Below are 58,297 nucleotides of genomic sequence, written 5' to 3'. Positions count from 1 at the left end.
TCCATTATCTCTGCAGCAAATTAGCATCGTCAAGGAAAACATGTAACAGTGTAGGCATTTTCAAAGAACTTGATTTTAATGGCCTAAAAAGTCCATGACAGCTTTATGTTCCTCTGTGCTTGGTTTCCTTTCTCTTTGATTTTCTCCTGAGTGGCAAGTTACATTTTAAGAAGTTGTTTTTTACAAATTAATAACTTTAGGTTCCTTTGTCTTAGAGAAAAAAATCAAAACCGCAGAGCAGAAGATCATAGATGTTTGAGGTGATTCATTGGTTCTGAAGAGATTGTTCCACCAGCTTCAATTGTTCACCGTTTAGCTTTAATACCAGTTGATTAGTGTAATGTGGATGTCAATAACAGCAATGAAGATCATTTGAATGTTTCTTTTCTGAAGAAAACAAAATTTAGCCTGTATCTACAGGCAAATTTGTAATTCTAGCTTTACAAATCTAAAATAAAATTCCCCAGGGCAAATAGTGGATAGGATGGTTGGAGGGCTCAGAGGGGTGGGGCACTACTTCCCCCTAAATTGTATGCACTCAACTCATCTGAGACATAAATGGCAATCCCACAGCCTCATAGTTTGTCATCTGGATCACAAATGCCTCCAGTCCGGACCTCTGAGAGCACTTTGTCAGGATATCCAGGATCTGAGTTCAGTAAAACATTTGGGCTCACAGCTCCTGAAAATCCCACTCTGACTCTAGATGGAAGGCATAGGGTGAAAGTGAGTATGAGACTGTTGAATGCTTCCTTCAAAGCAATGCTTAATTTTGCAAAAACCATCAAACCCAAAATGTTCAATGCGGCAACACAGATGTGATGGAATGGAAGTTCATAGGAGACTCTAGCTGATAATTCAAAGTGGAGCATCAGTCATCTTCAAGCAGCGAAACTGTGAAGAGAGGAAAAGGCAAGAGTCCCATCTATTCTTTAGCTGTAGTTAAGGAAATTTCATTACATAAGTCATTGCCTTAAATCACTGTCATCATAGTGATTAATTTATTCTTTCACATATAAACCGTGTTATTAAATTTATCACCCTTATTTGCTAATTGCTTATCGAAAAGTAAAAATTGATGATTCCTGCATTGAATCCTTCAGTTTAACGAGCCCTATAATTTTCTCAGTAACAGGCATAATTAGTGTAGCTTGGTTTCATCTTGTCCTACAAGAAGACCAAATGAATCACACGGGACAACAAAACTCCTCGAGAATGGTCTGTATATACTTTGCTGGAAATAAAAGCAATGTAGGGCTTTTGTGATTTTTGGGTTACCTTAGTGTGTGAAAAACCTCAGATCAGCATGGTCTGGAATATTAAATACACTATGCACAGGAGAATTTTCCAGACATTATGCTAACTGAATAAAGCACATTCAACTGCCATTACATTTCTAACAAAAAATAAGAAATGGCAACTTCCAGTGCAAAAAGACTTAGCACATTAATTTTACCTAAATTCATCAGGAAAGGAAAGTGACAACTGAGAATGTGCAGGAAAAGCCGACGTTTTACAAGGCCACCTTCCAGGGTTAGTTGAGCACATAGGTGAGGAACACTCACTGCATGGGGTCTCTTCTAGTTGGGATTGCTGTCCCCTGGAAAGAAAGACAGCATGTCCCTGCTTCTGCTACGATTCTTGTTAAGTATGCCTAAGGCCTTATTAAATATTCATATTTTAACATCATTGTGAAAACTATTGTCACCTCAGATACATCAGTGGCCCTCATATTTAGTGGGGAGATTTGCAGGTGAAAATGGAGTGAGCTCCAACCACTCATACAAAAGGCTTCAAATGATTTAAGCAGTCAACTGAAAGTATCATCACGTGAGAGCAGCTCTCACAACATAACCCCCAAAAAGAAGGTTGTTTGCTTAATTAGGACCTACATGGATGCTACAAGCTGAAGGATGCAATTAACTTGTCTAGCTTCTCTCAACCTGCATAATTTGTTTCTTTCATATTAAAATGTCTTATGCATTTCAGCTAGTGGCAGATAAAAGTAATCTGCTTTCCCCCCACCCCCTTCCAGAGGGGTAAGGGCTCCCAATTCTCATTGAAATCAAGTGCTCAACACCTTGTGAAATCAAGCCAGTGACGCCTCTTTGCTTCTTACAGAACTTGTCTGGGACTCATGTTGCGAAAGGAAAAATTTCTGTGGCAACAGTAGAGAAAGCTCACATTAATACAAGTGGCAATTATCCAATAAAACCAATATATGTTAGTGGTATTTATGATATAAATAATATTCAGGGGGAAAAAAACAAACCACAATTATTTCAAAGAACAACTATGCATCATTAAACAGAATGAATGTGTTAGTGTTGCTATCATGCAACATCAAGGGTTCATTTAACTGTACAGTGTCTTCTGCGAAATTTCCCGGGACATAGGTCCAAATCTGAAGATGGCTTGAGAAAAAGTTAACATTCTAATTATGGATAGAATTTATTCTGTTATGCTTTTAGGGCAATGGCAAGTCATCAACTCATGATGACACTCAAGACAGGATAGAGCAAGACCAAAACTTTAGAAGAATTTAAAAGCAGCAGCACAACCTAGAGTCTGACAAGGTCCTCATGCTGCTGCACTGAGAGGCCTGAAAAAATAAGCAAAATTTAGGAAAGGTTAAAAAATCAAGAGCAAAATATAAATTTTAATTTCAAAACACAGAGCTTTCTTTTGAATATTTACTTCATAGCAGAGCAATATTTTGTCATTTAATATCACAAACGGCAATTAATGATTGTATCTATGATTTTTATTTTTTTTTATATCTGGCATTCATTGCAGCTTCTGCAAACCGGGCTCAATAGTTTCCTCTGCAAACACAAAATTGTGAAGGAAAGTAATAATTTGGGAGTTATGAGTGTTTAAAGAGGTACAAAATGGTAGCTAGTCTGAAATGGCTTTCCAAGTGATACATCCTAGTGATAAAAAACCCCATCAGAAAACCAGGATGAAGTGTGAAATCCACTGTGAGGGTGGGATCCTGCAGTTCACTACACCAGATCTCAGGTGGGCAGGTAAGGTTTTGTAGGGAAGCAGCACACACACATGCACGTGGAGCATCCTGAGGGACAAATCACCATCTTATGGCCAAAATGCTGAACTGGAGGAGCTCAGGAGACACAAAGATGCACCATAGAGCAGTTCCAGCCCCAGCTCATTCACTTCAAAGGCTTCTGGGGAAAAAGAGTACCTTCTGGAAGGAATCAAGATGGAGAGTAGGCAAACAGTGCTGCAGAGGGAACTTTCTCCCTCCCCCAAGATGATGCTTATGAGTCCTTTTGCAATGACAGCACCCGTTTGAGGCCCATGATCACTGAAGATAGGAAAACACAGCCAATGGTGTCAGAAGAGTCACTTTTCAGACACCTGTAGCTAAATTTGTGATGTCTGTGGATTTGACTGCATAGTACAAAACTGGTGGACTTCTTGAGATGTCTCCCAAAGCATCCTGGGCTAAAGCTGTTTGTCGAGGGCTGTGTGGATTGCAATGACAAAGACAGGGAGGGGTGTGAGGTTCCTGAAGCAAAATGTGAGCTGTTAGGTTGGGGTTGGCATCAACACTTCCATGACAGCATCACTGAAATGCTCCCGCATCCAAGGGCCCACTCAGACAGGAGGAAGATGAAGCACAGACCAATGCAGAGTTGAGAAAGCAATCTGTGGGAAAAGAGTTTAGATTTACTAGGAACTGGAAAAGATTGTGAATACATGGAGTGTATGCAGCTAAAACAAATTGAATCAGTTATGATTTACGCCAGGACTGAACGATCCCAACCTGCTAGCTGGATTACCTTGAATTCTTCCTAGTGCAGTCATGTTTAGCTTGGCTCACAAAGTTTAAATTACTGGGCTAGTCCTCTTGGCTGCTTTTTAATTGAGCCAACCTTTACTCTGAGGCATTTTTAAGTGTTGGTGGCTCTATCTTAATTTATTGTGACTCAGACAGAACACATCTTCTATGGTAAAGTTAAAGTTCTGATAAAAATTGATCTCAGCCTCAGGAAGGCAGTTAAATGTTAAAAGACTCATAAAACTACATGTGAGTTACACCCCAGTCACATGGAGTTAAATTTCTTGAGTGATCCAGATTTGAGCATTGTAACAATAACAGGGGGCTTTCTACTGACCGCATTGTATTCCCCCAAAATCCTGAGATCTGTTGTCTGTAAGCAAAACTATGCACTTTAGCCATGCATTTTAAATATCTGAAGTGTTTCAAATATGTGTTTTGTACCTGTAAGCTAGTCCAATTTAAAATAAAAAAAAAATATCAGCTATAAACAAGTTTTGAATCACTATAATGGTGCAACGAATTTGGAACAAAGCTTGAAGTTAGAGAATTTGAAAGCACGTTGTTCCTCCCAGCATTACTTTACAATGGTGGGATGGCTGCTGCCAGCAGAGTGTGCCCTCTTTCCATTCAAGCTCTGTGAAGATGGTCCCAACCAAAGCTCCATCAGTGTATATTTGCTTTTAGAAAGTAGAGTGATACCATCCAAGCAGAAATGTGAGAAATGTTAATAAGATACGAAAATTAGAAATCCCCTGCTATTATTTTGCAACTGTGCTGTTTTATATAAAACTTTCATTTAATTGAACAATGTAGAAGCATATGAGTTTATGGAAAAGATGCTCTTCTTAATATAGTGTGGGATATACCAGACTGCAAATTTTACAGCAGGTTAATTCAGCTCTAAAAAGTCAGTTTGAGATGCTACTGGCATAAAAAATCCCTAGAGTATACATAACACAGTGATTTTTTTTCTTATTAAAATTCTCCTCATTAATATCTTCATGCCACTCCAAAATCAAACTTTCATCTATGAATTTAATGATTAAATAATCTATTTTTACCAAGATTTTGATAATAAATCTTGAATATTTACATTCCAGGTATCAGAGAGGAATCCTCAAAAGACAGAATAGCATTAAGAAGAAAATGTATATCTTAAAAGCATCAGCAAGGAATTGTTCAACCAGTAGCTCACTAATAAAAGTAATAATTTTATCATTTTTCAGGGAGGACCAAAGGTTCTTTTGTAAATCTGCAGACCTTGCTCTGTGTCTCTTAGCATGGCTCACAAAGGATACACATGCTATTTACAGGAATTAAGGGTGACAGGATCAGGTTCCACTTCCCTTTTATCCCTTAGTTATTTTTAAATGATTGCACATCTCAAACAGACTCACACAGTTCTTAAATAATGTGCAAACTATCCATGCAAATAATTTGTTCATTAAGCGCAAGTGTATTTCCAAACGAGGATTAAATTTCTTGGTAAAGATCAGTTATCCTAAGTGTTGTTAAACGGTGGAAGTGTGTAAACATGGTTAAGGTGCCAACACAAGCCAGGAATGGAGAGGAGAGTACAGGTGCCAAACCATGACTTGGAACAGAGACTCAGTGAAGGTCTAACCTGGGATTCGGATACACATTTTGTAACTGGCCTTCAGCCAGTTTTAGCCATTCCTGCTTTCATGTGAGTTCACTCATTTGTGCCTTTGCTTGCGTGCGGCCGTGGCTTGACGCCGCTGTTGCAACAGAGACTTGGTGGGACATCTTATGTGAACAAATGTTATTCTAAAAGGGTATAGATGGTTCAGAAAACAGAGACAAGGCAAAAAGAAAGGAGACTTTGCCCTTTAAGTCAAGGATACATACAAATGCTCTGATTTAGATGGTAGTGTGTTCTGCTGAACGCTTCTCAGTGATGATTACAGAGGAAATTAGAGACACTTCATAATGCTGGTGAACACATAAGGAAGAACACATGCATGAAGGTTTTTGTAAGCTCTTACAGAAATATCCCAAACGTACATGTTGTCATTAGTGGAGATTTTAATTACCCTGATACCAACTAGACAGGGAGTGCAGACTGTCCATCAAACCACTGAAATGTACCAATAATAATCTTTGATACATTAGATGGAGAGAGCAGCTAGAAGGGATGGTATTCCACATACAATTCTAATAAAGCATAGAAAATGCCTCGGTCAAAGTAGAAGGTAATTGCAATGAAAATGAATGTTACATGACAAAGTTCATGAAAGAAAAACTAGAATTACAGAGTTCACAAAGGCAGACACTATTAAACTCAGAGGATTTCTTGATAACATCTTCTGTCAGCACTAAAGGAAAAAGTTAAAGGGAGCCAGAATATTAATTAAGGACATGAGCTAATTATCCAATTGTGGAAGGAGCATAGGAAGGATAGTATAAGATCATTTTGACAAAATAATTAACAATCATGGAGTTCAGCTATAAGACCAAAACAAAAAGAAAGGCGAAGATACCAAGGATGAACACAGAGCTATAGCTCAACTGCTTGGAAAGGCAAGGAATAGAAAGAGCTGCAATTAACACAAGACATCCAAAATAAATGTACATCCATAGTTAAAGGGAAAACTAAGGCAATAATTTTCACTAAGATAACCTTCACTAATAAAAGCGCTACCAAATGAGGTAGCGTAATTAATATGTGGCAGAAAAGAAAGACCTTATCTTTGAGTATTTAATGTTTGAATCACCTGGGTCTGATGACTTCATACTCTCAAAAAGATTGCATAATAATTCTCAGCACTGCTAACAATTATCTTTAGCTATTCAAGGAGAAAAGAGATTTTTAGCAGCATACAAGAAGCTTGTCTTTAAAAAATGAAAAAGGAAGAACTGGGGAATCGAAAACCCAGTAGCTTAACTTCAGTTATCCAACAAACTGTAACTCTCTTCTTGTCTCATCACTCATGCATTTTTCTCAAACACTTGTTAAGAATGACACAGAGACAGCTGCAGAACCAGGCGACCCTTTGAGATCCCTCCCAGCCCTGTCTTTCCCTGCTTCTAAGTCCTCAGCCCCTGACACTTTCCTTTAATGTACCTATTAGAGGGCAGCAAATGTCTTATTACCTTCATTACTTCTAATCACCACGCTTCCTCCCTCTTTCCCACTGTCCAAGTGTGGTCAGGTTTCCAAGAAAATCCTCTTCCAAAAAATTTCAAGTTATAGTTCATGTGACTCCTTTTCTATTGCACTACAGACACCGTGTGGTGCTTCTGATAACTACACAGTATCTGATAGCACTTTGCTGTCAGGAATACCGTACGGCAGGATCAAGACTAGTGAAGCTGTGCAGGTCCATTTTCTGTACATCTCTGCATGTCAGGAAGGGGAATCCTTCCAGCAACTACGTAAGACTGGAAAGAGAATCAAAGGTAGGAATCATTGTATTTGCCAGGAGAGTTAAATTCATACAGTTTGAGGTTACTCTGTTTCACAAGTTATCCCATCAGTGAAAGGGCTGCAGTGATGGTTGCAACTTTAGAGATGCTCCGTCAGTCCCTTCTTTCACAAAATGCATTTTTCTCTGACACTTAAGCTCTAAAACCAACACAGTATCACCCATATGATTTCCTTAAATCATGCCCTTCCTTAGCCAAAGCAGCTGACTTTACAGTTCCTGCAGAATGAAGAACCCGTAACAGTGCCAGGCATTTGGTCTCTTACACACAACCCCATGTAGGATTGCTTAATTTTCAACAAATGAGGCATTAGTTAGCTAGTTGACTAATGACTTCATTTTTCCTAACATACTAAATATGAATAGTGTGGTATTACTGCAAAAATACTATTTTGCGTATCACACATTTCCATGCCTTTTCCATTCATTTATATGATGTGTATATGGAGTAAAGACTGAACAAGATTTGAAGCTGTATAATTTTAATACATTTATTTATTAAACAATTATCACTACTTATCTATCTGTAAAAAGGCTTAAAGTGCAGCACTATCCTTGGTTTGCAAAGAACTCTTGGTAGTCACAGAGGAAGGCTACATACTTGAATAACAAAAGGGTAACCTACGTTTTTCATTACTGCAAAAGTTTATAACTATATGTTTCTATCTTGATGCTGGATGGCATCTAGATCTTCATTATGTGAGTTACAATCTGGATTAGCTCCAGTGATTTGTACTAAATTATTCATGTCTGGAGATAAACAGGAAAATATTCCAGACTATGATTTCTGCCATAGTAAGTTCCTTATTTAACTCCCTATCATTTTCACTAGTCCATTACCTGTGAGACTGATGCTTTGTACTTTATTTTTATTAATATTCCTCATATACAAAGGAAAACCATAGGCTTCATTCTCAATTATCACAATTTTACACGATGAAAAGGAGGAAAATTACTAAATTTATGAGAAAAAGCAGAAAACCAAACATTAATAGAGGCCTTCATGTGTGTGACAGATTTTTCTTCTTGAAGAGAGACAGACTGGTTGCCTTTGAAGGTACATTAAGCCACAAGCAGTCAAAGCTACAAGATATTGCATTTGTTTTTAAAAAGAGCACATACATCCCACAGCAGCTGTGCTAGTAGGAAAGTTGTGTATTTTAAAGAACAGCAGTTTGGACTTTAGTTCCATAAAAAAACTGATGACACTCAGAGGAAAAGATGTCTGCTAGTAAGTACCTACTAGTCCAGTTGCTTCAAATCTGGCCTCTGTGAGTTTGCTGCCTTGGAAAGTAGAGGGACAGCAGTTCTGGAGGGCAAATTTCTGTGTATTTATTATCCTGTTAATCAAAAGACCTCATCTCATGCATGGTGAACGTCATTAGAGGCCAAAGAGGGCTGCTGCAGTAGCCTTCAGGGGCACATCACAAGCATGCGTTCACAGCTCAAAAGGCAAGATTGCACCAAAAGTACACATAGGAGGAGGGACTTGTATTCCACCTCCTCTTAGCAGAGCTTCCCGCCTCTTCTCAAGACACACACACACACATTTCTTCCTCCTCTTGCAACACAGCCTTCAGAGATTTTTCTAAAAAAAAAAGTGTTATAATGGTCTGACATGAATGGGGGTCTCTGAACTTCGTAGTCAGCCAGTGCCCAGAGCGGCCCCTTGTGCCATGTTACTCAAGAATTAGAGAGATGTGGGCTGGCAGAGCAAGGCTAAAGGGCAAACAGCTCTTCTGCAATAAGCTGAGGCTAATTAGAGAGACTTGGGCAGCTAACCCAGCAAATCACTAGCTAGTTTTCAGCTTGCACATCTCTGTGACCTCATCCACACGAGCCACGTGAGTGCTGGTGCCCGCAGAGCGGGGAAGGAGGAAGAGAGAGATCTCCCTCTTAGGCAAAGAGCAGATTTACACCGGACAAAAGTGATCGTAGGATGTGGACATCAACAGAGTGTGCCAGAGCACCTGAATGTCTGTAGTGTGCTTATCCTCATCCATAACCAATATTGCACAGTAGACTTATTTTCTTTAAACTATGACCTTATGCAATTGCTTTTTCCAGTCAGCATATCCTAGGTAATCCGGTATGCATCGAGGACTGCTTTGCTTCTTGCCTGATAAAGGACGTGAAGATAAAGTTATTGTGGTGTTGGAAGTGGGAGGGCACGGGCAGAGTTTATAAAGTGAGCAGAACACAGTCACATCTATTCGTTGCAATGTGGCTGATGCACACCAGCGCGAGATGAATAGTGCTTGGCTTATCATTGCCAAGAACAGAAAAAACTAAAGATGTACGTTAAGAAATAAAGTAACTTTAAGAAGAAAGTAACTTGAATCAAAATACTTCATCAGATAAATTATTTTGAAGAGTTCAACATTACTCTCCAAATAAATCCGTTGTTCATTCTAAGGAAAAATATTTTACTGAAGTTATTCTAATTTTTTCTACTTTTTTTTCTACATGTCTTGAAAAAATTTGGTAAATTTCTCAACCACTTTTCTTAAAGAACTCTCAAGTTTTTCTGCTATCCTGCACATCACTAATGGGGTCTCACTCACTTTTGTGCTGCTATTAAAGACATCATTTGTGCCTTGTTCAATGCATATAGTGGAGACATTAGCATTGTCTACAGTAAGACTATATCATATCTTAATGTGTTTACTGTTAAGTTTAATACAATATATTATCCTGCTATAAAGACTATGGAACACAAACATTTTGACTTGGAATGAAAGCTATCTCTTGATCTCAATTAATTAGAGTGAGTTTCCCAGTTCAGGAGCATGTACTGGCATGGTGAAGGTTCAGAAAAGTTCAATTTCACAAAGCTAAAAAAAAAAAGAAATGTTTTTGAATACTCTTGCAAGATTTTAACCCTTTAGAAAAATACTGCTTAAAACTATTCCTTATACTGTTTGTTCAATCCCAACCAAGATAAAGGTTATGCCTTGCTGTCCTGATCCATGGATTAGAGACTCTTTTAGAGTAAATCACAGATTTCTTCCCACCTTAGTCCTTCCCATCACCTGTGGGTCAGTAGGATACGTCCAGGCTTTCATTCTATCAATGAATCAACACATGAGCAGGGCTTACATCTAGTCTTGGAAGCTGAGGTGCAAGTATACATGTATAAGGTGAAAAGTACTGCATAGACTTCCTCTTAATTTGGAAAAATGCTTGGAGTAATATGAAATAAAATGTTTTATTTAGGTTTTGGACTTTAAAAAAATTCCTTTAAAATGAGGAAATTTTGATATACAGGTTGAAATACATTTCGTTTTTGATGTACTGAATGATTTTTTTTTTCTTTTTTCAGATGTTTTGCAAGTTCTTTCTTTCTTTTTTGGCAAGCTGAACGACTTGGTAAATCGAAACACTTCCACTAACTGTTGTGATCATGCAAAGGCTTCTTGTTTCAGAGAAAAAAACACCCAGACAAAATGCTGTGCAGCAGAATCCCTATTAATCAGACTTGTGGGGAGTATGTTCCTCCTTCCCTCCCTGCATTGCCTCTAGATGTTCTTTTGATCATTTTTTTATCTGCAAACTAAGATATAGTCAACCCCTAGATTTCCTTAAGGCCTTCCGCCTCTCTTATTTTTCTTTTCAAGTACGATGAAATAGCCCTGGGATTCTGGCAAGTCAGCACACAATTTAATAAAACCCTATGTCCCTTTTACCTTTTAAATTTGGGATATAATCAAAAGTGTCCAAACATGGAAAGAGACACTAGTGCACTCCTGCCTGGGATCAAACCCTAAATGCTGATTATATTCTTAGAAAACCTATTCTCCCCAAAGCTGCAGTCCCTTGCAGAAGCCTGACCCTCTGAGGGGCCGCATTTCTGGCTGTAAAAAGAGAGCGGGGGTGGGGGGAAGGCAGTACCCTGTGGCGGAGGGGAAGGGCAGCAGCGTCTGCTTGTTCCCTGGCCAAGGGTTCCTGTTACAGATGTGTGGGTGGGGATGACGTATGTGGCAAGCGCAGCCTTGACACCCTCAGCCCTGCCTCATAGCTCCAATTTCCACCCTCATTTTCCAACTGGAGCCGAGCTTGCATCTCCTCCATCTCTTCTCCAGCACGTTGGAAATCCTCTCTCTTCTCCATACTTCAGCTGACCCCGGAGCACCCTAATTCTCTGCTTTGTCACTCCTAAACCTCCTGGCGACCCTGTCTCTCTCCCACTGGCCTCCTGCTCAGCTCTCTGGCACAGCGTGTCCTGATCCTCCTGGCCAGACATCTCAGCTGCTGCCCTCCAAGCACCTAGCGCAGAGAGGAGCACGGGCTCCTGCGCGGGGAACGGCAGTCGCTGGATGGTCTCAGAGAGGCTTGGGGGTACATTTATTGAAGATGGAAACTTTGGACCTTCTGAAGTCAAATTCTTTTGTTTTTGCCACGCTCAACGTCTTTTCCACTTTGCTTTAAAAAATACTAGCTGAAAAGTAGTGACAAATTCTCTGTGAATATGTTGAAAAACACAGCTTTCATTTTCTCTAAAGAAGTGGAACACCTAAAAAGACTGCTCAAAAATACCTTTCCCATCTTATCAATCAGAACAGTTGAAAACTGCTTGTGCTGACCCATAGTATTCAAGCAGTGTTTGATTTCTTTCTCTGAAATGCTTTTTAGCCCCAAAGGATTAAAAAAAAATAAAAATAAAGAAACAGATGTAGAGATACTTAACCCAGGAGACTGCAGAACATCGACAACTTTGTTACGCAGATAAAAGGCATTGCTGCCGTGGCGGATGCAGGCTGAGGACACTAGATGGTCCCTGTGATCCAGTTTTACACTTCAGAGCGCTCCATAGTTGATGCAGCAAGTACAATTATGGCATGTCCTTGCAGCCAAGGGGAAAAAAAACAATGTTGGCCATCGGAAGTTACCACCCAGAACCACATCAAGAACTGCAAAAGTAACCATGATGGCTTTCTCAGCCTTTAAAACTAGGGAGCGACGTGGCACTCTCAGTCTCCCAAACAGAGCAGCGCAGTCCTTTGGAAAGTTCCTCAAAAACAATTGGCCAGAAGTTTTTCTCTGAATTTGGATACACCCTGTAATACAGACTTGTTGCTATACTGAAAAAGACTAGATGAAAAAGAGAGTTAAAAATAGAGAGGTTTTGAAAATAATGGTATGGTGGGGTTTTTTCCACTCTCGGATGAATAGGTTTGAGGCTGTGCTCCACAAAGTAAGGGTTTATTAAAGAAAGCAGCAGTTCCCCATCTTATTTTCAGAATTAAAACTCTGGAATTCATGAAACAATCAATGGAGCCTAATTTATTGTGCAGATAGTCTTTGGGCCACATTTTCAAGTCAGATTTATTTGCAGAGGTCCCACTCAAGGTTTAGAACACCACTTCTCTGATATCACCAGTTTTTCACCATGTGAGAAGTTAGAAAATATTGTTATTTTGCAAAGCTATAGTCCTTATAATAATAAGTATAATAATAATATAGTCCTTACAATACATTTTCCATTCAAAGCCACGCTTGATCTCAGTTGCATTATATGTTGTGGACACTTTAAATGTCTTTAAAGGGTTAATGAGAAATAGGTATCCTAAGTCAACCCTTACTGAAGTTTTCTGGAATACCAAAGTGAGTCCTGTCAAAGCTAAATGGGTCACCATCAAAATGAAAAGGAAAATGTCAGGCAGGAGGAGCCTGGAAAGAGGTGGAAAAGCCTGCTGCCTTGCTACTGGGGAAGCAAGGGAGCCAGAAGCCGTAAATCATACAAGGAACCGAGCTGACGCTATCAGTAAAAAAAAATGGCTATGAAAGCAAATCCCCCCTTAGTTTGCTTGGGAGTGAGGGGAGTCAGGGAATGAAGTGAAATACTTTTCTTCCCATGCGGTGCGAGCATCCAGACCTCGGAGCAGGGTGAACGCTGCTGTCAGTCCCTGCAGCCGGTCCCTCCCCTGCGTTCCTGCCTCCCTGTCTGCCTGCGTCCCTCCTGGGTGAAACCAGCCCCCCGCCCCCCATGGACACGCTGGTGCTCCTCCGCCTGAAAGGGAGGAGGACTGGGCACCAGCCATGAGAGCTGGCTCCAAAATTTTGGATTTCCTTGGGTGTAGGCTGTGGCCAACGTGGATGAGTTTGGAGCAAGCGCCACAGAGAGAGGAAAGCCTCGCCTGGGAAGAGCTGCACCATTTTGCCACGGCATCCATGGTCTTGCTGACAGCACAGTGATCCCCGATGGGACACCTACGCCGCACACCTCACCCAAAGGTGGTGGGTGCCTTGAATAGTATAGGTATCAACGACAGCTGAGATTTCCTAACAAACAACAGGAAGGTTCCTCTGAACTTGGGAGAGGATAAATTGCTTTGGTCTGTATTATGCCTCTGCCTCTGGAAAACTGGACACTATAGGCCACACCCTGCCACCCCTTGTATGACCTATCATCTTCACAAAAAGCACAAAATAACCTACATCAGGGAGACCTTCTTCAGATGACAATTTTGGTCATATTACCTACGGTATTTTTTATGTTGCAACCCTGAAACTGTGACCTGTTTCTTCCTCTGCCCATGTCATTTTTCTTCTGATTATTTCCCCTCACACTACCTGAAACCCTCTGCAGCAGAAGACTTCTCTTCTCTGCACACTGCTCATACCTTCCATCAGCTCAGTGTCCTCCTTTGCTAATGAACTGTCTTTCACACCTTCCTTCCCTGAATCATGCCTCCATCATCATACCCTGCTAAGGGTAATTCTTGACCCTCCAGGTTTGTTGATTTTCCTTCTCGATGTTGGGCTCTCACATCTGCCTTACCCAGTCTGGATTGCCCTGGTATTGAACATCTCATTTCTCATCATCACCCAGAAAGCAGTTAGAAGGCACAGCACCCTGTACATTCTGGTTGAGGATGGTTTGATTGCTCTGTAGGTTGTCCCCACTGCGTGTTGGCTGGGAAGGCTGGGGAGAAGACACTTATAAACTGCAGATCTCTGATCCAGTACAGGAATTTCAGGTGGGGAGCAGAATGATGAACTACAGCTGAAGCTCAGGTGGTGCACGGCATTTCAGAAAGAACGTGCAAGCCAGACAAGGTCAAACAACAACCATTAATACTTATTACAGTTGTTCACATTCTCATATCAAGTCTTTGTCCACTAAATTTACGTTTGGTGTATAAGTCTGCAGCTATTTAGGACATACAAATGGTACAGTGCAAATACATTTCTCACAGATGGTGCCTAGGAAAACATAGATGGTTTTATGTGTATCTATAGATTATTTATTTTCTCTGCCAGGGAAATTGCTAAACCAGCATTTGTGGGCTTCTGTTTAGAGGTTTTATTCACGTGCAGTAGAGGATGTGGAGTCTCAAAACAAACATCTTCCAGAGGTGTTCAGCTCTTTGTCTCTCATGTACATACGAACACGCAAATACACACATAGAGACACACACAAACATATGCCAACACACTTTACACAAAATTTAGATAAATGCCTTTTGGGGTAAAGGCTTTCCATTTAATCGGTCAATCCAATTTGCCTGTATGTAGCTATTAGGTTCTGACACCGTTGTTTCCTCTGACCCAGCGGACTGCTGGACCCTCGTCGCCAGGCACTGTGAAATGGAGGGAACCAAAAAGACTTAGTCATTCAAGGATGGGCTCAGGCATCACAAGGAAGGGAATGACATTCAGAGGCTTGGAGGATTTGATTGTAGGAAGAGAGGTAGAGGTGAAGTGGCAGCATGAAAGTCAGAGCAGGAGTCCTGGGCTTCATCCTGGGAAGTGCCTGCTACGAGTGGAGGGGGTGATGGGCAGTCCGAGCACAGGGGCACCGTGCCTGACAGAAAGATGTTCAGCAGCCTTCAACCTACCTTGCAACAGGAGCAGTAGCCTGCAAACGGGGGATCAGAGGGACCAGGAAAGAAGGGTGCCATGGACCAGGACTTGCCACAGGCATCACAGCCTGAGCTCAGATGTTACCTGCAGCTGTGCATTCCCAGGATGTTACAGCCACTAGTCCCCAGGAGACACATGCCTGCATCTCAATTGCAATGCCCTGGTTTTAATGACATTTTCTTTGTGCCAGCTCTAATTATTTTATCTGGAGATGAATGTGTGGATGTTCAACAGAAATCTGTTGAGTGCTGTAATATTGTAATACTTGCAGAGTGCCATCCAGCATCTGAGAGGACCCAGTACACCATACCACTCTCCTGCTCCTACCAGATGAAATGCCTCGTGATGATATGGTATTAAAATAACTAAGTGGTGTTTAGAAATAAATAAAAAAATATTACTCCAATAATCAGCTGATGGGTCCATGTTGGAAATCAGCAAAGGTTTCACTAAAATATAAATAGAAGGCAAAATATTATTTTCTGATTTGTGGCAAAGGCTCGATTCAAAACTTATTTGAATAATAATATTTATATTTTGCAGCAGTATGCTAGAGATATCAAAATGCTTTATGAATGTGTCCCTGTTTTTATAGTTTAAGAAAAGTTAGGCACAGAAAATTTTGGTGCCCTTTTCTTGAATCTAGACTTGACAGGTTATTTTTGCATCCTGACTTGCCCCAAGGCTCATACCAATAATAAAGCACAGGTCTTCAGGCTACAAGCTGTATTTGCAGTGTGTAACTCAGATGCCTGCAAACTCTGGACCATCTCACCAGTGTTACCCCTCTGTGGCTTCTTTGGCCAATTTGCTCATTTACGTTCTTCTAAAACTCCAGTGGAAGTCAGAAGTATCTTCTTCTAAGGAAGAACAGCAGCTGCAGTCCTGAACAATAAATTAATTTGCATGATCTGCCTGATTTCCCAAAGCTCAGAAAAATTATTATAAAAATTATTATAAAAATTTGAAGGAAGGATATTGTTAGAAAAGTAAAAAGAGTATTAGAAAGTAGCTGTTCTTTAGAGTGCTCTTGAAGCACAAAGAAAAGTACAAAATGCCAGGGATAATTTGGGGTTAATGAAAGACATCAGGCTTTACAGGAAAGGAGATGGAGACCTCTGAATCTGCATCCAGTAACTTCAATTTTGGCACAGTCTAGGGTAACTGATTTGATGATATCTGATGGTATCTGAGTCGATATTCCTGTTACCACTGGTTAAGCTCATTAACTGGATGCTGTGTGAGGCCTTAGTACTGTTTTACAGTCAGAGAGAGAGATGAAGACTCCTACAGAGATGCTCTGGCTGACTTCCCAGGAGCAGCTCTGTAATGTAGCTGGTCTCCCCCAATACTGGCCTCTGCATTTTTCCAGCATTTTCTCTTCCCTTCCCTTCCACCGCCTACTCTTCTCAGTTTGAGTTCTGTTATCTCTATTATGTGCTCTCTCACATTCGTGCTTTCCTCACGCATTTATTTAGTTAGCCTGCATTTATCAGCTGCCCAGGGAATTTCATCCAGCCCTCCCTCCCCTTTCCTCGTAGGAGCCTAAGGTGGGTAGGACCTCTTCAAGGACTGGATCCATTTGATATGGAAGTCCTGTTTCTCCAGTGGAAAAGGCATCAGCCTCTTTGTATATGGGTGCTCCCTGAGGTAGCTTATCCCAGCTGCAAAGAGGAGTGACCTGGGATAAGGATGGAGGAACAGCTGCAGGAGGATTTTGGAGCAGGAAGGTCACATAATTACACCAACCATGGCAGGAATCTTTCAAGAAAATTAGGTGACTCTAAATCCCAAGTTCACTTCAGTTTGAGAAGCAAATTCTGCTTACGTTAGACCAAAGTGGGTCCCTGATGAAGATATCCTGTTGGCTTTATCTTCCCAGAAAAAACAAAGCAGCTATAGCTAGAGTGCTGAGTGCTTCTGATTTTCACTGCTGCAGGGGTATCCTACAGAGACAGAGAGAATTCTATGTTTTGAAACATCTTTCCTTCCCTCTACCTGCTTTTGTCCTTTCTCACAGTTTCTGAGAAAATTCTGCTGCTATTTGGTAATCACTTTTTTTTTTTCCCCAGAGCCTGGGGATGATGATGATGATGATGATGATGCTCCCAGAGTTGTGCTAAAAGGCCCCCTGCATCTGATAGCACATTGTCAATTCTCTCCGTGATACCTGCCAAACCGTTACTCTGTTCTTCCTTCTTGGCACCTCCTTAAATCCCTTAAATATTTCACCAAACATCCTGAAGACAATCACCCCCATTCTGACAAATCTTCAGCAGGCTCGAGGGCTCCATTGTGCTTCCACACCACACCAACAAACTCTTGACATGATCCTCTCTTCACAGATTCATGCCCCGCAGTCATCCACAGTCCACTCCCACTCCCACTTTGCTTTTCCAAACACAATTTCCAAGCAGTCTGAGATTCCTATGCACATTACAGGCATTTCTCACTTCAGCATGCAACGCATACATTTTTTGGTGATGAGACTAAGCCAAAAGAACAGACAGTAACAATTAAAAAAGCTTTTAGTGCAACACAACCTCCGCATAAAAACTTTCACAGAGATTTGTGTATGCTTATGATTCCCAAAGCATCTCTCACCTTGGGTAAACTGAACTATATCAAGCTATGCATCAATTAATCAGCAGGGTTTATCAGCACTGGGAGGTGATCTGAGTTTCCCAAAGATATTGCCTGAGGGATTAGGGGCTAAGGGAGCAACCTGAAATGGTGCTAAGAAAATGTTCCTGCCCCACAGTCAAGCTGAAATTATTTGAGGCTGAAGATGTGGGAAATCACTAGAGCTTCAGTGTGATAAATGCTCATTTGAAGCCTTATTCCTTAAATTTTCTCTCTTCCCCTGGTAAATGCGGAGCTGGGAGAAGAATTGCTAGAGCTGAGACAGCTTTGTGAAAAGGGAGAAGAGCTCTGACCCAGGACACGCTTTTCTGTGTCCCTTGCCCTGGCTCTCCTCCACACAGCATCCACGTAGTCAGTGGGCTGTACACCAAAAAAAAAAAAGGGGGGGGGATGGACAGGGGGAGGAGCCCAACTAGGCAGTTACTGAGCTGCATAATTTTTCTTCACCCCGCTCTAAGGACAGTGAAAGAGATTCAGGAAAAGCTGTGTGAATCAGGACTAACTCCTCTCAGTGATCCCCACTTCCCTCCAGGCATGGTTCTAGCAGCCGGCCAGCGCCAGCACCACCGTGGCCATGGGCTCTGCTGAGCAGTCCCGGACCCTGGGAACAAGATAGCCTGGAAGCAGAGGACAAATATTTGTATGGGTAGCTGGGAAAATAGCTCCAAATTCTGTCTGCACAGCTCTGGCATCTTTTCTTTCTGGGTTTGGGTTTTTTTTTTTGGGGGGGGGGGGGGGGGGGCTGTCCTTTTTTTTTTTTTTTTTTTTTTTTTTTTGTTAGCTGGAGCCCAGTTGGTGCCTTCTTCTCAGCCCCTTTGTGCCCTGGAGGAATGTGCTGGCCATACAACTCCTGCTTGTGGATTAGCTTCTCATCCATATGTTTCTGTCTGGGATGAGCACCAGAAAGAGAGTAATGAATTTTTTTTCTGTTAATAAAAGGGGAAATAAGAATGACTGCATGTTGCTGTTGTGGCAAAGTACTTCGACAGACACACAGCCAGTCCCCTTCTACTGCATGAAACAAAAATCTTTGAAGAAACAGAGTACACACAGGTGTAGTTTAATGAAAAACTGCAAAAGGGAAAATCTGGAGGGATTCCTTTCTCCCCTTGCTTCCTCAGCCTTGTAAGTGGCTTGCAAGTAATCACTTGCAAGTGATTACAGGCTTGCAGCAGAGAGGTGTTTTCATTGGGAAGGGTCCCAGCAGGCTGATTGGGTGGGCCCTTGCCCTTTGAATAAATGCCAAATCCAGAAGTCTAGTAAGGAGGAAATTTTTTTAAAAAATCTGTCTGCTACAGGCCTGAAACAACCAAAACTGGAGTAGACATAGTGAACATAGGGTTAGGGAGGGAAGGTAGTTGTAGCCAAGATTTGTCTCCATTCCCCTCCTCATCTCAAAGCTCTTCTTTCTTATAAAAGTCGAAGCTGTTTTGCAGGGGTCTGTTTCTTTTTGCATTCAGCAAAGTTTTTCCCAGCAGAAACCATGCAATGGAGAAGCTGCTAGAGCTCAGAGGGCACGTAGCACCCGCTCCCCCTGCAATCTGCCGCTCCAGCTTGCCTCAAAGCAGCCTGCAGCTCTCAGCCGTGTGCCTCTTGCTAGGGAATGGTGAAAAGAAAATATGAGTGGCTAAGTAAGGAGCAGCTGGGGAGTCTTGGAAGGAAACGACTGACCACATATTCAAAATGTGGTAAATTGAAATAATTAGCAGCAAAATGATTTGTAATATAATGTTCTACTCTTATTCTAGACATTCTCACAGCACAGGAAATGTTCTGGATCATCAGTTGACCTGTGTCTGGTGCAGGCATCATTTCAGCCTTGAACAGTTTATTTAGACTGCATTTTTTTATTTCCTGCTTCTTACCCAGTAAATTAATTTTGGATGGTCAAGTTCCCCAACCTTCCTGTGAAGATTCAGTGTTTACTATCAAAGATGCATTTAGTTTCCTAACATCTTTAAATACAGTCACCTCTGGAAATGAGACTGTTCCATAGTCTCTTCAGTAGGAACCCGCACAAAGCAGACATGCACCCACATAATTACAGGTATGGACACACGTGTATTTATAGGACTAGGCGAATACCTAGGACACGCTCTCATAAAAATTGCATTTCTCAGTTGTTTGTTCTTAGCACTTCAGACAAAGGTCATTCTGAGTGACAGTACATATTTGTTGGAATATGGGCCAAAATAACAAGAGAAATAATTGTCATACAGAATCTGCAAGCAAAATTCAAGGATGGCGCGTAAGGCATATATCCTTATAACCAGAGTCAAGGGACTTAATGCTGGATTCTTCCTTGCCTGGAAGGAAAAATCAGAACACATTGGCTCAGCTCTTACCTTAGTTCCATGCTATTGGACTAACAAGAAGCCACTCCTTAGAAGAAGGCAGAAGTAGGAGCATGAAACAGCTATTATTCTCTTTTTCACCTTTTCTGGATTTCCACTAATTTTAGTTTCTCTCTGCCAGAGAAGCTGGAGGAGGATACCTTCCTCTTAAAGTCTGCTTCAGTTAGATTCAACTGCTTTTTTTCCATCTCTTTTGCTTTCCATCTATTATTATTGTTATTAAAGCTCACATAAAGCCTTGAATCTTTAAATTATATTTAAATTATTTGGATATATATTCTCCATACATGGAGAGAGAAAATTGAAAGACAGCCCTGCTGAGCACTCTTTTTTAAAAATGTTGATAAAAGGAGTGAGCCTGCCCTTCTTCCTATTATCTGCAACTAATTCCCTGCTTTCTAAATCATGAAAGGAAACTCTGGTCTCACTGCAGAAGTTGCACAACACAAGAATCTATATAAATCCTTGGCTTGGACTTAGCAGATTCACCTGAGGTACCTACCATATTGCCTGCTAAGGAATTAAAAAGTAGGAACTCCTTAAAGCTTCTGGTAAACTAGCTACGAGAGGTTGTTACGATACGGGCACTGCGTACACATGAATCGTCCCACCTTGTTGCACGAGTGAAGCAACGTGTATATGAAGATGGGCTAAAGTGAGTGAAACAGGCCCCTTACTCAAACATGGAAGAAGAAAGGTTTGAACAAGAGGATGCTCCCCACCGCTGCCACTTTTTTGGCGAGCCTAATTGCCGTGCCTCGCACTGCGGTCCAGTGAGATCTGAGCAGACTGGCCAGAGTCTGTTTGGAATTCCCACTCTATCATTTAGAAGAACTTTATTTGGCATGCCGAGGCTGAGGCTTGAACTCCTCTGGTTGATCCTAAATAGCTGTTGTTACTGACAGCCACGTCAGTTCTTCTACCTCAGCTTGCATTTTTTTAATTTCAGATAATTCCCTGTCATCTTCATCCCACAGATCATTGCCTTGCTTCAGCAAAGCACTTCTTAGGAAATATTTTCCATGTAGGTCTGTTTGCATTAGACAAAAGTCACATCTCTAAATTAGATGTTAGTTTGATTTTGCAGTTGGCTTTGCTTTATAGGCATTGCAGTGCCTTCTATACTAAACAGTCTATAGTCTACGCTAGGCTAGCACTGAAGACAAACAGTTCTGGAACTGCTATAGGGAGCAGTGATATGCACAATGAATGTATATAAAACAGGAGACAAACGATCTTCTTAGGCTAAAATTAAAGTGGTTTTAAAGCTGTGAAATATGAAGCTATTGCATAGGCTTTCGAACTCTGTTCCTTTGTGAAAGGCTAAGCTTACAGTATAGCAAAGTCAGTTATTTTGGCAGCATTTCACTTTCTACATTTCTGCCAATAGCTGAATTTAATTACTGTTGCATTTATGGAAATACTTACCTAACTGGAGGAGCTACATATGAATTTCATCAGTTTCATATAAAATGAAGCAAATGCAGAGACTTCGGCCTATAGAGAGAATACAGAGAAGTTTAAAACATGGAGATTTGCACAATTGCTTCTAGTTTTTATTTCTTTCCCTCTCTGTTTCAAATGAATTTTAGCATGCCTGAAAAATGCAAGATTGTGGCTGGGGAAAATAAACTCTGCTGCCTATGTACAGTGAAGTCAGCGGTCCCTCCCATGCTGTAAGAGATGAAGTCACTCTGGGAGAAAAGGTGCTGAAGTTTTCAAAAGCAACGAGGGTGCACTGCATCCCGACTCGCACAGTGTCTCTGGCAGCAGGTTTGTGCGAGGGGCACTAAGAGGAGTTGCCTTGCTCATTCAGCTTTAATCCAAATACCAGCTGCATCGTCTCATTTCCCCTCCCTTCAGAGAGTGGAATGGCTTGTGCAGAGCTCCACAGTCACAGTCCTACCACCTAAGAGAGAGGCTCCTTGCAACTTCTTTCTGTTAAGGTCATATTTCTGTAGACTCCTTTTTGTTCTCTGCTCACCTGGCATAGCTCCGCAGTATGAAAGTGTATGCCCCAGTAGTACCACATTTTGGGGGGACAGCAGTCCCTGCCATTTTATAATACGGTGAATTATAGTTATGCATGGAAGACCACTGCGCAATGAAATGTATTGCAATACAGAACCTCCTGGTCTGAGATCTACAGGAAAATTGACATAGAGGATATATTCATGTGATGGCCCAAAAAGCCTCTAATTGCATAATGCTTACAGGCCTTCCCCTACCTGTGTTCACCATCTGCGCTATAGCCGAGTCTCTGCCTTTTTATTAGTCTCCAGATTTCTCCTGTGCTTGACACATACAGTGACGCAGTTACCTGCAGGGAAGGGAACAAGACAAATAGAAGCAGTTTCATTTAAGTTCATTTCATTTGCAGTATTAGTGCTCTAAAGGACAGCTACTTGATGAAGAAAATCCTAATGAAGGTGCATCTCTCTCTGGGTTTAGGGTAGGACAGGTCATACTTCCTTGTCATTTAAAATTGCAGTGGGACTAAAGCAGGCTGATAACACAATTAAAAATATGATTTTCATTGGTGGCTTGAGTTATATTTATCATGGACCAATTATTCTAGTTAGTGAGTCAATAGAAACAGTGAAATGTTAATGTCTTAACATTGATTTTAGCTGGATTTAAATTACCCCTCTAAGCTAGGACTGCAATTCATACCAGAGTGCAACTCCGTCACTCTGCAGGAAGCCTGGCAAATGTTAGTCCCCTTGAAGCAGTAGAAATATCAGTTTTCTTGTAATGCAACTATCACTTCTTTCTGTGAGAACTTACTTAAAGCAGGACTTACTTCTATTGAACTAGTAGAAGAAAATCACTGAGCACTAATATCAATAGATGTGAAAGCGTTTTACAGCAGCACAAGGTTAACAAAAGATTCAAGACAGGCTTTTGGCATCTTTAGGAAGAGTAATGGCTGGAAAATAATCTACTGTATATCTGGGAGCCATTACACAAAACCCCATACAAGTAATAGAGAAAATAAAAGGTTAATCATTCTTGTAGTGAGATGGAATAGCAAAACATACAGGATTGGACTGTAAATGATGATACTATAATGGAAACATTTTGACCAAATGAGTTAGTTAGGCACTAAAATATTATGTCCAATGTAATTTACTTGATAAAATTAGAATATATAAGATGATACATAGTGTCAAGCTGGCAAACAAGCTTAAATGATTTGTTAATATGTTTAACCTGGAAATTATCAGCCTTATAACCATCAGATCAATTAAGTTCAACATTCTCCAGTTCAATAAAGCTATTTTGGAGCAACAGCTACAGCTCCCTCTTTTCTAAACAGACTGGAAGCAGAGGCGTAACAGAAGCATTCTCTGTCTTGCAGTAATGGCCACTGAAGAAACTGATAGCAAATACCACGGGACAGGTCACATTTAGAGTTAAGGCAGGTTAAGTGTTGCAGTAAAGCTGTCAGGCCAAACTCACTTCACGTGTCTGCTAAGCACAAATCATCCATAAGAACTATCAATGGGCTTCATCAACCTCAATTGCTAAAAGCTAGAGAAATGGTCCCCTTTAGTGGACAGACATCTAAGATACTCCCTCTCAGAAGGTGCCTTTCCAGGTGCTAAATACATGTATATCTATTTGACTAAAAAATCTCAAGTTAGGTGGGTTGAACTCTCTCCTACATGTTATGGTGGCTCCATCATGGGCTGAAGAAATTATTGAAAAAATATGTATGTAGTCCAAATTTTAAATTCTGAGTGAATGGCATACTTACGGATCCGATATTCTTTTCCACTAGCTTTCAAATGTTTCATTAAATCCCACACTGAGGGTAGGCCATTGCTTATCCTGGTTTGCTAACATGCCGCCTTCATCTTCTCTCCTGTTAAGGACACATGAACTGAGAAGACCTTTATTCAGCAGCCATGTTCAGCATCAGAAAACTGGATCACATTCCCTTCAACTTTGTGCAACCAGGAAAAAAATCCCCAGGTTTAAATATGGAGGCTTGAGTGACACGTCAGCTTTCTCTGGAGACTTCAGTAAAAACAATACTCAAAATGTATTTTCAACATTACTTTAAAAAAGAGAGAGAGGGAGAGAAAGAGTGTGAGTTTCGGGCGGAAGGGACTGAGACAGCTGCTGGACTGGTTTCAGGCTGGCAGTGCAGAAGCATAACTGAAAACAGAAGTCACAGGATCTGGGGAAGGAAAAATGTATTAGAGAAAAGAAAATAAGCTGCTTACCAAACACCCTGAGAGCAGAGAAGGCCTTACATTTATTACCAAGGTGTGTTTTACTATATATCTCTCGGCAGCATTGGAATTCGCAGTGTAAGTGTAGGAAAAATATTTTCACCTTAGAGTTTTGTTTTCTCAGGAATGGTAGGGGATTTTACAGATATCACAGTTATTACCATTCTGATTCCCAAAATAACTGATGAATAGTGTACTGAAGTGTAAAAGGTCCCTCAAAGTAAAAAGAGCTACTGATTGTGTCATCATTTTGTCAGAAATTTCCTTATACAGAAGAAATTTAATGCCCCTTCGCCAAGACGGAATCAGGCTGCCGCCAGTCTCTCGCACAAGGTAGCAAAGAGTGCCAAATTCCTACCATGGAAAGGTAAAGCCTACCTTCTGAGAGTCACCAAAAAACCCACTTGTATATCACAACAGAATTTAATGAAGGCCACCAGGTTGCCTGGTGCCATCTGTACCCATCTACTGACTCCGGAGGATAACAGCATTGCAGGGAAGGGCTTCATCTCACCTGCTGCACTGTACCGTTACTCAACTACTCCTTATTCCCAGAACAAAAATTAAGTGGTAGGACAGACGGCAGTTCACTCCCCTCTTCGGCATTCCTCTTCACTTGTAATATTTAAACTGGTGAATTAAAAAAATATGTTGGTTTATTGGCATGAAAATGCCAGCTATATTTTAATCTTGGAAACAGTGATCACTAATGGGGCATGAGAGAACACAAATAACCCTGAAAATTAGCATTGAGGAAGCTGCAGAATAAAACTTAAAGCTCTGCAAAGTGTTCACAGGATTCAGTTACACAACGGTCAGTCTCGTAAGGGATTACAGGTGGTCTTGCCCGAGATGTGAATGTTCCTAAAAAATCTCGTGACAATCAGGTGGGATGGAGGGAATTCACAAATACTTGATGTTCTTTCTCCCTGGGTTGTTTTTGGGTTGGGTTTTTTTTTGGTGTTTCTATTCTTCTGAATTTTAAGTGAGGCTGACAGCTTTATTCTGATTCCTTAGAGCTAAAAGTATTGTTATGCAGCCACCTGTGAAGCAAGGTTTATAGAGTAGTTAATATCTCGTATTAGGCTAGAAAATCATGGGATCTTTTGCAGTACTAATCCTGTTGTAGACCTGAAATAAACCAGTAAATGTCAGAATAAATACAGGCTGAGAAATTTAACTTTATCAATTAGACAATTTGAGGAGAAAAGGATAGCTGATACCTATGGAGAAAGAGGGATGTTAGCAGGGAAAGAACTAACAGAGTCTTTTGCCTGTGTAGAGTCTATATTGGGAGAGGAAGCAAACCCGCAGAGATGAGGGAAGGTTTGACCTACACAGATATATAGCCTAAGCTTAAATGCCTTGGAGCACATTCAAAGAGCTATAGAAGAAAGATCACTTCTACCATCAGAGATCTACAACAGTAGATCCGTTGCAATAGGTACCTTCAGGAAACAGTCCCTAAACCAAATTCCTTTCTTCATGTCTCTGTTGATTTAGAACTCTAGTCTTATGTGTGTAGTTTGTCTTATTTTGGCCAATATTGATAATCAATTGGAGTATGGAAACATATTAATATTTACATTTACTCTTGTCATGGTTTTACCCCAGCCGGCAGCTGAGCACCACGCAGCAACTCGCTCACTCCCCCTCGTTGGGATGGAAGAGAGAATTGGAAGAGTGAAAGTGAAAAAACTCGTTGGTTGAGATAAAGACAACTTCATAGGTAAAGCAAAAGCCTTGCATGCAAGCAAAGCAAAACAAGGAATTCATTCCCCACTTCCCATGGGCAGGCAGGTGTTCAGCCATCTCCAGGAAAGCAGGGCTCCATCACACATATCAGTTACTTGGGAAGACAAACGCCATCACTCCAAACACCACTGCCCCACCTTCCCTTCCTTCCTCTTCCCCCAGCCCCTTATATGCTGAGCATGACATCATATGGTATGGAATATCTTTGTGGTCAGTTGGGGTCAACTGTCCCAGCTGTGTCCCCTCCCAACTCCTTGTGCACCCCCAGCCAATTTGCTGGTGGAGTGGTGTGAGAAGCAGCAAAGGCCTTGGCTCTGTGTAAGCACTGCGCAGCAGCAAAAACATCTCTATACAACAAAAACATTTCTATATTATAAACACTGTTTCCAACACAAATCCAAAACATAACCCCATACTAGCTACTATGAAGAAAATTAACTCTATCTTAGCTGAAACCAGGACAACTGTCATGGTTTTACCCCAGCTGGCAGCTGAGCACCACGCAGCCGCTCGTTCACTCCCTCCCCATCGGGATGGGGGAGAGAATTGGAAGAGTTAAAGTGAGAAAACTCGTGGGTTGAGATAAAGACAGTTTAATAGGTAAAGCAAAAGCCGCGCGCACAAGCAAAGCAAAGCAAGGAATTCATTCCCCACTTCCCATGGGCAGGCAGGTGTTCAGCCATCTCCAGGAAAGCAGGGCTCCGTCACGCGTAATGGTTACTTGGGAAGACAAACGCCATTGCTCCGAACGCCGCCACCCCCCACCTCTCTCTTCCTCCAAGCTCCTTATAAACTGAGCATGACGTCATATAGCATGGAATATCCCTTTGGTCAGTTTGGGTCACCTGTCCTGTCTGTGTCTCCTCCCAACTTCTTGTCCACCCCCAGCCATCCCGCTGGCAGGGCAGTGCAAGAAGCAGAAAAGGCCTTGGCCCCGTGTAAACACTGCTCAACAATAGGTCCATAGAACAAAAACATCTCTATATTATCAATGCTGTCTCCAGCACAAATCCAAAACATATCCCCACACTAGCTACTATGAAGAAAAATCAATCCTCTCAGCTGAAACCAGGACAACAACTCTGCAAAAGAAATCAATTTTCTAAAAAGGCAAAAAAAGCTAGAACCATCTCAGCTAACCTGGCAACCTGTTGGTATACCTCTCTTTCTCTCTGTTTCTACGATTTTTGCTTAAGGAGCTCTCCTGTCTGTATTCCTTCTCTGATGTTCTGGGATGAACCATTCTAAACAATTTTTTTTTGGGGGGGGGGGGTGTCAGCTTTCAGATTCACTTTACACTCTTTCCAATGTGTAGACAATTTCAAATCCAGTGCAGATACAGTCTTGTCATGGTTCATACGTTGATCCTGAGTGAAAAATGTACTGATATCATGCTGCAGTGCAGTGTCAAAATACCACCCCAGATGACCGAGTAGGTCTCCTTTCACCATTACAGCAGGATGCCTAGCTCAGATACAAATTCCTTTGTTGTTGACATCCACCTTTAGAGAAATGAACTCTACCCTGGGACTTCCAAATCTGCAAATGTGTTGAGTATATACAGGAAAACACAGGATAGAAAAGAATCATCAGGTTCAATGAGCTCTGTTGCCAAAACATAAATTACAGTGTGATAGATGTCTGTTTCAGGAACATCTGCAGAATGCCCGCCCCACATGACCCTGCTAAGGAAAGCGTGCCCTGTATTGAATTTTCAGGGTTTTTTGATTGCAGTATCTCTGCTGAAAACATCTTTCAGTGTGTCAAAACTAATATTGCTGATAAGTATATGTATGATTGATAGTCTTAAACACATTTAATTATTCAGGTTTTCTCATTGATGAAAAACGCTCCTTATTCACCTTGTGAGGCTTTCAAATGGCAGTTCCATCTGAAGTATAATTCTGTTATACCAACTATGGTGCTGAAAGAATACTCTATAGTATTTTGAGACTTCTTTATTGCAACCTCGTCAGATCTATCTCCATCAGTTTCTTCTTCAGTTACGTTGCAAGAAGTTTCACAAAAGCTGCAGATCTCCGTAAGTCTCACTGTAATAACATGTTCCAGGTAATTGTTGGTTTCTTGGAATGCATTTGGGTCTACTTCAAGCCATAATTAAAGGAATCACATAAACTTTGGAATAGTCTTTGGAAATCTGAAAATAGGAGTTTAATTTACAAATGTTAGGGCGGAATAGGAAATGAGTGAGCCAAAATCAGCACACGACCATGCTCATTTGCAATACTCTGAACAAGACATCCCTTTTGTTTTGGCCACGAAGACTTACCCGAGGCATCTTGTATATGTATCGTGTAGTGAGAACAACAGCAGGTCCTCTCCAAAAAGAGCAGAGTACATTTATCATCAAGACAGGAGGATATTGCTTGAACCTAAGTGAAAGGCTACCTTCAAAGAGAGAACATTGCCGTAGGGAAAACAAATATTAGAGAAAAAGGCCTCTTCTTGTACCTCTTCATCAGTGTTGCTCACAGACTAGGTGCTGAAGTCCACATTTAAAACTAGACTCCTGGGGGTGTTTTGTTTTAAGCAAACAGACATCTTCAGGGATGTGAAAGGATAGTGTGAAAGGATAAGGTTTCTGTTGTGCTTTCTGTCTCTACGCCTCCTTTCTGTTAAGTGGCTAATTTTTGGACAGAAAAGTGTCAAAACTTTGTTAACAGACCCTTGGCTAAACGCAGGTTATAGCTTATCAGGTGTATTTTCTATCTGTATCTGTATCTAACTGTTCCTGTAGCTTTGCCAGCAATGCTTACTCCAGGATATAGGCCTGATATGATCAGTAAGGTCAGTCTCAGCAAAGATTCTTCAGAGTCCAGTTTCCTACATTAATTACACTGAAATAAGTTTCTGTCCCACTAGCCGCTCAGTTACCAACATGATCTGAGAAGTGCACTCCACAATTTTCTTTAACAGAAAAAAATAAATCTTTTTTCTTTTTTTCCAAAGTTCTTAAGGTATGTTCTACAAGTATTTCCCCGTACTAAGCGCTGGGTTATTCAGTTCAGAGAAGATGCTGGCAACCATCAGTTTTACAGGATAGTCTCTACACATCTGGGAAGCTTCCGTATGAGATTAGGTGTCATGACAAGGTAGGCCCAGAAAGATGAACTGTGCAAATAGCCTGGATTGTATTCATCTGGATTTTTTTTTTTTTAAGTTTTAGTGTCATCATGAAATCTATCTGAATTCTCAGCAAATAAAAGCATAACCTTCTTACTGAAGAACGAAGCAAAGTACTTACCTAGATTTTGATTTACAAATAACTCGTCTTTTCTCTCTCTTTCATCTTTCACTCACCTCTTTCTCACTGCTTACCAGCCCATTTCTTCTTTCCTGCTGCTCTCTTGCATGTATATAGTTGGAAGACATTTTACCATTTTTTTAGGGTCTAACTAATTTTCTCATTCTCCTCCCACTCCACTGCTCTCAGGATTTTGAGGTCATCATTGAGATTCAAATTAGAAGCCTGTGACATCATTTCTCCAGATCTCTCCCTTGCAGTATTAAACAAAGTCTTCTGACTTAAAGATTTTCTGGAAATCTGTCAGGGTTTTTTCCCAGCTCATTCAGTATATGGAAGGCCAAGTATTTGGTTTTGTCCATTTGACTTCCCTTGTTTTTCTTCTTTACAGGATAAATGTTGCTTTTTGCATATTTTGTGTATAATTCATTTTCATTTCAATTATCCACACAGTGTCTTACCAGTATCTGGAATGAAACATCCTCTCCTGCGCATCAAGCATCCTCTCTCATACTATAAGAATCTCTACCAACATCTTTATGTAAAAACAGTTTTGCTCAGAAATTTAGGAGTTTCTTTGTATATAAAAACATACAGAGAAAAAGAAAATTTCTATCACTTTGTCTCAACATCTTGATTTTCTTTTCCCTTATTTCCTTATTTCCTGTACCTTGTGATAGGAGGGAAGATTAATGGCTGACCACTGGCTGGTTCCCAGATCTGCCATTTCCTTCTGAAGAAGAATGATTTAATAGCAAAAACCAAGAATTTGGGGTGCTGAATTCCAACATCTAAGTCTTTGGTTTGACTCTGAGCAAGAAACTGGATCTCTGCACCCCACAACAGGTAAATGTCCAACTCTACAGAATTATTTTGGAGTATACATCTATTATTGCAGCATCTTCTTCCCTTTCTCCCTCCAACTTTTGCCCAGTGCACTTTGAAGGGTAATTTCCAGGGTTCTTCAGTAACACTGAAAGAGGGAAATAATAACAACTTGTCAAACGTCCTTACTTCACAGGCCCGGAAACCCTCTGATTCTTCAGGACTGGAAAAGCAGTCTCCATACGTGGTGCCTCATTCTTGATATGAAAATCTCACCTTTGGAAAAGAGTGAGCAATCTAGGGTAATTAATTTCTGAAATGGTGACAGAACTGCTGGTTCTGTTGGCAAACAGACATTGTTGCTTGTGGCTTACGTGTCTGACCCTGAGGAAATGGATAACTGCTGAAATGTAGAAATCTGTGTCATCACTCAATTCTATGATTACAACACCTAATTACAAAGGTTGGGATGATATCAGCAAGGAAATTCACATGAAGCTGTTTGCAAGACGTTTTTTATTTACTCAGAACATATTCTGTTTCCTTTGGGAAAGGTCAAAGCATGAAGAATGGGGGAATAAATGAACATTATGTTAATAAGCTTCCTGGGGCCATGATTTACATTAATTATGTGTTTGCTTTGCCTCCTTTGGGTATGCTGACAGAAATACATTAATTTCACAGAGAATTTCACCTGTATAGGTAACAACAGAGATGTGATGTGAGAAGGACTAGAAAAGTTGGAAATGAAACACCTCTATAGTAATAGAGTGCATCAGCAGCAAACAGAGAAAGGTTTATGGTTTTCTCCTAACATTCGGAAGCTCCGACATCCCCACACCCATCTCAGGCTGCTGTTCTCTTATTTCAAAGTCTTGAAAACCTAGAATTTTCATCCACTGTAATGCAGTGCTGATGCTAACTGCTGCTCTTGGAGACTTTACCAAAGAACGGAAAAACAAGTATTCCTAATCATCCTTTGGATAACTACTGTCATCAGAATAATGATCATTAATGACTGTTTACCTGTGGTTTTCTCTCTTGTGAGGGTTGCCTCCTTCACTAGTTTCTAACTCTAGTCTTGAGCTTGATGGTTTGTCTCACGTGGGTAAACAAAAGTGTACAGCAGTGACAGAAAACAGAAATCCAGTGCTCCACAGCATGCATACGTGAGATGACACCAAGTCTCATTTCTCTCCTGCCTGCATTGGGGTCACTGTATTACAATACACCAGCAATCTCTGTGGAATTACTTCCTCCTAGTCCTAATTCCTCAATGGTTTCTGCAGGCTAATGTACCTGGGCATGCAGAAATTCATCACAGAATCATAGAATGGTTTGGGTTGGAAGGGACCTCAAAGATCATCTAGTTCCAACCCCCCTGCCATGGGCAGGGACACCCTCCACTAGACCAGGTTGCCCATCTTGCCTGCCACCTTTGTGAAGCCTCTGGGTTCATCATTCATGATCCCCACTTCTAGTCACACAAAGATTTTTTCTTGCATCCCTGCTTTGCTGCAGAGGTGACTGCCGCTTATTTATCTGAAATAAACACAGAGCACCCAAAATGCTGTCCCTGTTCATAGATTAACCTCCTCTCTGCCTAAGGGGTTAATGCTTCATGCTCTACTCACGTAAGTAGCTTTCCTGATTTCAGTGGAGCTACTCCTGGGAGAGGAGTCCAATACATCTGGAGTCAGTCCCATGTGGTCAGTGTTAATTAAGTTTTTTCCTCATGTTCTCAGGCCTCTCACACTGTTGTACCTTTCACATCTCTTCCCATTTGAGTTATTTCACTCATTTTGTGCTCTTTGTTAGCAAATTAAGAGAAATGTAACAGGAACAGGATCTTATAAACCCTTTTCCCAGTGCTATTGTAGGCCGTCTTTATTTTTCTGCTGCATCTGCACCTGGCTTCAAGCAAAATCTCTTCAGCCCCAGATGGTCAATTTTTAACGGTGCTCACAGCAGGAAGCAATAGTCTGACAGCTGACCCATTGGTCCCATCACCATTCCTGGATAAAATTGAGAATTTAAAAAAAAAAAAAAAAGAAAGAAAACATTAGGGGAAGAAAATGAGACAATACCATAAGCAGCTCCAAAGTTCAATCCAAAGTTCAAATAAGAAAAGGAGTTGGGGGTTGTTAAATGGAGGGCATAGATTAAGGTATACGTCTTAGGTTAAATATATATATGGAGATCTCAAGGTCAAAATAATACATACGTTCATTCGTATTAGCAACACTTTAGTGACTTGTGTTAAGGCAGTAGGAGGCAGGAAACCTATTTGGTTCTCTAACAGAAATGCCAGGCAAAATCCCTGCCTATGATTTGCCCATAATCCTTGAGGAGACACAGGGTGAAGGTGTAAGGGGCCATGGAAAATAGTCACCTGTGCTCAGGTGACTCTCACAGCTCACCTCTGTGTACTCACATGGGCTGCTGCAGGCACAGGGTAAGGCATAGGCTGCTGGCTTGGCTGGTGGCCATAGCTTCTTCCCTTCTTCTTCCACCTTCAGGGCTCCTGCCAGGTGAAATGGCAGAAATGGGACATCTGTGTATGATCTTCTTGACTCTGTTTTCTAGTACATAGCTTTATGATGCTATAGAGTACAGGAAAATGAATTACTCCATAAGAAGCATAAAACTATGTTGGCAACTTACAGATAAATTTCAGTTGCAGAGCTAGACTTGTATTTATTTGTTCATGATTAAAGTTCTGCAATCATTTCAAGCAGCATGTGCTGTAGAGGTATAGAGCTGTCATAGCTGTAATACTTATATTTCCACATGTGCAACACTTCATTTTGTGTAAGCCTCATCCAAGTGTTAATTAAGGAATCCTCACAATACCTTTGTGCTTAGCTAGATGCTTGCCTGACCACAGACACTTGCAGAAAGAGGGACTGAACGTGGCCAAATCCACAGGGCTGTCCAGTGGCAGAACACAGCCATTACTGACAACAGTCAGTGTACTGGTTTTACACTGGTTTTCATCTTTTAGACTCAACAGCACTGAAAACAGTGCACAAATATCACCTCTCTTTTCACAAACGAAGAAAGTGGAGCACCACAGGCTTGAAAGCCAACAGCGGGATGCGGTACAAACATTGTGTATGAAAAAACAAAATGAAAGACCACTTCTTTATGGTCTTTGCAGGTAACAGTGTCTATTAATTCAGTGAATGTTGCCCTGTTTGTGGTGATGAAATGTGATCAATGGATGTTTCTGTATGATGTCATTTGTCTTTAAAATCAGTTGAGAAAAGTAGGTTCCCATATTTTTGACGGCAGCTGATTCTGACTTTACAGTAGATTAGATTTCCTGCTACAGACAGTTAAAGATGGAAGGAAAAAAATTTGGACTTTAGCAGAATAATAAAGGATGAAGTGTTCAGACCTTTGCATCACCAGATACGCTAAGCAGAAGGAGGTCCTACGAGGGGGCTGGAGGTAGTTAGGAAAGGAGGACCCTGGCATCATTTAGCTGGCTATAATCGCAGCATTCGAGGCATAAATGGGCAGGAGCTATTGGGAGGAGACTGTAACAGCCAGGACCACAGTACTGATGGCTGCAGAAGGAAAATGGCTACCCACAGGCAAACGGATCTGTCAGTGTTGAGAAAAAGAAAGATCTTAATTCATAATCTGATTCTTCTAATCCTCTACAGCAATTTGGTCTTAATGCTAAATTATAGCACTGTATTTTACAACGCCAGTCTAGTGTTCAAGCTGTTGTTTTTTAAGGTAAGAAAGAAGCTAAATTTTTCCAGTGACTACTGTGGAAAAAAAAAAAAAAAAAAGCAGTTCAAAAGTAAAGCTGTTTGTACTTCCCCAAATAGTGCAGGGAACTGTGTTGGGAGGTGTTACAGAAGAGATGATTGGACTTGCCTTCAGGAGGTCAAGGGGGGGGAGAATTTTCTTGTTTGCATATTCATAAGAATTAAAAAGTTGGGTTTTTTGATTGGCTTTAAAGTTGTGTTTGATTGGCTTAAAAACTGTAAAGGGGGAAAAAAAAGCAGAAATTCCATCCTGCTTTAATCACTGCCCACTGCAAGCTTCCCTAATGACTTCCAGATGCATTCTTTTTATGCTATTGTTTTGGCACAGTTTCCAGACAACTTTTGGGTCTGTTAACATTAAAAAAATAGGAAAAAAAAAAAAAAAAGAAAAAACCTTATTCTGCCCTCCTCTCTCTTCTAACAGAAAACAGATTTCACTCTGGTTATATAAATGTGTGATGAGCTGGAGAAATAAAATGTCTGTTGCTGTCTCTCTTCGATCTCCAGGAAACTTTCTGATACAAAGTGAAGGAAAAATACTCACTTAAATTCCTTGTAGGGAAAGAGGTGAGAGCAGATTCTCTAGAATCTCCTGATATTCATGTAAAATAGCATAAAGTTGAATATAAACAAAAAATCCACTTACTCTACAAACCTAAAACTCCCCACCACAAAATAATTTTCATGCTGCTGTCTGTGTCACTGGCCTGTTGAGTCAGCTAAAGCAAATCATCTTTCCTCTTAATGCCTCAGTTTCCCTGTGTGTGAAATGGAGACAACAGTGCTCAGCCACAGTATAAAAAACTTATATGACTTTCAGATGAAAACCACTTTGCAAGGTAGGGTCAAAACAGCTTCTGACTTGCTGTCATGGTTTAACCCCAGCTGACAACTAAGTCCCACACAGCCGCTCGCTCACTCCCCCCATGGCGGGATGGGGGAGAGAATTGGAAGGGTAAAAGTGAGAAAACTCCTGGGCTGAGATAAAGACAGTTTAATAGGTAAAGCAAAAGCTGCGTACACAAGCAAAGCAAAACAAGGAATTTATTCCCCACTTCCCATGGGCAGGCAGGTGTTCAGCCATCTCCAGGAAAGCAGGGCTCCATCACGCATATCAGTTACTTGGGAAGACAAACGCCATCACTCCGAACGCCGCTGCCCCACCTTCCCTTCCTTTCTCTTCCCCAAGACCCTTATATGCTGAGCATGACATCAGACGGTATGGAACATCCTTGTGGTCAGTTGGGGTCAACTGTCCCAACTGTGTCCCCTCCCAACTCCTTGTGCACCCCCAGCCAATTTGCTGGTGGAGTGGTGTGAGAAGCAGCAAAGGCCTTGGCTCTGTGTAAGCACTGCACAGCAGTAACAAAAAAAATTCTGTATTTTCATTGTGCTGTGTTTTTAGCACAAATCCAAAACATAGCCTCATACTAGCTACATGAAGAAAATTAACTCTAAACCAACACACATGCATAGGGGATGACAGAAGAACCATGATGTCTTTGCTAAGCTGCAGAGCAAAACAGCAGTCTCCTCTGTAATGGTGCATTTGATGCCCATGCAAGGCTGCCATGCATTGAATAGTCATAATATTTGTAAGGAACTCTATTCCCTTTTGGAAAAAAAATAATGTATTAGTGCGAAGAACTGCTGTCTTTTAAAGCCAGCAAACCACTGAGACCTACCTCCTCCTTAGGCACCTTACCAGCCCTACCTTTTCAGAGGATAAAGCCCCATTCAGGCTGCATTTATTCTATATTTTCAGGAGGAATCCCATCATTCCTCTACCCAGTCATTCTTTCTTCCCCTAAAATTGATGTCCACATGAAAATGTGCACCTCTGTGTTTCCTGTGTCTTCCAGCCCTTCCATCCACAACAAGGGGAGAAGAGGTGTTGTTAAACCCTCTGAAGAAGATGCCTTTCCGTGAGTCCTGGACCGCCTCAGAGGTCTAGCTTTCAGGTGCTAGTACCTTCTGCACCAGCATAAGTTCATTGGCTACCACCTGTCCAAAAGCCCCATGGACTTCCTGATAACATCAGCAGAGATGCTAAACTACCGTTGTCTTAAATATATGCAGCTTTCAACTCCTTGCTTTGTTCACTGGTTCACCCCAGCCCAGCCTGTGCCCCACATCTGTCCCTTCATATCACTGCCAGAAAAATTTTGCTTATGGGTGAAAAGCTGGTACTACCAAATGCCAGGAAGAACCGTGACTAGAGAACCTAGCATGCACATGAAGTGGCTGTTTCAGAGTCTTCCTTCAATCAGTGGTGCTTTTTTACTGTCACGCCATGGGCTGCAGAGTACAATTGTTGTGGATGGATGAGAGAGAGGATACAAGGCTGGCTGGGATAGCTTTGGGGGACTGAACAGGCTGGGGCAAGCCCTCTTTGGTGGGTGTCATAAAGAGTACTTGGAGCTGAGACTCTGGTGCTTACAAACCTCTCATCAGCATTTCAGTTCCCCTAGCCTTCAGATATATGTGTGAGCCAGTCATGGTATGGAGACTCTTACATTTAATCTAGTCACCTGAACTCCCTCATAATACATGGAGATCTGCTCAACATCTTCACTGCAGCCTAAGGCAAAATGAATTATGTCCTAAAACTGTCCATGAACAATAAAGAGTGCTCAAATGCAAACATTTATGTCTTAGGTACCTGAAATTACATGAGATGGTTCTATCCATAAGATTTGATGAGACCGCAGTTACCTATAACATGAATTCAATTATACATCAAAAAAGACTTTTGCCATTCACTTCACTCTAGCCCCCCAAAAAAGAAGGAAATGCAAATGATGGCCATACTTTGGTTTTTTCCTTGCTATTACAATGCTAATATTTCTGTCCATGAAAATGAACAGGTTTTATGATTTTACTCATAGCTGTATAACCTAATATTCCAAGCAGACAGTTGCCTTGCCGAGAAAGAGAGACAAGTGTGATCTGGTAGTGTGGATGCAAGAACAGGCAGGCCTTGCTGAAGGTTTCTAAGGCAGTCAGTTCCCTTTTGCTTCTTAGGCCAACTGGAAAATTTCAGCTAAGAAGGCATCAGGCATCATCGGCAGATATGTACAGATAGGTAGGTATGTTGGAGGAAGGCACCATCACAGACAACTAATGGCAAGTATAACGCTGTTGTCCTCCATCATTTTGTGCGAGTGGGTCCTTGCTTGGAGTAGCAAAGTACCTTACTGTTTCAGAGACACTTTAATCAGTAATAAACTAAATAAAGCCCAAAACAGAGATTATTGCTATAAATACACTTACAAAATAAATAAAGGAAGCGTACAATACTGCATGTCATATAGACTGGAGCTTTCTTTGTTTCTTTTATTCTTTTAGATTTGACTATCATCAAAAATGTTATGTAAAAAAAGAGCACAAAAATCAAAGCCCACTTTTGTGGTTGTTGCTGCTGTCTCACAGACTGGCCACTTCTGCTGCCAATTCTCTAGATCAGGTACAGGTCAGCTCTCTTGAGCATCAGAATTTGTCAATTTTAAATTCTTTCATTAAATGATTTTATGTAGAAATATATCCAGTAGATCCTGATAAGTTGGGAGTAGGAGGAATGCTTTTGAAAGCTGTCTCTAGATGACTTTCAGAATGTTGGGCAGAATTAGACTGAGATAAGGAACTTCTTAATCCAATTTTTAGTTAAAATTAGAAGACTTGTAATGGAAAAGTTTGATCTAGCTGGTATGAAGTACTGAGAAAGAACCTATTTCTTTCTAGTGTGTTCATCCATTTTCACTATTCATCACACTGACAAAGTGCAAGCCGAAGGCAAATAACTCTCAGCAGGACAATAAAATCAATTATAAGGAAAGCAATTTTGATTTAGCTCTTCTGCTTGGTCATTTAATGATTTTATACTAGATAAATGAGATCTATGATAGTTCTTTGTTAAATAAAACCTTTACTAACAAAAGCAACGTTAAAATCACTTAGATTTCACTGCCATGAGACTATCTAACACGGTACAGAAAAATTTACAGAATCTGTAAGAAAAAAGAGCACTTCCTTCCTCTGCAACTGCTAGCACTGATCTGGATTTAGGAGAAAATCTAGGTGATAGGCACAGATATCTCCTGAGGAAGAGGTTTAAAAATTCTTGAATGCCAGCAGAAAATACTTTTTCTCATATTTAAATCATTCAACTTTGAACCTATTTTATTGTCTTTTAAAATATCTCAATATCTATGCAGTGAAAATTTTCTCATTGCCATTATTAGAAATATAAACGAGCGTGCACCTTCAGAATCATAATGAAGACACAGTGCCCATGTTACTACTAGTATGCCAGATGTGCCCAGAAGTATTCTGTGTAGAGAGGTGAGCTGTCAGATACCGACACACATCTAGGTCAGCAGACCTTTTTTCACTGCTCTGCTGCATACAAAGATGATTTGGGGGCTGATCCCTGGAATAGAATCATAGAATCATAGAACTGTTTGGGTTGGAAGGGACCTCAAAGATCATCTAGTTCCAACCCCCCCGCCACGGGCAGGGACACCCTCCACTAGCCCACGTTGCCCAAAGCCCCATCCAACCTGGCCTTGAACACTTCCGGGGAGGGGGCATCCACAACCTCTCTGGGCAACCTGTTCCAGTACCTCACCACCCTCATCATAAAAAATTTCTTCTTAATACCTAATCTAAATCTACCCTCCTGCAGTTTAAACCCATTACCCCTTGTCCTGTCACTACACTCCCTGATAAACAGTCCCTCACCAGCTTTCCTGTAGGCCCCTTCAGGTACTGGTAAGCCACAATTAGATCTCCCCGGAGCCGCCTTTTCTCCAGGCTGAACAATCCCAAGTCTCTCAGCCTGTCCTCATAGGAGAGGTGCTCTCAGCCGGTACCACAAAATTGTTTGGCAGGCTATGAACTGGCATGGGCCAAAAACAGTCAAGGGACCATTCTGACAGTATGGATCATTTATAGTGCCCAGGAAGGCCCTCAGGCACTGTTTAAGTTACCACTGTAGCTATAGCCAGCTTGGCACAGACATAAGGAGGAATGTAGGAATTTTGTTCACATCCAAAGCAACATTTGGCAGAAAAGTTTCAGACAGCTTTGCGGCAAAATCAGAGGTTTCGTATCAGAAAATCCATACTATATCCTTCAATGTGCAAAAGTAACAAATCATTTTGGACAGGTGGTTCTGAGATTCATTGTTCTTTGCCAGATTTTTAATCCTTGATCACCAACTTTGCTATTGTCAGGAAGAGTTCCCAGCTACTGCCAAGGCTTTGCAAAGCTCAGCTCTTAGGGCAGACATGGAAATTAGTCTTATTTCTGCCACATCTCAAAAGTGTCAGTAGGTAAGTAGCATTACTAGGAAGTTTTTTTCTAATAGCTAATTGAAGTCTTTTGCTGGAAAAATATGGATTGTATGTCCATTCAATCTTTATTTCCTCAAAAATGATTTGTTAAACCTCTTACCTACTTTGTAGAATGGTTGCTTGCTTACTTGTTAGATCGATCTCTCGGTCTCTCCAATTTGTCCCCCATGCATCCCAAGAGTAAAAAAATCTGAGACTTCATCAGTGTTGAAAAATGCAATGTAACTGCTTGCATACAACTTTCTTATTCACATCCTTCCAGCTGACACAGGCAATGCTGCAAAGAGCCTGTACCCTTGACTCACACTCAGCTTAGCCTTCTTCCTATTCCCCAGATCCTTCTCTGGAGTGTTATTACCCATCTAATAACTATTCACTGTATATTTATGCACCTATTTCTTTTCCTTCCTAAATGGATTTTGCTTGTGTTTGTTTTTGTTGAACTTCACTGTGCTATTTTTCTCCCTGTCTCCAATTTGTCAAGATGACTCTAGATCCTAATCCTAAAGCCTTTCACCCCCTGGCCCCACTGTGGTGTCACCCTCAAATGTTTCAGTGTGCTGTTTAAATAAGGCTTGAGAATACTGGGTGGAGCAGAACTCATGTATAGCTCTTTAGACAATAATGAAATGCCCTGAATCAAACATTTATAACGAAAGATATTCGATGGGCCATCAGATTGTTTATATTTTCCCACTGCAAGAATTTTTATCTTAATCTAATTTCTAAAATTTGTCTCCAGCTACTGGTTTAGTTCATTCATTATGAATTCTTCCTTCAGTGATTTTTTATGAACAAGTTTTTCCCCGTCCCTAAAACCAGAAGAATCAAGTGCAGTGACGTAATCTAGACTAGAGCTGTAATGTAGATGGGAGTTTCTGATAACACAGCATGAAACAGGGAATGCCCCCAATCGGTTAGTCATGAGGGAGACTAATTTATTTCATCCCCTATCTTTTGCAGATGTTCTTGCAAAATTATTCTTTACATCCTAGCTCCCTATTCATTTGCTTTTTCTTTGGGAAAGGTCTAATCAGAAATCTTGTCATGAGATTAAAAAAAAGTAACAGCCCCAGGAGATGAATTACCTTTTCACTCATAGCTGACCTGATACAGTGTTTGCAACTCTGCCCTTTCAAGCAGGAAGTTGAATTAACTGACTTCCAAAGACCCCCATCAGCAAACATTTCCATGATTCTGTGAAGTGGGTGCTTGCTACTGATGGAAAGAGTTTTTCAAAATTTTTCATGCAAACTTTCTGTTTTTTAAATAAGATCTTTCAAATCAGAAATTTTCCCTGAAGATTAATAAGTTTTACTGTAATGTTGGGTATTTGTAAACTTTTCAGTAATTTTTTTTTACTTAAGAATTAAATAAAAATGTTGTTTATCAACACCTCTCATGTATCATACTACTTACTGACAGGTTTTAGTGAAAAAAGGGAGTTTAGGGAAAAACTTTTTTTTTAATTTTTTTTTTACTTTTTGCCAAAACTATCAGAAACAATTAAAAAGCAGTACAAAAAACTTTTCAAGCAATGTAAAATGGGTATTTACCAAACTTTGAAAAAGTAGAAAAATCCTCAGCATTCTTGAATTTTTATTTTACAATATTATTTCTCATTTTTCATTGCTGATCTTATATCTTCTAAAAGCTCATTAATTTAAGCCACTTGTATTCTTAAGCCTTAAAGACTCCTCCTTAGTTTGCATGATCCTGAGCTCTGGTGCATCTCCTCCTCAAGATCCAGGGGGCAGTTTAATAAAGGCTATTCCTAGATTTTGCCCAGGCTTTGTGCTTAGCCTGAATATAGTCTATCATTTGTATCTTCCTGACACGTCACGAAGTGAAACAAGCCAGCTTCTCCTAGCAGAGTTTCTCCATAAGATTCTTTTCATCTTACTCTGCACAGACTGTTCAAAGCCCTGCCTTTATCCTGCATGTGTTTTCCAGATTACTTTTTCACTCTTCTGTTGCACAGCTACGTGAATCAGCTCAGATGATAAAGTTAAAAAAATAACGCCACATACAGGGTTTATGTTGTGGCAAGGAACAGGGAAACTTTTTTAGGCTGGTGGGGAGAGCAGGGAAGTTTACACATTTGCCATTCATTAAAACTGCTCTTCCTAGAGCTGCCGAGGAGACTATAGCTCATGGTCGGTGTTTTTCTCAAAGAAATGCAAGCATCTTTACACTTAGCTGCAAATTGCTAGTGATTTATTTTGCTAGCTCAGTGACAATCTATACCCTATTCAAGGTATAGAACTGAGAAGTGTCGTCTAGCTTAATGCTACTTCTTTGTGATTTTTTCAGAAATATTGCTACTACCTTAGCATTGTTTTTTTACAACCAAGTACCTTGGTATTTAAGAACAGAAAGCTTTGGAGGTGATTGAACAACTTACTTCTAACTGACAATAGTAAAGTCCAGGCACAGAGTAGAGGGCAAAAATGTCCTTTTCCATGGGGAAAAGCAAAACATTAAGTTCTTTGGTCTTCCAAACAAACCTGTGGGAAGCAGAAATGCACTTGGAGCGAATGTTGACAAAATGTATGCCTACGGGTTAAAGATGCAAACGCTTTAATGGAGTGCAAGAAAACTTGCAGGTCAAAAAGCAAAGGGTTCCCTTCCCCCCTTGCTCTGCTTGAATATTTCTTCCAGGGATTTGAGAGCTGCAGGATGACGTGGAAGGGGGTAATAAAACCCTTGGAGGCTCGGGGTGTTCCACAGCCTGGCCTCACTCACAGCAGCTCTAGACACTTAAAATTAAAAGTCCCAGGGAGGGAGTGAGTCATCTTGCCTCCCAGCTTCTCCCCTTTCACAAGGGGCAGGCAAAAGAGGCTGAAGATTTCCCTTGCAAATGTCTCGATCTTGCAAGCTTTAGTCAAATCATAACACTAATTTCTTTTATGTTACTGAGGAACTGCAACAAAATGAACAAAACTCAAATTCCGAAATCTAGCAATTTTCAGTCTCAGTGTGTCGGGCTGTTTCGCTACCCAAATTTTTCTGTGGAAAGAAAAAAAAAAGTCTTTGCTTTTATTCCGGACTCCTCAGTTTTTCCCTTTGTTTTGTGCTGTGTGGCTCTTAATTTGGAATTGTTGACTCTCTTCTTGTCCTGACTGTCACAAGGGACATACAGCATGCATACCATATAATTGGGAAGCGGTTCAGGAAGCTGCCACGTCTGTAGGGCTGCAGCACACAAAAGGAGGCGGAGGTAACAGGAATACCTTCTACTTGACAAACTTGGAAATTCTGGTGCCACATCAGCAGGAGCATATCCCAGCACAGCGCTCCTCAGTCACTGCAGAAGTGAAACATGCCCCACAGAAGTAATTCAAGGCACAAAGCTCTTCCCAAACGCCTGCTAATTTCTGCCCTTCTGCCCCTCACATCTCAGGTAGACTTGGTAGATGGTATTACACACTTCAAAGCTCACTGTTTAAAACAAAGTACTTAATTCCATTTAGGAAACTAGGGACTTACCACCTCTGTGTCCAAAAGCCTCATGGTCCACTTCTTTGTAAATTAGGGAAGAACTGAGGCACAAAGAGACCAAGGGTATATCTACACCAGGTAGTACAATTCTCTGTACAAATACCAAGGCTAACTTGGGAGTCAAAGCCTAACAGACACAGCCACCCAATGTTGCTCCTACCCTAATGTGGAGCCTCAGGTTCCTATGGTTTCTAGTACTAGAATTAATTCAGGCATGTCTGGATCATGTTGCAACTCCCATGTAGACCTAAGTGTCATTCTTAGCTAGCTTTGGTACCACTATGCTCACATTCCAAATACCACATATGAAAATTCAAGCTTTTTTTATCTAAAGGTTTGGAGATGGACTTTGAGCCACATGTATAAGATACCTTACCTGGGTTTGGGCCCATTGGGTAATTTTTAATGGAGTGTGTCTAAACAAGTGTTCATAAACACTTATGTTTATTTGCAATTCCATGAACTATGAAGAGCTGTTCCAGGAACAATTCATCACCTCATTGGCAGGCCCAAACAGTGACTACCTGTATGGATGCTCTCCCTGTAGGGATAACAGCACAAACACAGGAACCTGATTTGTTTGCTCAGTCCCTAATAGCAAAGTATTACTTAAAAGAAAACCTTTCCTTCATGTGGCTTTTTTACACCCATTTAACTATATAGCTGGAGTTAAATTGGTGCAGTACTCTAATGTGAGGTAACTATACTTTGATAAACACCTGTCGTTTAGATTATTTGGTACATAGTTAAAGCCATACAATATTTTCTTCTAATACTCCCTGTGTTTTGGCACATAGTTAGGCCAAACTCTAACCATTAGGACTGATATTAGGACAGCCACGTGCCTGCCTCAGAAGCCTTTCTGGAAGAGTTCAGTTAACGTTGTTCAATTGTTCCTTCGAGCCCATCATGCCAGTCCCGAGCTCTCATACAGCGTTTTGTTCCAAGTACCCTCAGAAAATAAAAAAGTGTTTACTCAACCGTGGCTCTATCACAGACATGATGGGCCTGAGGAAGAAGAACCTGCTGAAGAGCCTACTGCAAAAGCCATCCTCTGAACTATCAGAGCTGGCATCATATGCTGATTATTAAGAGTTATTAAGAGCCATACTTGATCTGAGATGTCAAAATATGCAGAAAAGAATAGGGACAGACAGAGACTTGAAAGTAATTATAAAAAGCTTATGTTGGGAGCAATAAGGAGGGACAAATACTGGTATTCAGAGAAGAATGAAAGGGATAAGTGAATTTTTCCCAGAAGTAATGTTTTATATAGACAGAATCAAGTTGATATGGACTTTTAAATGTGAACATTAAAGTATCCAAGAAATATTTTTCAAATATTTTTGAGAAGTTCAAAGAAATCATAAAGACAACCATACAGATGAGTGTTGGATCATCTAAAAAATAAATGCAATTATGGACTTTGCTCAGCTGATGACTGATGTTCAGTCATCTCTTTTGCCTACCCTCAGTGCCCTATTGAATCACCTGAACATAAGCTCCTGGTGTGGAGAACAGAGGCAGTATCCCACTTTCCAGAATGGAGAGAACTGAATAGTTTACACATTACTTACTATATAAATTCAGTGATTGTGTAAAACTGAAATGAAATGTGTGCACAAGGCCCTCTGATGTCTAATTACTATGTACAGATATCCTTGTGTATGTGCTGAACACTGGTAGGAACTTAACACTTGCACCTCTAATGTCTATTTTATGGTAAAAATCAGAGAGGCATGAAGTGGCTGAAGTGTCATGGCAGATAGCAGCTGTTTGCCATCCAACTCTGTTACATTAATACCCCCCACTCTGAAAGAGAACTGCAGAACTAAGATGCCAGGCTGAAGGAAGTATTTATTTTTCTGAAACAACATCTGGCTCTTTAAAGAACTCCACAGGTGGCTATGTTGGTGGTTTCTAGTCTCTTATGTGGTTAGAGCCCTGTGTGGATAGCTTAAAAGGCCCATCATGTCCATGACTGGTTCATTCAGCCTGAACTATTTTCCTTGGACTTAGTGATACTGTGGGATCTGTATAACCTCACCAGAGCCTCTCCTGAAGTAGGTGCTTAAAAGCATCTACAGTTTAGACCGGAAAAAGGGATGGTATGTTTGTGTGCATAAAGTTTAGCACGGGCAAGCTACCATCTGACTAGTCTTTCTGAAACACTTTATCCAATTTATAATATTTTTTTCCTTAATCAGGAGATAAAATATATTATACACCTAAACTAAAAGAATATTTTAAGGCTACAGAGTCAAGCACCCATATACAAAAAATCGGAAGAATTAAAAGTGCCTGTGGGGAAAATGTTCAGTCAAACAAACTGGTAAAAAGTATACCTTATTCTTTCCTTATCAGAAATATTTTTGGATACTTAACACAACTTTCAGCCAGATTGTTTTAGACTGGCTATAATTTTCTGTAGAAAACTGAAATTGTGATTCACTAACGCAATACTGCCTCAGACCATTTTTAGTGCTCCCCTCGTAATAGCCCATTGTTAGCCATGTGTTTGTTCACACTTCCCAATTTTTCCTGCTGGAGACTTAAGAACATTTGGATACAAAACAATCCTAGCTTCTCACTGCTTTCCGGCTTTTTACCTACTCAGTGAAGAAGATAAAGGGCATTAATAACTACATTGAGATAGCAGAGATCAAAGAACTGAGGTTTTGCTCCATCTCTGGTTCAATTTGGGCCAAATTGGTCAAAAAGTTCAGAGAGGCAGCTATTGGGAGATTTCGTGCTGATATAGAACCTCTGTGAAGTTTACGTTATGGGGCTGGTTCAAACCTATGCCAGATCCTGGCCTCCTAGGAACAGCCTCAACTTGCAGTCCAGTTGCTTAAAAAAAAAAAAAAAAAAAAAAAAAAGATGACAGAAAACCCAAGCAGCTTCATGAGCAGCAAGAGAAATAAAGCCTGGTTTCCTCTGCCTCTGCTAAATTACCTGAGTGTGCTCTCAGTGTCGCTTCCCCAGAGCAGGCTGTAGGAGCTCTAACTCGAGTCTCTCTCTTCCACTCAGCATCCCCTTTTCATGAAACTTGTAAGAGCATAATATTTCCTAGGCCTCTAACCCTCTCAAGTGTAGGTAAATATGGTTAGAAAGTTAAAGTAGCAACAGGATGGGAACAGAAAGACACTGCTATTGCTTAAGCCTTGTTGGTTTAAGGAGTTGGATCAAAGAATTAAAGTGTCAAAGAGGCACTCTGCACCACATCCACCTTTTAGGTACCCTGACATGTTAGCATAGGGAAAAGTTTTTTACATAAGCAGAAAAGCCTTTTGCTCTTCTTTCCACTGATTGCCAGGGAAGTTACTCTCCAGCCCTATACAGTGTTAATAGACAGGGGTCAAAGTGGAAGAGGCTAGATTCAGCTATTTTCACCTATATTCGGGGTAAACAACAGGCTTCAGTAGGGCCCAGGATTTTAACCCAGAAGTTTTACCATGGCTATGTAGTGGAGTCCATGGAATCCTCAGACTCCACAACTGAACAGAGATAGAAATGCCACCTTCTGTCTGAAGTGATCTTTCAAAGACAAGGTTAAAATGTATCATGAGTTTCACCAAAATTGTTCATACCCTGAAGAGACTTGTGAGGTATGGTGGAGTGAACTCTGTTACCTTAAGTCCTGAATGACAGCATTGACTAATTCTCTGTAAGATGTTTAAATTCCTCTAGTCATAGCTTGCCACCAAATCAAGGGTTTGACTTTTAGCTGTAGTGCTTCATTTTATATCACTTGAGGAACCAGCTGCTATCAGCAGGGAGCAAACCCAACTGATGTATTTATTTAACTTGGTCCTGCAAAGGCATACAGTTTATTAACTACTATGGAGGATATTCATCCACTCATACTTAAGATGTAGGGTGTATCCAACAGACAAGGACATACTTCGATACCTTACTTTTCCCTGCCAGTTGTTTCTTTCCACTTTCATACAAAATAATTCCCAATTTTCAATCTCAGCAGAACTACTCAACCAATATACTAACTCATGTACATATTTTGAACTTACTGCACAATTTATATGTAGATTATCTGGCTGAAATATTACATCAACTAGATTTAAAGCTGTATGTTCCATTAAGCGTAAGAATTACTAGTGCATTGAAATAGCTTCAGATGTTCTGAAGAACATATCTTGCAGCATGACACACAACAGAAATGCAGTGATGATCTATGCCTCTATTGAATACAAAAGTAATGGAAATTAGTATGATTCAGGTTTAACCTATGATAAGGGGTACATTCATGTACACTTCTGATCTTTTATATGAAATTCTGAAAGTGCCTTGGGTGTAGGGATGTTGTTTTGGAGTGTTTCTGTCTCTTTGGGCCCAAATTATCTTCCTTCTTCACTGGGGCAGTGCTGTACCCAGACTTTTGAATACTTAGTGCTGAATCAGATAGACTAGACTCAAGCCATGTCCCAGTACCAGCTGAAGGCAATTACTGCCCATCTCTGCAGTCCTCTGGGACTGAGATTCTTTCTGCTGGGGAGCAGCATATGGAAGAAATATGTGCAGTCTTTGAGTCTGAAAATGATGGAGAAAAGCCCCAGATCTGGAATGGGTTGGGCTGGTGGAACTAAGGAGCCTCTGGATGCAGTGTGCGAGATGTTATATCATAGGATGTTTCTGCACAGCTGTGAATCCTCCCTGTCCTTTTCTTCCCCAGTCCAATGGGGCTGCAAGCCCATTTGCACTTGCATATAGCAAGTGGCTTTCTAATGTTGCAGTAGGGAAAGAAAATGGACATCTGGTTTCTAAATCATGGCTCTGATTAACAACTGTCCAGATTGAAAAGCCTTCCAAGAATAAACCATGAACATGGTAACTGTCTCTTCTGGCAGGTGAGTTTCCTTCTGAGAGGAAAGAAGAAAACTTTAAGTCTCCCACCTCACAAGCACGTGCTTTGAATACTAACCTATTGGATGAAGGAAATCAATTCCTTGTGTGCACCATACTCTGGTAGTTTTGTGAATCCATCTCTTCATTCATTCTCATCTTTGGTTTTAGTATCCGAAATATGCTTTCTTCACTAATGAAAGAGGTATTTTTTTGAAACTTAAATGTTTGAATTCTTTTCATGAATTCATGAGGAAATGCAAACACAATGTACAGTAGCTGTTGATAAAAATTATTTTTAACATACTTATCAAATGTAAAAAGCAATTGCTTACATCTTACATTAATTCTAATTAATATGCTGTACAGGCTTCCTAAGTAGCCCTCATCATCTGGATTTCCCTTACACTTTAATTCCTAATTGTGTGACTTTAATACCATTTCTTAGCCTAATTTTTGCAGTATTTTTAATATATTATTAAATGCAGTAATTAAAGTTTCTACACAGGATTTTCATGCCTTTGTTTCTATTGTAGACTAGACATTGTCCAAATAAAATTATTTTACTGGCTTTCTGACAAAATAAAACCATTGGTCTTTAGAAAAGAAGAAATTTTCAGCTCAACAGTAAAGATGAATTCACACACCAAAATTTCTCTGTCTTTTTACCCATTTATTTCACCTGCTCCCCAGTATCCATACCATAAACTTCTTCAAGGTATTATTTCTATAACAATCAAAGAACATCAGGAAATCAGATTTCACGTTATGCAAATATCCAATTTTTAGCTTGATTAAGTGGGAAACTAAACTAGTGGCTTAACAATATAGCAGGTTTCCTAATTACTTTACAGCTGATTCATATTAAGCACAGTTGCAGTCTACAAACACAACAGAAATATTTTACTCAATCACTTTGTAAATTTTTATCACCTGTCCTTGTGACAGGAGTCCTAGATAGGACTGTGTTTAATAAATTATGACAATACTGTAGATATTTCACAATTACATGCCTAAATCACTAGGTAATTTGGCTAACTGGGGAACACATGTTGGCATGAAATGCACAGAGGATGAATGCAGCTATGGGTCCTACTTGATACAGTGAGTATCAGCTGGCCTAACAAGGGTTTGGAAGCAGCCATGATCTTATGGCATGTCTCCAGCAGCAGGTAGTTTGATTCCAGCCTCCTGCTTTGAAGACCAATTTTTGCTACAAGGAGCCTATGACCATTCCAATGAAACCAATACACTTGCAAACCCAACCCCTTAGACCTACCAATGAGTCACTTTAGCAGTTCCAAGAGGTCAGCTACTGAATACCATATGTAATTTGGAGGAGAAAATGCTGGATGTCTGTCCTGATAAAGGTTTAGAATCTGTCTGGAGATTTGAGGACATACAAAGTGGGATGCATCCGACCCTATATGACTATAGGTTGGGTTTAGAAATGTGTGATAAAGTCCTAATACGATTCATACTGCTTTTTGGATAAAGGCTTGGTACAGTGGTTTTATCACCTGATGACTTCAGTAAATGAATTCTAAAACAAAAGCCCACAAATTCTCCTGTGAGATCCACAGGGTTTCATTTCTCTGCCATATGCTGGACCTGTGCTGCATTCTGCCTGCAGGAGAAAGGGAAGGCATTTTCCCAACAAAGGGCTGGAGTCAGGTGTAAAAGCCTTCTAGATCTGAAATACCATCCACCTTTTGGAAGTGTGCAGCTGAGAAAAGCCTGAGACAGCCTCAGATTCCATGCTTGCCATCTGCGCAAAACACAGGTGTCTATTATAGAATCCACTACATTGCAACCTCTTCATCAAAGAAAGATTTCAGCAAAAAATCACAGTAGGCCAGCCTCTGAAAGCTCTTATTCTGTCTCAATAAAAGCCATCAAGATAGGTCTGCCTTTTTAAGTGTAAAATCTACTTCAGTCCTGATTAATTCAGACCTGTCTGGCCCAAGTCCTGACCATAGGGTGAAGAGCCCGGTTGTCCTCTCAGCACCTCCTCTTCTGGGCACAGTCCCAGTCGGCCGAGGGGAGAGGTCCCTGCGATGCCAGGGTCATTACTGGAGCAGGAGCTGCAGGGCTGGGACTCACCGATTTTCACATTTGCCAAAAAAGCAAGCCCTAGACGGGAGACAAATTATGCTCAGAGCCCTTGGAAGGTGGCAGAGTGGTCGTACTTGCTCTGCTTTCCTACAGACACAGTTTGTCTAAGGAGGCCTGAACTTGGCTATGGCTTATACCATAGTTCACCCTTAAGTTGCCAAGCTAAAATGTTTTCTTACGGTTTCTAGCTCGGTCTTTTTCTCTCCAGTGCAAATTAGTAATAACAATAACAAAAGCAGCTTAAATATTTTTCTTTCTCTCCCTCTAAGGTAGAGAAGATAATAGCAGCATGAGGACCTGTAAAAGAGAATGAAAACTTTTTGTTTAAAAAAAAACAACCAACCACTTTGAGAAAGCAAGCTAAGCTAAGGCAGACTGCAACATGGACATTCTTTCCATAGGGTTTTGTTTATACATTGAAGTGTATCTCTCAGGCTGTGGCATTCAGTTGGCTACAATTTCTAGGTTAATGAGAAAGGCCTTGCACAAATTCCAGCTCTAACATGTGACTGCTGCTTTTACAGCTACGAAATGGAGGTGAGGGGGGTCCCACGTTTGTGTTTACTTTTCTCAGCTGGCAGATGTACAATGCCATTAATTCATAAGGTGAAGCTGCTTGTGACTGGGGAGCCAAGTGTACTGTATTTTTATTTCTGTATGGATGGAGGTTTGCCTGGAGTGAGCCCTCACCAATGCAGAGGATTCTTCATTCCAGAGTCTTTGGTTTTGCTCTGAAGGTGGAGTGCCTTGGAGGTCGTCAAGGGCTCAGTCGACAGATCCGTACATAGCCACTGGCATTGAATTGCACTACCTGAGGGCTTGTCACTTCAATGCGAGTGGCATGCTTAACAACTTTTCATGCACACTTCCTCTTGTCATCCAGACACACTGATGTCTTCAGTCATCAGCTGCAGGTTGGTAAAGTAAATTAACTTGCCCTAACACCATTTTCTTTAATTTATTTTTCATGTCAGTTTTAGAAGAACTGATGACCAGGCAGAGCACATGCTGAGAAAATAAATCAGTAACCATTTTCACTGTAAAAAAAAATTACTTCTTGCATTTCTGATTTTTTGCAATGATTTCAAAATAGTCTAGTAATTAGCAGGATGATAATTAGGTGTAATGACATTCTTCTGAAGTACTTGGCTTCTTTAGGACTTTCTGTACTTCTCACTGAAGTAGGATATGAAATTAATGGCACAAAGCACAGGCATATGTGTAATGGGATGACACAGGTTCCATAACAAGAAGAAATACAGTGCAATTTAATGAATGAGAATACAGTTGCACAGTGCTGAATTTCACTAGAACACAAGGGATGGTTTCTTTCCAACGCAGGGTACCACAGGAGTCTTTAGTGTGTGTGTTCATTCCTAGATCCCATCTGAGATGTGGTACCTCAGCAAATTTCCTTCCCTAAATAAGTTATGACCACTTTCTCTGCTTACAGAAACCTCCTCTCTCCCTTAGCCAACTAATGTAAAATATTTTGAGATATCACAATATGGTAAGTGTCCTGGGTTCAAGCCTGGAACTTCTCACAAACCTGCCGCTCTGGCTTCTTTTACTTTTTTTTCTTCCACATTCAAATATAAATTAGAAATGTATTAAAGCTTGTCTAATAACAGTTTCCAGAAATGTAGGAGTGGATTACTACAGCACAGCAGGCAGAGCCAGGTTGCTGGTAACAGGGTCCATCAAGACTCAGCATGCATGGAATCAGGTCCTTCTGACTGAACTCCTTCTGAGGAGTTTAGTCAGAAGCACTAGGAGACAGGCCAGAGACAAGGCTACATTGTGGGTCCAAAGTCCAGGCAAGACACAAGGTACCTACTGCTCAGGGCTCAAGTTCCAGGAGGCAGGGCCAGAAACAGGGCTGGGGACAGTCCACCTACAACTTCACTCAGTGAGGGACTGATGGGCCCAGGCTGAGCTGAAATGGGGCTCCTGGACCCAGGGTGAGGTTGGTCACCAGTAAGACCTGTTAGTGGCCTCAGAGTCCTGACAAATACCCTCTTTAGAGGTGGTATCCTCTGAACTGGGGAGAATTGCATGGAGAATGCTACTATTCAATACTTTTTCCATTTAAAAGTAATTTTCTAGACATCTCCAGGTGCATAACAGTCTAGAGTACGTCTCCTCACTTTATCTGCAAATGTCCATTGTCTGATATAATTTTCATCATTTTGATGAATTAGACATTCCTAGTATTGAAGTGCAGTAGGGCATTTTTGTTGGGAAGAAACCCAGTCTCTCTATCTTATTAGCTATTGCTTTGAACAGTCCACCAAGAGTTGGGCACACAGAAACATCTCAGCCTTCTCACAGCACACACTTTACATGTCACCTCTGCAGAATGGTACATTCTTCAGGTGATTTTTCTGAAAGTCAGAAACATTCCCTTTTTCTTTTGCAATAAACATGGAGAGACAAATTTTCTTTTCTGATGCAAAACTATTCTGCAAACCACCAATGACACTGTTACACTCCCACAAGCACAGGGAGCCAACACAACTTCTTCACATTCCTACGATCCACACAGAGATGGGACATACGTGGCAGACGGGCCCTGTGCTGGTACCCTGCCCAGGAAGCGAATTTCAACTTAAAAGATCAGTGGGTAACTTCAGAGGCTGGAAATCTTGATCGCAAGCTCAGTCCATTCGCCATCCCCTGCAGAACTGTTCTGTAACGGTGAGGAGAAATGGAATAATGAACAAGTCGACAGATATTCCGCTCAAGATTTTAGTATTAAAGCTGCAGATGCCACTGTGGACTGTGAGGACTTACTCAGCGGGAAATGCAGCCATGGAAATTCTTGCAGTGGGAAAACTGGACTCTCTTTCTCCACCTTCATTTCAGACTCCACAAACATCATGGGGAAAAAAAAATAAAATTAGGACCTCTGAATATTCCTAAACGTTCTTCTCACTCCTGCAATTCAAGGGGTAAATGCAACTGCACCCCTTCTTATTAAAGAAAGGTTCTTTTCTTTTGAAAAAGCACAGGAAATCTGATAGCACTTTAATAAACAGGCTAAACACCTACTCAGGTCACAGAGTTAAAGCAAGACAACCTTCAGTGATCTAGTCTTGAGTCGTAAGTGAACAACAGGAGTGAACCTTCCATAAAAAAGGATTAAAACACATCCAAAGGCAGCTATTATTTTAGCTTTGGAGTAGCCTAGTTTTTGCACAACGAGTGTATCCCCAGCAATCTGTTTATTCCTATTGTGTTTTTTGTTTGATGTTAAGACAAAGTTCCTGGGGTAGGAGGTTGGAAAAGAAAATACAGTCTCTTGCTACAAACTGTTAACGGACTCTTGCTTTGCTTTGCTCACTTTAAGTATTTTGCTTAGTTTGGCCCATTACTCTGTTTTTTCTGGAAACCTCTCATTTTTCTTTTGGTCCGCCTTCCAAAACCACAGTGCACTGAAAAAGAATTTTTACTATGCCGTGTCTCTGCTTCAAGCAATGCTCACTTTATACGTTCCTATATACCTGCACCCTACATTTTCAGGATCGTATTTATACAAATAAAAAATATTTATCCCACTGTGGTTTTATTTTTTGAAAAGCAAAGGACAAAAGTTTCAGCTAGTTAACGGGGGATGATCCAGCTGGCGTCTCTAATGGAAATGATTACCGCAGAAACATTTGCAATCACTTAAGCGTGGGCTCCCATGATGCTTAGCAGAAAAGGCTGAAAACAATTCAAAATAAATGTAGTGCGATCTAAACAGGGAAGGCGGAAATGAAAGATAATATGCAGAAAACAAAAGAGAAGCCTTTTTCTCACCATTCAGGGACCATTAGCTACAAGATTTTAAAGTTATTTCAGCAACACTGTTACAAATACATAGAAAATTAACGTGTATGGAGCCGATATATATTCTGCGGCTCAACTACAGTCATCCACATCTGTTTCTGGTTTAAGTTATACCTCGCCCTGGCACAGATTCAAAGAGCAGCAGTGGAAGTGAGTCTGGGTCTGGGACTTGACTGGGGTAAATGGCTGCAGCTCCACTGAGAGAACTGCAGCTAAATCAGCTAATGATGTGGTGCTACATTTCTAGAGACATGCATTTCTAGAGTTTTCCTCCCTTTCACTCCCTCTGAGTCTGATCAACTCTTTAGCACAGGAAAAGTAGAGTCCATTCCTTAGCCATAGACTTCAGTCCTATATCTGTATATGAACTTCTTTGTAATGCCACAAAAGAGGCATTATTAAAAATAATAATTAAATAAATAATAATTTTTAAACATTATTATATTCAGAAAACAGTTCGTGTTCCTATCAGATTGCTTTAATTTTTGCATTTAAGAGGATTATTCTTATATTCATAAGTAATAAGCTGAGGACACCATGTGATGTGTATGTGTGTGTTTGCACATACATATATGTGTGTGGAATGTATGTGAGAAAAGCATTTCATATAAAAATAACTCAATAAGCAGCAAATCCCCAAGTACACAATTTATGTACCAGAACAAACTATACTTTGCCAGTTAAGTAGGTAACTTCCCATGCTACAGCATGAAAAAACTGAAAAATGGAGAAAATCATCTCTTAGGTTGCTTCAGTACTTTTATCTCACAGGATTGATTTGGTTTTGTAGATTTTTTTACTCCCATTCTTTGGGTTTTAGTGGTGCATTGCCCCCATTTCACATAATTATATTCAGAATTAAATTACACAGTGTTTTATTTTAAAACTTTTTTCAGAGACCTAGGACTTTCTGTGAGAAGGATTTTTCAAACAACAGTAAGAATTTATGGAAAGAATGCCAATACGAGTATTCTTTTATAGCTTAAATATATAGCAAAACTTTTGCATATTTCCATGTTTTATATAGCCTGAAATATGCAAAACATAGCTTTGTACCTAACTTCCATAAAGTAATTTCTAGTAGCAAAAATTTTCTCAAATTTTCAAAGCTTCTCAGTGCTTCACAACAATTTTATTGAATTTATTCTTACAGTATGGTTATAGGACAAGGACCTGTTGCTGTTTGCAATTAATCCTTGAGCAACTGAGGTACAGAGAAATGAAATGTTTGACCCACTACAACTCTTAAAATTCAAACTAAGGACTCATATCCTAAAGACCCAGAAAAAACTTGCCCAGGTGAATAAGCACATGAGCATCCTTATGTTGCCAGGTTTTCTCCAAACAAAAGTAACTCAGGAGCCAGAGGTACAGCTACTGGACCTCTTACACACTCAGCTGATGTAGAAGACTCAGTACCCGTATTCTTGCTGGGTTGCACACACATGCATACCTGTGCCTAAGTGCCAGATGGGCCCAAATGAAAGAGGTTACATTAAGATCACCTTGTGTCCACAACTTGAACTAGTATTAGCTCGTTCCAAGGTACAGCAGTCACAGCGTTCACTGAAAAATGCAGGAGTACAGAATCCAGACTGTAATATGGGATCACCAGCCAAATTCTGGGTTCTGGTATCTGCTTCAGCAATTGCAAGAATGATGATTTTGCATGCAAGAATGATGAAACGATACTGAAGATGTGCCATCATTTGGGCTGGAAATTGCAGTTCCACACAGGCTCCTAATTAAAATAGAATGGGATATGCCTGCTTTTAGAAGAGAGGCAAGTTTTGGGTCATATCCCTGTGTTCTATGTTTCCTACCACTTGGCTGTAGTAGCATCTATACTAGTAAATACAATGAGCAAGGTCTACTGTACGGGCCTATGGGCAAGAGGCACAACAGAGCTCATACCCATATGTCTAAGCTCCCTTCCCTTTCCCCAGTTCTCCAAAAAAGAGGGTTGCCACTTGCATACTGTCCATTAAGAACAGATCCTGACCTGCACTATCTTCAAACTGTGCCTGGCCTTCTTTGGAGGGTGCATTGCCCAAAACCATGAGGAGTCAGGGAGCATGCTAATAGAGAAAGGGTATGGAGAATCATGGACCAATGCTCAAACCCACATCATGGCCTTGCTTATTTTACACGTATAGACAGTCTTAGGCTTCTCCATGATCAGGGGGGAAACAGGCAGATGCCCAGCCTCTGTGAATGCCAGACATGGCTACGGTCTGAATTGTCACACTGAAGTCCCTTTGTGAATTTACCGAAATATTATGTCCAAAGCCATGCAGGAAGGAAGAGGAGGTCCAGCATCTCTATCTAGTGCCCTGACTGCTGAACATCTCTTCAAGCAGGATGTGAACTTTGAGTCTGCCAGTCATATACAGACAGAAGTGTCAGGGATGAAAGGGGCTTTGTGAACATCTCCTCAGTCTCCTGAGCCATCCTCCACACAGCCAAGATTGTACAACAGGCCTGTTTACAGCTGTGTAGCATGGGAGTTAAAAGCATATGTCTAGTGGCTTTAATGCATCTGAGACACTAGAAAAATGGAGGAAAGCTTTATATGTGCTTCACTGTGGAATGAAGGAATTCCACAGTGAAGAATTTATGCACAAAACTCCTCCCTTCTGAGATAAGGAATGCTAATGTCCCTATTTTAGAGAGGACGTGACAGGTTTAAACAACCAAGAATACAAGATATGTGGCAGTTCAGCCTTCAAGACTAGACAGACATACCATCTGTCATCTTCAAAGCCATGCTGATAAGTTTTCGCAGCTCAAATAGCTCCCTGAGTTTGAGACCCATTAGTGCCACAGTGTGAAACTAAGCCCTTCCTTTATTATTTGGGACAGACAATATGGGGTGAAGTGAAATGGCAACTCAGCCCAGCAGCAGCTGGCTCTTACATAGAAGAGCTGCGGCTTCTGGGAGAAGCTACAGGCAGCAATACAAGTGAAATAAGTGTAGATCACAGGAGCTCAGGTATTTGGGGCTGTACAACTAGTCAAGAAATCTGTATAATCCAGGTATATGACCCACACCTCACTGGTTCCCTAACTATAGGACAATCCTTCCTCTTCTTATATTTGTTACCTAAATGACTAATCAAAGCAGAATGGGGACTATTTAGAAAAACATAACAGGAATCGTTTCTGCAGGAATTCTGCCAGCTTTTGCAGCTAATTTAGACAAATGAGGGAAAGGAGCATTTTCTTAGTCCAATTAGGGTGGGATTTATCTGAGCAAATGAAGACCTAATGTAGCTGAATTTACCACTCCCACAGTGACACACCCCCCCATGTTCCCTTTACAATCAAGAACAAAAATGCATACTTTCATACTTTTCATCTCATCCAAAAGTAAAGTATAAAGTAGGATCCTTAGATCACCTGTTTCCTCTGTCTAAAGGGAGCTTGTAGTACTACTTCTAACATAGATACCTATACTGCAGATTTCTAAAGCTGGGCAATGTCAAGCCCAGACTTAGTGCTTGCCTTATATCCTTAGCAGGATGGATACCTGAATCTATACAAAGTATAGTCCTATCTAGTAGACTGTGTGTTCTGTGATGATGCTGTTCACATAGATACCTCATTGCATAAGGAGTTCAAGTAAATTTTGAAACAAAAGTTGAGCTATACTGTAGGTGCACAGCGTAGTCTGAAGGCTTTCTAGATCTATTTTTCAGCATCCCTGCTTAACCTGGCATTATATATATATCATAGTAAAATCACTGAAGAATAACAGGCTGAAGAGTAGGATAGATGTACTACTGAGAAAACAATTGGTGAAGATTCATATCTGCAATACAATTGGTAATTCTGTTCCAGCACTGGTAGTTTTATTTTTTGGCAGTCATGTCATTCTGCAGCAATTAATGGATGAGCCAGCCACAGCAAATGAGTTCAGGCACTGCCTAGTCCCTGAGCAGTAGGAGCCCAGGCACTAAGGGGTGTTTTGTCTTACTTCTGTGCTTGCATTTTTACATTCACCATCAACCAAGATGCAGCAAACAGCAAAAATCAGACCTATGGCAACCTGCTTAGGGAACTCTTAGACAAACTATAACCTGTCTCATTTTAAGTCCAAGACAGCATAATGAATTTCATTGGCTGATTTTAGATCTTCTCTTTGGTTTTTTTTTTAGTTTGTTTGCAACTGGCTTTCTATGTGTGTAGGAAGAAGTCAAAAGAAGGAATGAAAACTGGTGAACACTAGGCAAGAGAATTTTTCTTTTTCTTAAAGAGAAGACCTTAATATAGGTCAGCTTCAGTTAATTTTAGTATAAGGTGATAGGAAGGTGACAAATTCAGTAGTAGATTTTGGATATGTAAAATGAAAGTTCATAAGTAGTCGTTCCAATGAGAAATCCCACACTGATTAAATAATTTATTAGTCTGATTTTTGTAAATTAAAATTAGGCAAGTGAAAAGGATGCACATTTACATGGTGAACTGATTGAAGCTGACAGCTTGCAGCTTGAAAGGGGCAGTTTTGCAGTCCAAAGTTTGTCTGACTACTTTGTGAGGCAATCCAGCTTACTAAACTGCCAGAGAAACAAGTACAAAATAAAAATCAGTGGGTTTCAGCTGGTTTAGTGAACAGAGCTGGTTCACCGAAAAGTTAGAGAGCTCAACCTGG

At 40.7% G+C, this 58,297-nt stretch overlaps 1 long non-coding RNA gene across 1 annotated transcript; it reads right to left on the bottom strand.

Annotated features, from left to right (window-relative positions):
• Positions 1 to 14,521: 14,521 nt before the first annotated feature.
• Positions 14,522 to 21,616, bottom strand: LOC142600796 (uncharacterized). The gene is made up of 3 exons (XR_012834357.1): positions 21,546 to 21,616; positions 16,949 to 17,066; positions 14,522 to 15,569 (listed from the first exon to the last, which is right to left on the bottom strand). It is a non-coding gene; the product is annotated as an uncharacterized LOC142600796 (long non-coding RNA).
• Between the last annotated feature and the right edge of the window lie 36,681 nt (positions 21,617 to 58,297).

This window comes from Balearica regulorum, chromosome 2 (genome assembly GCF_011004875.1).
Source record: "Balearica regulorum gibbericeps isolate bBalReg1 chromosome 2, bBalReg1.pri, whole genome shotgun sequence".
Lineage (NCBI taxonomy): Eukaryota > Metazoa > Chordata > Aves > Gruiformes > Gruidae > Balearica > Balearica regulorum.
The sequence above is the reverse complement of the archived record's forward strand: the minus strand, read 5'-3'. Positions and strand labels throughout refer to the sequence as shown.